This window comes from Oryctolagus cuniculus, chromosome 16 (genome assembly GCF_964237555.1).
Source record: "Oryctolagus cuniculus chromosome 16, mOryCun1.1, whole genome shotgun sequence".
In the NCBI taxonomy this organism is placed as follows: domain Eukaryota; kingdom Metazoa; phylum Chordata; class Mammalia; order Lagomorpha; family Leporidae; genus Oryctolagus; species Oryctolagus cuniculus.
The window spans coordinates 8,446,594-8,517,991 of NC_091447.1; the positions used below are offsets into that span (position 1 = coordinate 8,446,594).

The 71,398-nt window shown below is 43.9% G+C and overlaps 1 protein-coding gene and 2 long non-coding RNA genes across 6 annotated transcripts in view; 1 reads left to right on the top strand and 2 right to left on the bottom strand.

Moving 5' to 3' along the window:
* Positions 1-3,766: 3,766 nt before the first annotated feature.
* LOC127487329 (uncharacterized) lies at positions 3,767-30,256 on the bottom strand. The gene is made up of 5 exons (XR_007914100.1): positions 30,058-30,256; positions 29,881-29,995; positions 27,880-28,009; positions 17,782-17,965; positions 3,767-3,863 (listed from the first exon to the last, which is right to left on the bottom strand). It is a non-coding gene; the product is annotated as an uncharacterized lncRNA (long non-coding RNA).
* A 13,588-nt stretch (positions 30,257-43,844) lies between these two features.
* The window catches only part of AGR3 (anterior gradient 3, protein disulphide isomerase family member), a 43,043-nt gene continuing 15,489 nt past the window's right edge, over positions 43,845-71,398 (bottom strand). The window contains exons 1-8 of one of the 3 annotated variants that reach the window (XM_051832549.2): positions 68,283-68,404; positions 64,279-64,414; positions 59,002-59,065; positions 48,404-48,456; positions 47,281-47,357; positions 46,324-46,387; positions 44,862-44,945; positions 43,845-44,116 (exon numbers count right to left, since the gene is read on the bottom strand). In XM_051832549.2, the coding sequence (XP_051688509.2) occupies positions 44,067-44,116; positions 44,862-44,945; positions 46,324-46,387; positions 47,281-47,357; positions 48,404-48,456; positions 59,002-59,065; positions 64,279-64,384 (498 nt within the window). In that variant the 5' untranslated portion in view covers positions 64,385-64,414; positions 68,283-68,404 and the 3' untranslated portion in view covers positions 43,845-44,066. Of the gene's footprint in view, positions 44,117-44,861; positions 44,946-46,323; positions 46,388-47,280; positions 47,358-48,403; positions 48,457-59,001; positions 59,066-64,278; positions 64,415-68,143; positions 68,405-71,398 lie in introns of those variants that run through there. The other 2 variants (XM_008274076.4, XM_051832548.2) reach the window with 2 other exon arrangements.
* LOC138845849 (uncharacterized) overlaps positions 66,956-71,398 on the top strand; it is a 99,058-nt gene continuing 94,615 nt past the window's right edge. The window contains exon 1 of one of the 2 annotated variants that reach the window (XR_011383051.1): positions 66,956-67,197. This is a non-coding gene — a long non-coding RNA (uncharacterized lncRNA). The remainder of the gene's footprint in view (positions 67,198-71,398) is intronic. The other variant, XR_011383052.1, reaches the window with a different exon arrangement.

Consider the following 71,398-nt stretch of genomic DNA (forward strand, 5'->3'; position numbering starts at 1 on the left):
TGAAGTAGTATAGTGATACTCATTAATTAACATGGTGTTTTTAAAATGCAATTGGTCACACATGTTCTACAGTCTATTCTTTGTAGTGAGTTGGTCTCCATGGCTACAGACTTTCAGAATCACTAGTTCACTTTTAGTCAGAAGATAGATCTTCCTGTGTCATTTTGCCTATTAGATTCATTTAGATAGTACACTATTATGGGCTATCGAAAGTGAATAGGGCCAGTGCCCTGGCTCACTTGGTTAATCCTCCATTTGCCATGCTGGCATCCCATATGGGTGCCGGTTCTAGTCCTGGTTACTCCTCTTCCAGTCCAGCTCTCTGCTGTGGCCCAGGAAGGCAGTGGAGGAGGCCCAAGTGCTTGGGAGGAAGCACTTGGCTCCTGGCTTCAGATTGGTGGAGCACTGGCCGTGGTGGCCATTTGAGGGGTGAACCAACGGAAGGAGGACCTTTATCTCTGTCTCTCTCACTGTCTATAACGCTACCTGTCAAATACATAACAAAAAGAAAAGAAAAGAAAAGCAAATAACAGAACTTTAAATGATTGCTTCAAGATTACTACACTATGGAATTCAAGGGAGATGTTTTTCCTACAAAAATACTATTGTAAGTAAAATTGAAATTTATGTTTTTACGTATAGTAGGTGTTACTTTTGTAACCATTTTGAACTGTATACACTACTGAATTTTGGCAAAGCTGTGACCTTTTGTTGACTAACTTCATGTTCTGAGTTACAGTAAACCAGAAACCATGTATGAAGTCATAATATATTTATTCTGGCATACGGGATGCAAAGAAGATTAAGTTTGGGAAATCCAGTCCCTAAAGCCTATTGGACCAACAGCAGCTCCTCCTGTGACATGGTGTCATTTGCAAGCACCATGGTTTCAGGGGACTGGACAGGGACCATGTGTACAATTTTCATAAACGACAGGAGCTTGGTTTACCATTCTGAGCTTCTGATTTTGTGGCCTTTTCCCTTTTGCAAGACACACCGGGGGAGCATTTCAGGTTAGGCAATCACCCAACAAAGGCTGATTAAGCTCAAGAAGGAGGAAGTTACCAACGCAAAAGTGGCACCCAGGGGGCCAGTTGATGCTCACCAATTGCCAGAAATCTGGGGTGCTAGATAAGCATGCAGAATTTTATATTTTATTTCCAGCCACAGGTCAGCATCAAAGATATGGCCACAGAAATGCATTGTGTCGCCTCGTTTGTTATCTACAGTCCAGGAAAGAAGGAGTTGTGGGCCTGTGCTCAGAGATTAGTGCAAAGGGAGGAGAATAAGATAATGCTGCCTTCACCCGTGGTCCCCATTGGGCCCCTGGCAGCTGTGCCAGCAGCTGGAGTTGTTGTTCTTCAACTTCTCTTCCAAGGATGCCTGTGTAGTCACTGGGCAGAGGGTTATGTTACGAGTCATTACATAAACCAGAACTTTATTGGGACCTTGCTATGTCATGCAACTCTTACCACAATGCCTTTAGGGCGCCAGAGACAGTGTGCCTTGTCATTGGGAGAATTGGGGTGGAGTGGTATACTTTTGTCATGCTTGTACGCCTTGCCTTTTTATAGAATGCAAATGAGATGGCTGGATGTGAGTGTCTGGATATTATCCTAGTGTCACTACCCGGTTGCATGGACATGGTTTTCTCAAAAACATGTGGAAATGGCTTGATTTTTTATTTCTAGGGGTTTCTTTGTGTCCTTTCTAACTCCACCAGTTTATTTGGATCACAATCTAGCTTTATTGTTCCTTTGCTTTCAGACACTTCTCTCATAAGTTTAAACATATTTGAATTGCAAATGCCAGGGAGATCTTTTTTTGTTTTGCGTGTTAAAATTGTGGTGTGTGTGTGTGTGTGTGTGTGTGGTGTGTTGGAGAGCATTTTTCTTGCGGTGGTCTATACTTTGTGAACTCATGTCCCAGTGGGGATTGTTATTTTGTTAAGAGTCCAGGGTGCTGGGTTGTAGACATGTTTCCGTAGAGCCTGGCAGGTGCCTGAATACTATCTCAGGGTCATGGCCATTTTTGTGTTAATTGCTCCCCTTCAGAAGATTCCAGCACATAGAAGATAGTGTTAACTTCCTCTCACACACAGGACAGACTTAACATTTTCCGCAGGTCTCTGTAAAAGAGGTTTCTGCCCTGGGCTTCTTCGTCAGTGGGTGGCATTTCCCAGCCTTCTTTGCCTTTGCTCTCCGATTCCGACGGAGTTCTTAGTTTTGTCTTCTTTGCAGAAAAATCACTTTCCTTGCACCCACCTGACATTCCAGAAGGGTCTTTGGAACTGTCAGGTGGAGGAGAGTAGGGAACAGAAGCCATCCGAATCTCCTGGCAATATTCTGATCTGAATTGATCAGTGTTAACGCAAGCCCTCGCGGTAACTTTTTTTTTTTTTTTTTTTAACAAAGCGTTAGCTCCCTGGAAAACGGATGTAGAGGGACAAAGCTTACAGAGTGTTGTCTGAGGAGTGATTGTTGCCATGGTAACTTGGGAGTGGCTTTATTTAAAGTCTGGGTGGAGCCAGCCCAGGGCTTTGCTCACATTGATTGGAGAGAAGGAGAATGAAGGAAGTAGGTGAGGTGCAGAGCAGGCTGTGAACTTGGGTCTTCCGCTGGCGATTGCACAGGTGCCCAGAGCAGATGGGGCCCTGGGCAGAGGCTTCAGTGGGTGGGGGGAGTGGCAACAGCATCTATTTCTTTCTGTGCCAGTGGGAGAAGGCCCTTATTTCCTGCTTTTCTGTATTTATCCTCGGAATGAGAAATGATAACATTCAGGATCTGCGCCCTAGTGTAAACAAGGGAGAAAGGGAGCTGACGCGATCCAGGGGAAGTTAGGCGCTATCTCCAGTGTTTTTATTCTCAGAACATTCAATGTTTGATACTGAGCACGTGCTTAATATATCTAATATGCTATCCAGGAGTGTGTGTGTGTGAGAGAGAGGGAGAGAGAGAGCACACTCCTGGTTCTATTATACTTGGGGGTTAGTCATTAGTAAACAAGAAAGGAAACTTCATTCAACCAAAAAATAATTGTGATTTCCCTACCATTTCCAGGTACTTGTCTTTTTTTTTTTTTCTTTAGTAAACTTATCATGGCCAGCACTGTGGCGCAGTAGGTTAAAGCCCTGTCCTGCAATGCTGACATCCCATATGGACGCAGATTCAAGTACCGGCTGCTCCACTTCTGATCCAATTCCCTACTAATGTGCCTGGGAAAGCAGCAGAAGATGGCTCAAATGCTTTGACCCCTGCACCCACATGGGAGACCTGGAAGAAATTCCTGGCTCTTGGCTTAGGCCTAGCCCAATCCTGGTTGTTGCAGCCAATTGGGGAGTGAACCAGCAGATGGAAAACCTCTCTCTCTCCATCTCTACCTCTCTCTCTATAATTCCGCCTTTCAAATAAATAAATCTTTAAACAAAAAAATAAACTTTTAATTCTATTTTCTACCAACTTTAATAAACATTTTTATTATTTATCAGAAAGAGAGAGAGCGTGCACATGCTAGCTGTTGTCTACTGAAATACACTTCAAACGCTTGCAATGACCTCTGCTGGGCCAGGCTGAAGCCAGGAGCAAGAACTCAATCTGGGTCTCCAATGTGGGTGGCAGGAACCCAAGTACCTGAACCATCACTGCTGCTTCCTGGAGTGTGCATTAGCAGGAGGCTGGAATTGAGAGTGGAGGGGGATTTGAACCCAGGCATTCTCTGATGTAAGACATGGGGCTCCCAAAATTTTTTTTTTTTTTTTTTTTGATGACAGGGCCTGACGCCTGTCCCTCCAGGCATTTTTCCAGGAACCAAAGATTCAGCAGTGAATGCAGCTGCTACTTTCCCAGTCTCATGGAACTCATATTCTGGAACAGAGAGGCAGATAACAAAGTAAATTAGTAAAATGTATACAGCACGTTAGATGGAGGCAAGTAGGAGTGGGGTGGTGTTTGGCACAGCAGTTAAGTTGAGGCTTGGGGTGCCTACATCCCCTGTTGCAGTGGCTGCTCTGAGTGCTGGCTCTGTTCCCATCCAGCTTCCTGCAAGCTCTCACTCACTGGGAAACAGCAGATGATAACCCGAGTAGTTGGATCCCTGCCACCAACATGGGAGACTAGGATTGAGTTCCAGCTCCTGGCTTTGGCCTAGCATTTAGATGGTGAACCAACAGATAGGCAATCCCTTTTTCTCTTTCTGCCTTTCAAATAAATATTTTAAAAAATGATTTTATAAAGCAAGAAATAGAGGCATGGAATGTTGGTTGGGAAGGCTTCATGGAGAGGGAGGAAGTGAAGGGACCGAGCTGGGTGGAAGACAGAGCAAGGATCACTGAGTGGTAGAGGCGGCTGTTTGGCTGATCGTGTGAGCTAGGGGTGGGAAGTGAAGGAGAGGCAGGCAGATGCTAAGGGGCTGTGCATGCTCCTTGGTAAGGCAGAAAAAGCCCAATGCTCAATCCCTCATGGAGCTGAGAGCTCTGGGCAGAAGCTCTAGCATTTGGGAGAATGGGTTCTCTGGATTAAAGCGTGGAGAGGGTTCATGTATGGGTGTTGGGGAGGGTATATTTTGTTCCCAGGGTCAGCTCTAGGGGAGCAGAACCCACAGAGCCCTGCTCCTTCCGGCTTAGCCTGTCCTACAGCTGGGCTGAATTCTCTCAGCAGCTGGTGCTCCGCTGCAATGTTTTCAAAATCATCCAATAAACTTGGCCTTGCCTGCTTTGGCTTCTTCGAATGCTTGGACACAAACTTCCCTTAAGAATCGGAGATGACTTAATTTGATTCTTTGCACACAGAAAGTCCCCTTTGCACACCTTTTTGAATCTGCATGTTTGGTACTTTGGGGAGACACAAAGAGGTGTGAGATGACAGAATTTCAGACATGGTTGCTGGCCATGTGGTAAATTACTTTTGGGAAAGAGAACTTACTGGAAAGTTTGAAAGCACAGTTTGAAGGACATGTGCAAAAGGCGATTGCATTCAGGTGTGATCACCAGTGCCCTGTCTCAGACAGTGCCATCTGCAGACCACTGCATGGGAGCCTGCGGTGTGAAGACCCTGGGTTCCTGGCTGTTTGCTGGGCTATGTTAGGGAATTTCTTCTTTTTAAAAAAAGTTTGATTTACTTGAAAAGCTGAGTGACACAGAGAGTAAGAGCATCTTCCATATGCTTATTTACTCTCCAAATGGCCAGAACAGCCAAGGCTGGGCCAGGTTGAAGCCAACAACAGAGAACTCCACCTGGGTCTCCCATGTGGGTGGCAGGGAATCAAGCCCTTGAGCTTGTCATCTGCTGCCTCCCTGGGTGCATTGTCAGAAAGCTGGATCAGAAGTGGAGGGGCTGGGATTTGAACCAGCACTCCAAGATGGGATGTGTCCATCCCAAGCACTGGCTTAACTCACTCTTCCACGACTCTTGCCCGAGGAGACTTTCTTAATCTTCCTGTCGCCTAGTTAAACTAGGGAGGAAAGAGCTACCACACAGGTGTGTGTTGGAAGAACAAATGAGTTGTCATCTGTAAGGTAGTAAGAACCATGCCCATACACAATGAGCACTGCAAATGTCCCACAGGATCCCCCGCATCAAAGTAGTTCCCCCCTCCTTTTTTTGGGGGGGGCATCCATTTATTTTTTATAGAGAGCTTTTATTCAATAAATATAAATTTCATAATTTATAATCCAAATTTTGGATTATAGGGTTCTTCCTTCCATACCCGCCCTCCCACCCCCAAACCATCCCACCTCCTACTCCCTCTCCCATCCCACTCTTCATTAAGATTCATTTTTAATTATCTTTATATACAGAAGATCAACTCTATACTAAGTAAATATTTCAACAGTTTGCACCCACACAGACACACAAAAGTATAAAGTACTTAGCCATTTTTTCTTTAGGCACCCTGTCTTCATTGACAGTTGATGCTTGCATGAGCAAATACAAATCCTTGCCCCGTTAAGAAGAGTCTGGAAATTTCCAAGAGAAAAATACTTGGAGAGATTCTGTAAGCCCTGAAGGGGACCAAAAGTTATTAAATCTTCCAATTGTTTAGAACTACAGAAGGTTCTGGATAACTGAGATTCTAGAATTAAAACTTTACAGATGGTACTTCATAACATTTCAATCTCTCTTCCTTTGTGGTGAGTCTCTTAATTATTTTAATTTATGTAAAGTGACTTCTATACTTTCCAATCATTTGTAGGTTGGAATTTTTATCTCTACATTATCTGTGTCTGTATAGAATTTTTAAAGTCTTTCTGGGGCCGGCGCTGTGGCATAGTGGGTAAAGCCTCTGCCTGCAGTGCCGGCATCCCATATGGGCACTGTTTCGAGTCCTGGCTGCTCCACTTCTGATCCAGCTCTCTGCTGTGGCTTGGGAATGCAGTGGAAGATGCCAAATCCTTGGGCCCCTGCACCCATGTGGGAGACCCTGAAGAAGCTCCTGATGCCCAGCTTCGGATTGACACAGCTCCAGTGGTTGCGGCCATTTGGGGAGTGAACCAGCAGATGGAAGATCTCTCTCTCTCTCTCTCTCTCTCTCTCTCTTCTCCTCTTCCTCTCTGTAACCCTGCCTTTCAGATAAATAAATAAATAAATTTTTAAAAAAGATTTATTTATTTATCTGAAAGGCAGAGTTAGAGAGAGGCAGAGAGAAAGAAAAAGGCCTTCCATCCGATGGTTCACTCCCCAGGTGGCCGCAAAGGCTGGAGCTGTGCCGATCTGAAGCCAGGAACCAGGAGCTTCTTCTGGGTCTCCCACATAGGTGCAGGGTCCCAAGGACTGGGGCCTTCTTATACTGCTATCCCAGGCCGTAGCAGAGAGCTGGATTGGAAGTGAAGCAGACGGGACGCGAACCTGCTCCCATATGTGATGCTGGCACTATAGGCGGCGGCTTTACCTGCTGCATCACAATGCTGGCCCCCTCAAAAAAAAGTCTTTCTAAGGTCTCTGAGTCTGAGGAAGCCAAAAAGTTTGATGTGTTCAAAAGCTCTGGTGCTGCTGTGGGCTTGTCCATTTGCACTGCACATCTGTAATCTGAGAATTAGCTGTTTGCGTAGGATCTTGCTGACTCATAGCACACCCCATTCATGCTTGAGGCTGTAAAAATAAAAAGTCTTTTTGTAGTGGTACAACTGGTATCATGTAAAGTTTGGCCCTGATTTTGCATAAAGGAACACATGAGCAAGAGAGGACAAAAACACAAGATGTGCTTGGGAAAAATTGCGAAAATTTTAGTCTACCTTGAGAAGTATATGTGTTTCAAAATAATATACTCTGAGGAGCAACCAAGGATGGCCAAGGCATTTTGCAGAGTCTCTGAGGGATACTGTAGGTGGAAGAGGAAACCCAGGCCCATTCAGCTCATTCAGAACAATTCTTGGGTATGTGCTTCACACGGGGTAAACATTTCAACAAGTTAGAGACAGAACATTTGAAAGGCACTGGTATAAAAACCCATCATCACTACCCTACTGTGTCTGTCACCAAATGTAGCAGTCAGCATGACCCCTGGCCCGCAGGCACTCAATCAATAGCCATTGAGGGAATGAGGGAACATAAAAAAACACTGTGTTCAATTTGACTGCAGTGTAGACTATGAGCATGGGAGAAGTGGGACCAGAGCCCCAAAGGGGGCTGCTGAGCCCCAGACACAAGAAGATCTAGCTCCTGCTGTAAGAGGTTTGATCTGCCCCAGGCACTACTTATTAAATTTCAGGATCAAGAGAATATTAGTGGGGCTGGCTCTGTGGCATAGCCGGTAAAGCTGCCGCCTGCAATGCCGGCATCCCATATGGGCATATGATTCGAGTCCCGCTGCTCCACTTTCGATCCAGCTCTCTGCTATGGCCTGGGAAAGCAGTGGAGGATGGCTCAAATCCTTGGGCCCGAGCACCAGTGTGGGAGACCTGAAGAAGCTCTTGGCTCCTGGTTTTGGATCGGCACAGCTCCGGCTGTTGCGGCCATCTGGGGTGTGAACCAGCGGATGGAAGACCTATATCTCTCTCTCTGCCTCTCCTCTGTGTAACTCTTTCAAATAAATAAATCTTAGAAAAAAAAAAAAAGAATATTAGACTGCAGTAACAAACTGCAGCCTAACTATGTCAACAAACCGAAGCCTAACTTAGGAGTATGCTTTTTGTACCAAATATCCAGGCGTTAGCCAATCACAAACCCTTACCGTCAGCCAATCACAGGCAGCCAACTCATCACCCGGCGCCGCAGGAAGGCAGAGGCCTCGCTGTAGCCAATCAGATGATTTCTCTGCTTCGCTTCTGTGCTTGGCCTATAAAAGTTTGCTGCTCTCTCTACAGGTGGTGCTGTCAGAACCTCTTCTAGTGCTAGGTACTGTGTGGTTTATGAATTGTTCTTTGTTCCCCCACACCTGTTAAGTTTAATTTGGCTATTTGTTTTAACATATTGATTTTTTTTTGAAAGGAGACTTATATGATTGATACTGGCTTTTAAGCAAGAAAAATAATTGGTTCCTTTGTTTTGGATAGGGAGGAAAGGTAGCGTGGAAGACTGGAATTGTAGGTGAGACCGTGGTGATAAATCGGGAATGACAGGAGGAGGCAGAGACGGAATTGACAATGAATTTAACCTAAGATGAGGAAAATGTATTTACTCCACAATTTTTATCCTGTAAGGGTTCTAATGGCTGGAAGAAGACGAGTAAGTGTGGCACGGCTATGTTGGGTCTGTTCTCACGGGACACACGCAAGAGAAGAACTTGGGTTTAATATGAGCTTTCTGAGAGTTCGCTTTCTTTCACTCAAAAGCTCAGATGCGGAAGCTCAGGCCTCACAAGTTACCCGGATTCTGGTAGATGGAATTCTGAGTGGGTTTTTTTTTTTTTTTTTTTTTTTTTTATTATTATGTCCCTTCAGTGTGGGGTGGCCTTGGTCTTTCTGACCAGGGACCTCCATCTTTAGTCTTCCAGAGACTTCCTAGCCCTGGCACTCAGTAACTGGGCTCTGCTGTCTGCTCACAGAGTGTGCCCGGGCTGCTGCTCACATCTCTGACTGTTGTCTCTCTCTGGGTGTTGCCATGCGCTGATTTCCATGTTAGGGCCCTGCTGTCCTCTAACTTGTTGGCTGGAACTTACCTGCTGCTTCTAGATAGTTCTCTGCCTGCCTGGCTGGATTTCATACTGAGATTCACCCTAGAGGCTGGGTATCAGAGGCTGCCTGACCGCACGAGGCCTCTCCTTGGGATGAATAGAACTGGATCATGCCACAAATGCCTCAGTTCTTTCCCTTCCACGGAGACCCCGGGTGATTGCTCTGTTCTGAAGGGTCACCCTGCGTTCTTCACAGAACTGATAAACTTTTGCCACCGTTTCTGAAACCCCCCCTTCCTGGCTACTGCCTGTCACTTCTTGTTGGTCACTTCCTTCCTGCTATCTGCAAATATTTTTTTTTTTCAATTGCTTGCCTGTTTCTCAGCTGTCTCCCTGACTATATTATAAGCTGAGTGACTGCTGTGTCCTCAGTACCAAGTGTCGGTGTGAACTCCAAACGTGTTTGCGGGATGAATAAATGTGCCCTGGCGTGAGTCATGAAGGTAGGGGCCAGCGCTATGGTGTAGTGGGTAAAGCCTCTGCCTGCAGTGCCAGAATCTCATATGGGTGCCAGTTCGAGTCCTGGATGCTCCACTTCTTTTTTTTTATTTTATTTTTATTTATTTATTTTTTTGACAGGCAGAGTGGACAGTGAGAGAGAGACACAGAGAGAAAGGTCTTTCTTTTGCCGTTGGTTCACCCTCCAATGGCCGCCATGGCCAGTGGCGTGCTGCGGCCGGCACACCGCACTGATCTGAAGGCAGGAGCCAGGTGCTTCTCCTGGTCTCCCATGGGGTGCAGGGCCCAAGCACTTGGACCATCCTCCACTGCACTCCCTGGCCACAGCAGAGAGCTGGCCTGGAAGAGGGGCAACCGGGACAGAATCCGGCGCCCCGACCGGGACTAAAACCTGGTGTGCCGGCGCCGCAAGGCGGAGGATTAGCCTAGTGAGCCGCGGCGCCGGCCTGGCTGCTCCATTTCTGATCCAGCTCTCTGCTATGGCCTGGGAAAGCAGCAGAGGATGGCCCAAGTCCTTGGGCCTCTGCACCTGCCTGGGAGACCTGGAGGAGGCTCCTGGCTCTGGATGGGCCCAGCTCCTGCCATTGCCATTATTTGGGGAGTGAACCAGCAGATAGAAGACTGTTCTCTCTGTCTCTCCCTCTCTGTTTCTCTCTGTAACTCTGCCTCTCAAATACATAAATAAAATATTTAAAAAAAAATGTGAAAGTACAATTGATCATAATGAAAGGACTAAGAGTCAAAGGGAGCACATAAACAAGTCTAGTACCTGCTAACACTAACCAATAGAATAAATAAAGGGGAGAGTGATCCAACATGGGAAGTGAGATACTCAGCAGACTCATAGAATGGCAGATGTCCTAAATAGCACTCTGGCCTCAGAATCAGCCCTAAAAGCATTCGGATCCAGCTGAAAAGCCCATGAGAGTATTTCAGGCATGGAAAGCCAAGACACTCTGGCAAAAGATCTCTGTGAGTGAGATCCCAGTGGAAAGAACAGGTCTTCAAAGAAGGAGGTACCTTTCTCTGAAGTGAGGAGAGAACCTCCACTTTGACTATGACCTTGTCTAAACAAGATAAGAGTCGGAGAACTCAGAGGGCTTCCATAGCCTTGGAAACTCATGACTGGAGCATAGGGAGATTACTGATGCCATAGACAGGAGTGTCAATTGGTAAAGTCAACAACAGGAGTCACTGTGCACTTACTCCTCATGTAGGATCTCTGTCCTTAATGTGCTGTGCATTGAGATTTAATGCTATAACGAGTACTCAAGCAATATGTTTCACTTTGTGTTTCTATGGGGGTGCAAACTGTTGAAATCTTTACTTAATGCATACTAAACTGATCTTCTGTAAAAAAAAAAAAAAGAAGAAATTATCAATTCCCAACTTGACTCTCACTGGGATTAAACATGACAATAGGTCTGATCTGATTTCATCATCATTTAAAAAAATCATCTATTATTCTTCACTTTATGTTTCTGTGTGGGAACAAACTGTTGAAATCCTTACTTAATGTATACTAAGCTGATCTTCTGTATATTAAGATAATCGAAAATGAATCTTGATGTGAATGGAAGGGGAGAGGGAGTGGGAAAGGGGAGGGTTGCGGGTGGGAGGGACGGTATGGGGGGGAAGCCATTGTAATCCATAAGTCGTACTTTGGAAATTTATATTCATTAAATAAAAGTTAAAAAAAAATGTGAAAGTAGATGACTGAGGGCAAATGCCAGGTTAGGGTTTCAAGCTGTGGTTGGGTGGAGAATAATTTCTGGAAGACTAAACACTGGCAGGAGAGGTGATGATGGTTTGTGTGAGCAGCGGGGCTGATGAACGTTTGTTTTGGAGTGGAGGCTGTCTGGGCTTGTTAGGGGTGACAGGATGCCAGAGGACAGCAGGGATCCAGGAAAGCCAGGAGCATAGTGAAGCCGGGAGGAGCTTGATGGAAGTGTTTTCCCTCCACCTGAAAGTAGAGTAGCTCTCCCACTTCCAGTCCGGTTCCCTGCTGATGTGCTGGGAATGCAGTGGAGGAAGGCCCAAGTGCCTGGGCCCCTGCACCCATGTGAGAGACCTGGATGGGGTTCTAGTTCTGTGGCTTTGGGTTGGCCCAGTCCTGGCTGTTGTGGGCATTTGGGGAGTGAATAAGCCAATAGGAGATCTCTCACTCTCTGTCTCTCTCTCTTTGTCTCTGTATGTTTATCTGTCTCTCCTTCTCTATTTGCCTTTCAAATAAATATATCTTCCAAAAATATTACGAAAAAAAATAGCAAATAGCTCTTGCCATTAGCAGAAAGACACTTGGAGGCGGGGCGGGGTGGGGAAGCCGGTGCCGTGCAGTGTGGTTTGCTCTCATCCCCTTTGCAAACAGGAGAAGGTTCTGCTTACCGAAGTGAAGTCGGGTGCTTGCAAAGGAAGAGTCTCCTTGGTGGCCGAGCACAGTGAGACTCAACAGGGCCATTACATGTGGGAGCCAGAAAGGGCCCCCCGGGGGGCGCAGGGCTTGACTCTGAGGTCTGCTCACACAGTCGGGCGTCTGATCTTTCTTTGACAGAACATGTTGCTTCTGAGCTGGAGAAGCCATACCCGAGTCCATGGAGCTGCGACGCCCTTAGTGACTTTTCCTTTTAACCTGACTTTTTAGTTGCTTGGAATATTTTTCTCTTTTGCCATTTTACATGGCTATGAGATGAGCTGACGGCATATTTTATGAGTAATTTAACAGATAATTGGAATAAGGTAGAACAGATATTGAAGGGAGAGAAAGGATCATTTCTTTTTTTATTTATTTATTTTTTATTATTTGACAGAGTTAGACAGTGAGAGAGAGAGAGACAGAGAGAAAGATCTTCCTTCTGTTGGTTCACCACCCAAATGGCCGCTACAGCTGGAGCTACGCCAATCCGAAGCCAGGAGCCAGGTGCTTCCTTCTAGTCTCCTATGCAGGTGCAGGGGCCCAAGCACTTGGGCCATCCTCCACTGCCTTCCTGGGCCACAGCAGAGAACAGGACTGGAAGAGGAGCAACTGGGACTAGAACCGGCATTCATATGGGATGCCGGTGCTGCAGGCTGAGGATTAGCCAAGTGAGCCACGGTGCTGGCCCTATTTCTTTTATATGAAATAACACACTAATGTCTTTTATTCTATGGCACTGAGAATATATCCTATTAGAGCTTCCCCATCACCGCCCTGATAGGGTTAAATCTTTTTATTTGTTTGTTTGGGCAATTAGGCTTAGTGGATAATTAAAAAAATATATAAAAATGGGGGCCGGTGCTGTGGTATAGTGGGTAAAGCTGCCACTGTCTACAGTGCCGGCATCTCATATGGGCACCAGTTCGAGTCCCAGCTGCTCTTCTGATCCAGCTCTCAGCTATGGCCTGGGAAAGCAGTGGAGGATGGCCCAAGTGTTTGGGCCCCTGCACCCATGTGGGCACCCAGAAAAAGCTCCTGGCTTGGATTGGCCCAGCTCTGGCCATTGTGGCCAATTGGGGAGTGAACGAGCAGATGGAGGATCTCTCTCTCTCTCTGCCTCTGCTTCTCTGTAACTGTGCCTTTCAAATCAATAAATAGATCTTTAAAAAAAAAGCTAAAATGTTATTCAACTTTAGGGTGAGGGTTACATTGGTGTTTTCGCTTGATAAATTGTGCATGCTTTGAGGCCTTTGTGTTTCCATTTTTAAAAGATTATGATGATAATGAACTACGTTGGGTTTCTAGGAGGAGAATGAACGGCAAGATTATAAAGGGTTGGCTAAATATTAAATGCTACACAAATACATTTGGTACTGCTACCCAGGAAGCACTGAGACCTTTGAGATAAAGTTTCTTAAATTTCCAAGGGAAGAAAATGAGTGAACAACAAAGCAGGCATTGCCATTACAAACCAGGGTTCTGACACATCCGTGATAAGTAGTTGGTTTGCAGTTATACATTCCTTTTGGAGAAGGGCAAACACTTCAGTAACATGATCTTGCCAGTAGTTCCCGATCACGAAGCAGCCTGGCTAATCTCCCACCGAAAGCCACAGGAAGGTGGCCCGAGCCAAGAGTAGGAGCAAAGAATAGCAGTTATAGGGCAGGAGAGAGGGGAACTGACATTAACATCTAGTGCTATAGGTAACAGGCAGCTCCTGGCTGCTGGCTTTGGTTGGTCCCAGCTCCGGCTGTTAACGGCCATTTGGAGAATGAACCAAATGGTGGAAGACGTAATAACCTCTCTGTCTGCTCTCTCTCTCTATAACTCTGCCTTTCAAATAATTAAATAAATCTTAAAAAAAATTGTGTGTAAGATGTCCTGTTATGCAATCCCCAATCTATTCATCAGTGTTACATATGCTGTGGCTTCCTCTGCAGCACCAGATTTATCCGTGACTCTGGGTTTGAGGGTCGTGATTTTGAGGTTATGTCCTACCAACGGATCAGAATGACTTCGCTGGAGTGACAGGCAGTCTCTTTCCTGAACGTTACGTTACTGTTTGTTCAACACACTCGGTCATTTTCTTTTCTTTTTTTTTTTTTGACAGGCAGAGTGGACAGTGAGAGAGAGAGACGAGAGAAAGGTCTTCCTTTGCCGTTGGTTCACCCTCCAATGGCCGCCGCGGCCGGCGCACCATGCTGATCCGAAGCCGGGAGCCAGGTGCTTCCTCCTGGTCTCCCATGGGGTGCAGGGCCCAAGCACTTGGGCCATCCTCCACTGCCCTCCCAGGCCGCAGCAGAGAGCTGGACTGGAAAAGGGGCAACAGGGACAGAATCCAGCACCCCGACCGGGACTAGAACTTGGTGTGCCGGCGCCGCAGGTGGAGGATTAGCCTATTGAGCTGCGGCGCCGGCCTCGGTCATTTTCTATGCCCACCCCGTGAAGCACAAAGGTGTTTGTTCCACTTTTTTGAGGCGTCACCAGAAATCTTTCAAGAGGGCATTTCCCTGCCTAATGTGTTATGATCCGTTCTTTGCAGAGACTGGGCTGGAAATTAGGTCTCCTGGTTCATAGCCCTGTGTTCTCTTCCCTCCTAAGACAGATCCACAGGCAAAAACAAATAAATGAATACATACATAAAATTCAAGGGTCAATGCTATAATAAAACCTTGGGTTAAGGTACTGAGAGCCTGCGATAACTAGGAATAACTTGCCTAGATAATGTCTGTTATTAATATTTCTTGTGAATGTTATGTTCTATTTGGTAGAATGATAGGAAAAACAAATATGGTGTGCCAGGAGCTCTCATGAGTGCCTAACTCATCTAAGTCTCATAACAACTCTATGCTGTAGGCACTGCAAATACTTCTTACTATCTCATCAGTTGAGTTTGGGTAGCAAAAAAACAACATGATTGACATTATGGCATCCAAATCCATTTGGTTCCTTTTCTTTCTCTGCCTCCCTCCCTCTCTTCTTCCCTCTCTTTCTGAAAGACAGAGGGATAGAGAGTAATCTTCCATCCACTGGTTCACTCTTCAAGTGTCTGCAACAGCTGGGACCGGGCCAGACAGAAACAAGGAGTTTGAACTCAATCCGGGTCTCCCATGGGGATAACAGGCCCAAGTACTTGCCCCATCAGGTGATGCAGCCTCCCAGGGTGCACATTAGCAGGAAGCTAGATTGGAAGCAGAGCAAGGACTCAAACCCAGCTACTCCAACATGGGAGATGGATTCCAGAGGGTGCCTGAACCACTGCCCCACACGCCCACCCCATTGGTTACTGATTTTCAGATAGCAATAGTAGGAGTTTATTCAAGGGATTTATTCAAGTCTATTCAGTGGCTAAATTTAGAAGGCAAGGAGATCTGTATTGTTGAATTTATAGTGAATGAAAATGAGGCCAAGGGACTGCAGTAACTTGTCCAAGGCCACATTGCTTGTAAAAGGAGGATGATAGGCCAGCCTGCAGCTTTGTTCCTGAGTAGGTTGTTATTTACTGCACTATTCTCTCTCACTAGGATGCCCTGTTTTGGGGCTGAAGTTGTAAATAGAGAAGTAAAAGAAATAATCAAAATGTCAAAAATAAGGACTATGAGAATACGGGCAGGAAGGGTGGTGAGAAGGGAGAAGAGCTCTGGTGACATGGGCAGGTGGATTTAGACCAAATGATTTCTGTTTAGCTGTGGTTTTATGTTCAAACTTGGGAATCGAAGGATGTGCTTTCTTTAAAATACCTGCTGTCCAGAATCCCTATTTATTTTAATGTTATTAGAAAAGTGATTAGCCCAGCTGGAATCGGTGTTGAAAATTCTGCCTTCTTTCTTTGCATCTGTCTGAAATCCCAGCTCTGGGATATATATGCAATAGGTTCTGGTCCATTCAGCAAATTATACAGGAGAAGATACTTGATCAGTGCTCTGTTCCCTAGGTGATACTCCCTGGGCATTATTCCCAAGAGGTGTTCCCTAGGAAAATAGTTCTATGGTGACACTGTAGTGTTAACAGTAGCCACAGAGGATTGCACACTAGCCAATTAAAGATTGTCTGTATGAAGCTCTGCAGGGGAAGAAACTTGGTAATGTTGCTTAACTAAGAATTCTTACACATCCTTTGATCAAAAAAAAAATTTTTTTAAGAGCTTCCATTGTTATTTGCCCAACATCTATTGATAGTCCATGTTCTAAGCAGTTGAAATAACTAACCAACACCAAGCACTACAAACCATGTATAAAGGCTACTCATTGTAAGGATGTGTTAACGTTCACAAAAATGGTTGGACATGGAATAATAGCCCCCAAGTTGACAGGAATTATAATTAAGATGTTCTTCAAATAAGTAGGCATAAAAGTTTGCCTCTAAAATGCTTTCCATAGAATCACAGGATTTCTCAATTGAGAATGGTGTTAGGGATCAGTTCCTGCAGATAGGGAAATTGGTTCAGAGGAGTTAAGGGGCCACCAAATACTGCTTTAGCGCAAAACAAGACAAAGATGCCAAAACCTCTCATCTTCAAGAAAAGGCTGTCTCTTGCAGTGACAGAATTCCCAGGGTCAGATCTGGATTGCTTCTGCTGTGCATATACATTAAAAAATACAGGAAGTGGGCCGGCGCCGCGGCTCACTAGGCTAATCTTCCGCCTAGCGGCGCCGGCACACCAGGTTCTAGTCCCAGTCGGGGCACCAGATTCTGTCCCGGTTGCCCTTCTCCAGGCCAGCTCTCTGCTGTGGCCCAGGAGTGCAGTGGAGGATGGCCCAAGTGCTTGGGCCCTGCACTCCATGGGAGACCAGGAGAAGCACCTGGCTCCTGCCTTCGGATCAGCGCGATGCGCCGGCCGCAGCGTGCCAGCTGTGGCGGCCATTGGAGAGTGAACCAACGGCAAAGGAAGACCTTTCTCTCTGTCTCTCTCTCTCACTGTCCACTCTGCCTGTCAAAACAAACAAACAAACAAAAACAAACAAACAAACAAAAACACAGGAAGTGAATAGAAACCCAAACAAACCCAAACACTGTTTCAGAACCTGACTGCAGGACTTAGCTCCTTCAGTTGTCCCCCTGCCCTTTTTTTTTTTTTTTTTTTTTAAGATTTACTTACTTGGCCGACGCCCTGACTCACTTGGCTAATCCTCTGCCTGTGGCGCCGGTACCCTGTGGCCCAGGAGCGCAGCAGAGAATGGCCCAAGTGCTTGGGTTCCTGCACCCGCATGGGAGACCAGGAGGAAGAACCTGGCTCCTGGCTTCGGATCGGCACAGTGCGCTGGCCGTAGCATCCATTAGGGGAGTGAACCAACGGAAGGAAGACCTTTCTCAAAAAGAAAAAAAAAAAGATTTACTTACTTGAAGGCAGAGTTACAGACAGAGGGAGAGACAGAGAGAGGGGTCTTCCATCCTCTGGTTCACTCCCCAAATGGCCACAGTGGAAAGAACTGACTTGATCTGAAGCCAGGAGCCAGGAGCTGCTTCTGTGTCTTCCACACCTGCGCAAGGGCTCAAGCACTTGGGCCATCTTCCACTGCTTTCCCAGGCCATCAGCAGAGAGCTGCACTGGAAGTGGAGCAGCCAGGACTTGAACCTGCGGTGCCCATATGGGATGCTGGCACCACAGGCGGAGGCTTAACCTGATACCCTGCAACCCCTCAATTGTCCTCTTATATCCAGGAGCATTTAGTTATCCCTGGCCTATGCTTGCTAGAATGGCCATGTGTGATTAGTTCCTGCCTACATGGCGCTTAAGAAGTCCTTGCGGCTGTGGGAAGCTGGCGTCAGCATCAGAGTAGTTTGACACCTTGTTCTCCCACCTTGGTCCCACATGGATTTTTCTCTTCTTCTGTCTTCCTTGGGCATTTGTGGACTCAGCCCAATCTTCAGGCTACCAATCCTAATGACTTAGGGTTGTTTTTCAGCCTTGTGATTGCTAGTTCCTGTTAGTATTCTCCCTCTTGAACTCAGAATTTCTTCTAGTATTTCTTCCTAAGGAGAACACTGTGAAGTAATAATAAAGAGAAGAATCCTACAGTAAAATTACACTGTCACAGTAGAGTGAGTAGAGACAGACATACAGACTTATCTTCTGACCCAAACTCTTGCCTCGGGGGGCTTGTGTTAAAGACTAATAATAATTTTACAAGCTGTCTGATAGGTAATCAGTGCCCCATAAATGGAAGATGCGAGGTTATTGCCGTACTGCTACATACAGGAGTGTCTCCTTGAAAAACATTCATAATATTGTATCTGATAGTCCAACACAAAGTGCAACATGATAGAAGTTATTCTGGGTGTGTTTGGGAGAGGCGTGGGAGGTACAACACAGGGCAGTCCAAGTGCCTTCTCTTGTGTGACCTTGCTGAATCCAGGGCTATACTGACTCTGGGAAAATAGGCCTCTTGTTCTTCCAACAATCAACCCTGAGTATTATTTTTTCAATGCATTTTTGATTATTACTTTGCCTAAGAGCATAATGGGTATTAGTGGGTCCCTTGAGTGTAGACTCGTGTGTTTCAACATTTGGAGTCAAGGGAGGTTGTAGCTGGGACTCAAGTCATCTTGGTGAAGAACTTGACTAAGCAATTAGCAAACAGAATCAGACCTTTTTTCCTGTCTCCCTGTAGGTTACTTCAACAATTTTTAGAATTGAATTTTGATTTATTTATAGTGTTTCTGAATACATAGATTTTTCTAGTGCTGTCATGCTCTCTCTCCATATACACACATCTCAAAACAGTCAATATTGGCACTGATATTTTTTTTAACTTTTATTTAATGAATATAAATTTCCAAAGTACAGCTTATGGATTACAATGGCTCCCCCCACCCCATAACTTCTCTCCCACCTGCAACTCTCCCCTCTCCCGCCCCCTCTCCTCTTCCATTCACATCAAGATTCATTTTCAATTCTCTTAATATACAGAAGATCAATTTAGTATCTATTAAGTAAACATTTCAACAGTTTGTACCCACACAGAAACACAAAGTGAAAAATACTGTTTGAGTACTAGTTATAGCATTAAATCACAATGTACAGCACATTAAGGACAGAGATCCTACATGAGGAGTAAGTGCACAGTGACTCCTGTTGTTGACTTAACAAATTGACACTCTTGTTTTGGCGTCAGTAATCACCCTTGGCTCTTGTCATGAGTTGCCAAAGCTATGGAAGCCTTTTGAGTTCGCCAAATCTGATCATATTTAGACAAGGTCATAGTCAAAGTGGAAGTTCTCTCCTCCCTTCAGAGAAAGGTACCTCCTTCTTTGATGACCTGTTCTTTCCACTGGGATCTCACTCACAGAGATCCTTCATTTAGGTCATTTTTTTTTCCAGAGTGTCTTGGCTTTCCATGCCTGAAATACTCTCATGGGCTTTTCAGCTGGATCCGAATGCCTTAAGGACTGATTCTGAGGCCAGAGTGCTCTTTAGGGCATCTGCCATTCTGTGAGTCTGCTGTGTATCCCGCTTCCCATGTTGGATTGTTCTCTCCCTTTTTTATTCTATCGGTTAGTATTTTCAGACACTAGTCTTGTTTATGTGATCCCTTTGACTCTTAGTCCTATCATTATGATCAATTGTGAACAGAAATTGATCATTTGGACTAGTGAGATGGCATTGGCACATGCCACCTTGATGGGATTGAATTGGAATCCCCTGGCACATTTCTAACTCTACCGTTTGGGGCAAGTCCGATTGAGCATGTCCCAAATTGTACATCTCTCCCCTCTCTTATTCCCACTCTTATATTTAACAGGGATCACTTTTCAGTTAAGTTTCAACACTTAATAACTGTGTATTAATTACAGAATTCAACCAATAGTATTAAGTAGAACAACCAAAAAAATACTAAAAGGGATAAAGTATTAAGTTGTTCATCAACAGTCAGGGCAAGGACTGATCAAGTCACTGTTTCTCATAGTGTCCATTTCACTTTAACAGGTTTCCTTTTTGGTGCTCGGTTAGTTGTCACCAATCAGGGAGAACATATGATATTTGCCCTTTGGGACTGGCTTATTTCACTCAGCCTGATGTTTTCCAGATTCCTCCATTTTGTTGCAAATGACCGCATTTCATTGTTTTTCACTGTTGTATAGTATTCTATAGAGTACATGTCCCATAATTTCTTTATCCAGTCTACTGTTGATGGGCATTTAGGTTGATTCCAGGTCTTAGCTATTGTGATTTGAGCTGCAATAAACATTAAGGTGCAGACTGCTTTTTTGTTTGCCAATTTAATTTCCTTTGGGTAAATTCCAAGGAGTGGGATGGCTGGGTTGTATGGTAGGGTTATATTTTTCTGAGGAATCTCCAGACAGACTTCCATTGTGGCTTTACCAGTTTGCATTCCCACCAACAGTGGGTTAGTGTCCCTTTTTCTCCACATCTGTATGTGAGCCATTCTAACCGGGGTGAGGTGAAACCTCATTGTGGTTTTGATTTGCATTTCCCGGCACTGATATTTTACCAGTTTGGAGAGAAGGAATGGGGGGTGGGAGGGCAGGCAAGGTGGGAAGAATCACCATGTTCATAAAGTTGTAATTATGAAATGTATGAAGTTTGTAAGCTGTATAGTTCTTCATACATTCCTATGGACTTACTTCTAAGGGTACAGTTTAAAAACTTGCCATGGGACCCCAAGTCCCCTTAAGCTAGGTGTTAAAAATAGCATTTTAAGTGTTAAAGTGATCATACAGATATGATTAAGTGTTAAAGTTATCATATAGATAGGATTAAGTAGTTGGTAATAGTAATAGAATTAAAAAAGAGTGAATGTTCCAATATGGGAAGCAATCCATACAGCAGACTCATAGAAAGACAATTGCTTAAAGTAGCACTCTAACCTCAGAATCAGCCCTTAAAGCATTCTGGTCTGGCTGAAAAGCCCATCAGAGCATTTCAGGCATGGAAAGCCAAGACACTGTGGCAGAAAGTGTCCCTACAGGAAGGACCTCTGTGGGTGAGACCCCAGTGGAAAGAAGTGGTCATCAAAGAAGGATGTACTTTTCTCTGAAGGGAGGAGAGAACTTCCACTTTGCTTATGGCCTTGTCTAAATAGTGAAGGAGTTTGTGGATTCAAAAGGCTTCCATAGCCCAGGCAGCTTATGTCAAGAGCCTCAGGTGATCACTGACGTCATACATAAGAGTGTTAATTGTTAAATTAACAACAGGAGTCACTGTGCACTAACTCCCCATGCAGGACCTCTGTCCTCTAAGACCAGGTGCTTGCTCCTGGTGTCCCATGCAGGTGCAGGGCCCAAGCACTTGGGCCATCCTCCACTGCAGTCCCGGGCCACAACAGAGAGCTGGACTGGAAGAGGGGCAACAGGGACAGAATCCGGCGCCCCAACCGGGACTAGAACCCGGGGGTGCCAGCGCTGCAGGCGGAGGATTAGCCAAGTGAGCCGTGTCACCGGTCAGGTTTACATCTTTAAACTTGGAGTTTGCAACCATTTTCAAACACCTTTTGATATTTTTTCCTTTCATCTTCAAGTTTGAGAATTCTTTACTCTATTTTCTCCAGACTGCTATTGAGCCCATAGACGGAGGTTTTAAAAACAATTTTAGTTATTGTATTTTTCTAGTTTAAAGTTTCCATTTGGTTCTTCTTTGTGTCTTCTATATTTTTGCTGAGATTTTTTTTTCATTTGCTTTAATCATGTTTCTAATTGCTCTGAAGCATTTTTATGAGAGCTGCTCTATTTTTTTAAAAGATTTATTTTATTTATTTGAAAGAAAAAGTTACAGAGAGAGGTAGAGACAGGTCTTCCATCTGCAGGTTTACTCCCCAGACGGCTGCAATGACCGGAGCTGTGCCGATCAGAAGCCAAGAGCCAGGAGTTTCCTCTGGATCTCCCACATGAGTGCAGGGGCCCAAGGACTTGGGCCGTCATCTACTGCTTTCCCGGGCCATAGCAGAGAGCTGGATGGGAAGAGTAGCAGCCGGGACTAGAACCGGCGCCCATATGAGATGCCGGCACTGCAGGCCAGGGCGTTAACCCGCTGAGCCACAGCATAGTCCCCCAAGAGAGCTGTTCTTAAAAAAAATGTTTATTTCATTGATTTGAGAGAGAGAGAGAGAGAGAGAGAGAGAATGAGACTCTTCTATCTGGTTCACTTGACTTGACAAATGCCTGCAACAGGTAGGACTAGTTCAGGTTGAAGCCAGGAGCCTGGAACTCCATCCAGATCTCCCATGTTGGTGGCAGGGACCCAAGCATTTGAGCCATTATCTGCTGCCTACCAGAGTATGCATTGACAGGAAGCTGGGTCCAAAGCTTGGAGGAACTGGGTCACAGATAAGCCAATATGCTCCTAGGCAGTGATATGATTCCATGTTTTTAGATTAGGTAACTAAATTCACGAAGGTTAGTAATTTTCTGAAGATTTCACAGCTACTGAATGTTACAGACAGGAAGCAGACCCCCATTCAATTCTAAAGACTGATCTTTTATTCTTGTAACAAAATATAAATATAGGGAGGGCATGGAGATGGAAAGTAGATTAAGTGTCCCCAGATTTCAAGCTCTTAACCTGAGTACTTAACATAACCACATACATATCTGAAGACTGCCCTCCCAGTCAGACAATATGTGTTGAATCCCTATGGGTTGGCAGAAGATATTCCTACTAGTGGTGAGTGAAAAAGTCTATCTTATTATGTTTTAAATGTTGTAGTAAGATGTCAAAATATGAGACTAGGATGGAATTCAATTACACTTATAAAATTCAGGATTTTTTTGCAGCTCATAATGATAATATTAGGTAGATACTGATTGAATGAATAATTACCATTTATCAAACATTTGTTAGGTGCTGAGCTGGGTGCTTTGCTGCAATACCCATCTTCCTTATTACAGTCTGTCAAAGGGTATTACTGCTATAATTTTAGGGATCGGTGCTGTGGCATAGTTGGTAAAGCCACTGGCTGTGAACACCAGCCTCCCATATGGGCGCCAGTTCAAATCCTAGCTGCTCTACTTACAATCCAGCTCTGTGCTAATGTATCTGGGAAAGCAGTAGAAGATGGCCCAAGTCCCTGGGCCTCTGCACCCAAGTGGGAGACCTGGAAGAAGCTCCTGGCTTTGGGCAGGCTCAGCTCCGGCTGTTACGGCCATTTGGGGAGTGAACTAGCGGGTGGAAGACCTCTCTCTCCCTCTTTCTCTGTAACTCTGCCTTTCAAGTAAATCCTTTAAAAATATAGTTTTACACATAAAGAAATGGAGGCTTTGAGAAAAATTGGGTGACTTGTCTAAACTAGCATAGCTTACCCAGTGGCTGAACTGAATCTGAATTCAGCAGGCTCTAAAATCTGGATTCTTGGACACAAACCACACCATCAAGGAGTTCCGAGAGAAACTTAAAGAAGGCTGGGTGCAGAGGCCAGCAGGTGAACCGAGGAGCAGTAGCATTGCTGCAAATGGTCCGTTCTGCAAGCCAGGACTCAGATTACGTTAGCACCTACCAGGTGAAGCCTCCACGGAGGTACTTCCAACTCGCCCTTGTAGGGAGGGTGGTGGTTGTCTTGATGCTAAGATCCAGGGCCATTTGCCCTGAGTTTATCTGAGTCTGTTTGTTCTGCCTGGTAAGCTTTGCTGTAGCCGTGTGACATCCAGAAGAGAGGCACCATTGGTATTTGCCCTTTTTGTTCTCTAGTTGAAACCTTTGCTGGGTGAGTCTGAGGATATACAGCAAGAGGCAATAGGAAGTTAACATTGGGCTGAACACCGTTAGCAATGCAATTGTATACTTGGTAAACCTGCAGGAATAACCACTTTGGAACAGTGTATTTTGTGTTGCTGTGAAGTTGTACTGTCAATTTTCAATTCTTTGGACTTTGTGATAATACATATCCGGCGAGTTTGATGTTTTTGTTTTTGACAGGCAGAGTGGACAGTGAAAGAGAGAGACAGAGAGAAAGGTCTTCCTTTGCCGTTGGTTCACCCTCCAATGGCCGCTGCGGTTGGCACGCTGTGGCTGGCGCACCATGCTGATCCGAAGCCGGGAGCCAGGTGCTTCTCCTGGTCTCCCATGGGGTGCAGGGCCCAAGCACTTGGGCCATCCTCCACTGCCTTCCCAGGCCACAGCAGAGAGCTGGACTGCAAGAGGGGCAACCGGGACAGAATCCAGCACCCCGACCGGGACTAGAACCCGGTGTGCCAGCGCTGCAAGGCGGAGGATTAGCCTATTGAGCCGCGGCGCTGACCTATAATACATATCCGGCAAGTTTGATGTTAAGCTTGATATGCTTTTGGAAAAGTGAGATGATGCCAAAGTGTGAATAAGGTTTTAAATGGGAACACTTACCTATTTAAGATAACAAATTAGTTTAAAAACCTGAGCAGTTTAATCCAAAATCAAATATCAATAGGTTGAGATAAATGTGTCTGATGCAGTTTATTTTATGTGAAGGGACTTCAAAAAGATCCTGGAATGTGGAATTAAGAGATCAATTTATTTTGGTGGCAAAAATGTTTGAAATCCATGTATACAAAGAGTGTCTCTCTAAAAAAAGATTTATTTATGTAAAAGGCAGAGAGAGAGACAGAGAGAGAGAGAGAGAGAGAGCGCACTAGAGAGCTAGAGAGAGAGAGAGAGAATCTTGCATCTGCTGACTCACTCCCAGGCCTCCCCTGTGGGTCCCAAGTACTGCTGTCCCAAGTGCATTAGCAGAGAGCTGAATGGGAAATGGAGCATCTGGGACTTGAACCCCCGCTCATATGGGATACCAGCGTTGCAGGCAGTAGCTTAAACCACTGCACCACAATGCCAGCCTCCCTACAAACAGTCTCTCTTTCTCTTTTTTTTAACCAAAGAAAACTTATTTTTCAATCTCATTTCCCATGGACTTTTTGAAGTGCCTTTGTATATTAAGACAGTCCACTTTAGTCCACTTGTTGAAGGGTTTAGTAACATTTGCATGAGCTAGATCCAGCTACTGTCTAAACTTGAAGATGACTGCGTTTCTTTTTAACTCGTCACCTCAGTACTGTTGCCCAAGTACGGGCCAGGCCTTCAGTAAGAATGCTGGAGCAGTTCCAGTTGTGTCAATCCGTTCATCAGTCCATGCGGCTGCAGACTGGTGGTGCTGATGGGTGCCTGACAGCTCTGACAGTGACAAACAGCACAACAACAACAAAAAACTACTCACGGGGCATGGATTGGAAGGCTCGGGAATGTTTCTAACCCAAGAGACTTTTTTTTTTTTTTTTTTTTGATAGGCAGAGTGGACAGTGAGAGACAGACAGAGAGAAAGGTCTTCCTTTTGCCGTTGGTTCACCCTCCAATGGCCGCCGCAGCCAGCATGCTGCAGCCGGCACACCACGCCGATCCAAAGCCAGGAGCCAAGTACTTATCCTGGTCTCCCATGGGGTGCAGGGCCCAAGCACCTGGGCCATCCTCCACTGCACTCCCTGGCCACAGCAGAGAGCTGGCCTGGAAGAGGGGCAACCGGGACAGAATCTGGTGCCCCGACTGGGACTAGAACCTGGTGTGCCGGCGCCGCAAGGTGGAGGATTAGCCTAGTGAGCCGCGGCGCCGGCTGAGACTTTTTTTTTCTATCCATGTAGTGTCTAAAATAATCTTAGCTTTTTATGAAGCCATCCCTAGCAACCGAGGGCGAGATTTTAGTTATCTTGCATTTGTTGTTCCCAGTCGGAGTTTGGAAAACTCTTTCAAATGACCTATGCAGCAGTGCATTTGAATTTAGATCTTTAGAAGTGAATGAATAATGATGTTCATTTCCAAAAGAGGACATTTTCCATTTTCAAAAAACATCTTGGGAGGCTAAAAGACAGAGAGAAAGTTTACATCTATTGTCTGACTCCCCAGATGCCTACCATAGCTGAGGCTGGGCCAGGCTGAAGCTGGGGGCTAGGCGCTGGGAGTGCAATCCAGGTCTCCCACGTTCGTGACGGCGTTTTGGTGCAGTGGGTTAAGGTGCAGCCAGCACTTCATATTAGCACTGGATCAAGTCCCCGCTGCTCTACTTTCAATCTAGCTCCCTGCTAATGTGTCTGGGAAAGCAGCAGGAGACGGCCCAAGTCCCTGGGCCCCTGCACTCATGTGGGATACCTGGAAGAAACTCCTGGCTCTGGACTGGCTCAACCCCAGCCATCTGGGGAGTGAACCAGCAAGTAGAAGATACCTCTCTCTTTCTCTCTCTTCCTCTCCTTCTGTGTAACTCTTTCAAATAAATAAATCTTTGAAAAGTGAGAACCAGCTGATTTGTAGAAAGGATGCAGTTAAATCTTAGTCTGCTTTTGTATTTTTCACTTTTTTAAAAAAATTTTAAATTTAAAAATTTTTTTTTTTTTTTTTGCTAACAGGCAGAGTTAGACGTGAGAGACAGAGAGAAAGGTCTTCCTTCCATTGGTTCACGCCCCAAATGGGTGCTACGGCCGGCGCGCTATGCTGACCTGAAGCCAGGAGCCAGGTGCCTCCTCCTGGTCTCCCATGTGGGTGCAGGGCCCAAGCACTTGGGGCATCCTCCACTGCCCTCCCAGGCCTCAGCAGAGAGCTGGACTGGAAGAGGAACAACTGGGACAGAATCCAGTGCCCCAACCGGGACTAGAACCCGGGGTGCTGGTGCCGCAGGTGGAGGATTAGCCTCGTGAGCCGCGGCGCCGGCCTGTATTTTCCACTTTGGACCTGGATATTGTGAGCATTGGCTAGGCTTCTTAATTTAAGCAGGAAAACCTTTTCCTCACTCCCTCAGCAGGACTTTAGGTAAACAGCCAGCTTTATGGGAGTGCTTTGTGCACTGCTTTGATGCAAGTACCAGCAAGTGGATTATCTTTTGTAAAGGTCCATAATTTGCTTTGTGTTGTGACACCCATTTAAAAAATCACCCAGGATTCCTTTTGGCTTAAGTGTCTAACTGCAATAAAATTTTTTTATTGCACTATCTTGAAAGAAATCTTTCTAAGTAACAAAATTTTACTAGCTCAATAAAGTACTTGGTTATCTCAAAGAAACTGGGGAGGGCTGTTAATCCTGACAGTAAGGGAAATGCAACCCTCAGGGTGTCCCTAGGGGAAGTTCAAGTTTCAGCCAAAGAAGTTAAAATGAAAAAGAAGAAAATGGGCCCATGAAGAAGTCTGTAGGTTAAAAAGTTTCAGAACATTTTAATGTCAGTGTCTGTTTCTCATTATTAGCAATGTTGGGCTCCAACAACACTGATTTAACATTTATTTTTATTCTAGCTAATTACTGTAAACAACTTCAGGTTTTTGTATATGTTACCCCCCTTGTCTCTACTGATTTCTCTAACTCTCTCTCAACATTTGCACATTTGTGTGTATGTGTGTGTGTGTGCACAAGATCTGGGAGGTTTTGTCACATTAAGAAATCTTCATGAATATTTCTACTGTCCACATGTTTCAAGTTCACCTATTTTTTCCTCTTGGTTCATGATCTTCATAAAAATATTAAAGTCAACTCAATCCTGTTTGCTACTCTAGCTAGAAATGTCTGTTTTGGTCATTTTTAATTTAAACGTCCACTTAGAAGATGATTTCATAGCAAATCAAGAGCAGCCTTCAGTTATGGAAAATGCATGGCTTTGTGATTATAGGTAGAACAGGTCAAATTAATTAGGCTTTATGAGCTCTAAGTTTCTTAGCTATAAAAAAGTGGACAGCTATCCCAATCTTAGAATACTGTAGAGATCAGACATTAAAAGGAAACATCCTGCTAAGGCACTTTACACATTAGTGCTCAAAAAAGGGTCACGAGTTTTAAATTGTAAGAATTCTACAAACTGACCCTAAGAACACATGGACTCCTTCCAAATGGAGCTGCTTCATTTTACCTCCTTTTCTGACAACAGACTGGCCCTGTGGACTTGGCCTGCTTGATAGGTGGCAGTTCTTGGTCATCTGTATACCTAATGAAGCCCTATTTTGTCCGTTACCTTCGTCCGGCTTCATTCATTTGAGAAGCTGCTCTTGTTTCAAGTCTGCTGTGTTTCAGAATGCGGGAGCCTAATCTGCTTTTCACAGTTCAGGGTTTCTGTGTGGCACTGGTTATCTGACCCATAGCATCTGTGAAGAGAACAAAGGGCCCTTTGAAGATCTGAAGGATTGAGATGGTTTGTAACTCAGCTTTAGTAACTGCAACACTGTGTTTCTTATATGCAAATTGTGAGTGGACCAGTGACGCTAATGGCATCCACTGAGTACTTACTGTGTGCTAGGATCCATTCATTCATTTTTTTTTTTTTTTAAGATTTATTTATTTTGAAAGAGTTACAGAGAGAGGGGGAGGTAGAAAGAGAGATGGGGGCGGGGAAGAGCTTCCATCCGCTGCTTCATCCAAGTAGCTTCACTCCCCAAGTAGCCGCAAGGGCCAGGACAGAGCTGGGCTGAAGCTAAGGAGTCAGGAGAGCTTCATCCGGGTCTCCCATATGGATGCAGGGTCCCAAATATTTGGCCCATCTTCTGGTGCTTTCCTATGCCACCAACAGGGAGCTGGATTGGAAGTGGAGCAGCCAGGACTTGAGCCAGCACCCACAGGGGATGCTGGTGTTGCAGGCTGAGGAGTAACCCACTGCACCACGACACTTTACCTTCTATGCTACACTATAGTGCCAGCCTCAGGAGAATCACTACAACTACTCTTCATTTACAAACTGAAACACAGCCTCAAAGAGGTCCTGTAAACTGTTTGATGTCAAACATCTGCTAAGCTTTGACTCTGGATCCCTCACTCTTACCTTCTAGAGTTGCAAGGGAGTGGGTGCCTGGCATAGCCTAACATGCCTCTTGGGACACCCACATCCCATATCATGGAACCTGGTACAAGTCGGGTCCTGATTCTGCCTTCCTGCTAATGCTGATCCTGGGACTCAGCAGGCAATGACTCAAGGAATTGGGTCCCTGGCACCCACATGGGAGATTAGGATTGAGGTTCTAGGCCCAATTTTGGCCTGACCCACCCAGAGCTTTCAAGGGCATTTGGGGAGCAAAGCTGTGGATGAAAGAGCTCCTTTTGTCTCTCTGTTACTCTCTCACTGAGCATATCTCTGCCTTTTAACTAATACATAAATAATTAGAGGAGCAAGTGAAAGTGAAATACAAATTCTAGGTCAGAGAGAGCTTAATTTACTTAATTTATTTATCTGAAAGTTAAAGTTAGAAGAAGAGAGAGACAGAGATGTTCCATTTGCTGTTCACTCCCTAAATGGCTGCAATGGCTGGGGCTGAGCCAGACTGAAGCCAGGAGTCAGGAGCTTCTTCCAGGTCTCCCACATGGATGCAGGGGCCCAAGCACTTGGGCCATCTTCTGCTGCTTTCCCAGGCTACTAGCAGGGAGCTGCATCTGAAGTGGAGGAGCAGCGACATGAACCAGCACCCACATGGGATGCTGGTGTTGCAGGCTGAGGATTAACACACTACACCACAACATTGGCCCTTCAATTTACTTTCTAAATGCATAAATTGAAAATGTCAAGAGTCAAGATCAGAAGGAGAGAGAGGAAGATGACACACAGAGTCTCTGCTGGAGAAGCGAGTCTCAGGCAGGAGCAGCAAGTACAGAGAATATGATGGGATTATTATTGACATCACAGGCTGTGAATTATCAATAGTTTTTTATTTGAGACAGACAGGTCTCCTGTCTGTTGGTTTGTGCCCCAAATGCCTGCTATTGCTTAGGCTGGGCCAGGACCAAAGCTGGGTGCCTGGAACACAATCCAGGTCTCCAACATAGGTAGCAAAGACCCTGTTACTTGAGGCATCACCACTGCCTCTTTGGGTGCAGACTAACAGGAAGCTGGAACTGGGAGCTGGGTCAGGACTCAAACCCAGGCCCTCCCTATTGTTTGTCACCTCCTTTTCCATTCCCTGATTTTTCTGAGTCTCATCCTCCCTCCTTCACCCATGGGTCATCTACTTCAGGGGGACGCTGAGTCCACCTCCAGCGCTGTGAATGGGTCCTGGTAGCTTTAGGCCAATCAGGGCATTTAACCCTGTGGTCAAGTCCTTGTTTTAGGGGTGAGCCTAGAACCCACAGAGGGCAATTAGAGACACCTGTGAGACTCTGTTGGAGAGAAGACCGGGGAGAGGGATTTTCGGAGGGCAATTAGAGACACCTGTGAGACTCTGTTGGCGAGAAGGCCGGGGAGAGGGATTTTCGTGGGCACAGAAACAGCAAGAAAATCTGTTGTCCTGGTTATGTCTTGCAGGCCTCTCACGAATTGATTTAGGAGAAAGTAAGCTCTATGGACAGCAGAATAGAGCAGAAAAGAGGGCGTTGATGGCAACTTTGGGCTGTTTGACTTCTGGGGTCCCCTGTCCTGTGTAAGCCCATGATCTGGGTTTTCTCATTTGCACACATAGAGTCCATTGTGACATCACCACACGGCTTACAAAGGGAGTGAGATTGCACTTGTTCTGTTTATTGAAAGGTGTTCTAGCTTAAATAATAAGGGATATTTACTGATTCCCAAAAGAAAAAAATAGACTGAGAAGAAAAGGTAAGACTCAGTTGTAGTAATAAGAGGCAGAGATTGTAGTGAAGAGGCCTAGGGTAGTGACATTGGAGATAAAGTAGAGCTGGAGAGGGGTGGATGGATATATTTTGGTGGCAGGATTAGAAGAATTTGAGTGCCGGCTGTGAGGAACAAGAAGCAGGAATAATCACAGATGGCATCCCCCAAACCATGGGAAGGTTGTGGTTTGAAAGCTTAAGGTGGTGCCATTTACTGCAAAGGAGAAGTAGCTGGGTTGAGGGCTGGATGGGAAACAGCTTCCAGCTGTGGGTAGGTTGACATTTGAGATAACCATTTTCCTGGATGAGAATCAGACAAGTATATGACTGGATATGGTAGCCTGGCACGTGGTGGAGACATCAAAGCTAGAGATAAACTTGTGAGTCATTGGCACCTGAGTGGCTTTTGAGTAAAGGGAATTGGAGCAGGCAATGTATGATGGGACTGTAGATAAAAAATATAGGAGGGGGCTGGCTCTGTGGTGCAGCAGGTTAAGGTGCCAGCATCCCTTATGGGCACCAGTTTGAGTCCTGGCTGCTCCACTTCTGATCCAGCTTTCTGCTAATGCTTCCACTAGGATGGCCCAGTGCTTGGGCCTCTGAACCAACATGGGAGACCCAGAAGAAGCTCCTGGATCCTGGCTTTGGTCTGGCCCAACTCCGGCCAATGGGACCACTTGGGGAGTGAATCATCAGATGGAAGATCTCTCTCTTTCTCTGTAACTCTGCCTTTAAAATAAATCTTAAAAAAAGGGGGGTGGGGTGGGAGGCGGTGCTGTGGCGTAGCGGGTAAAGCCGCTGCCTGCAGTGCCAGCATCCCATATGGGCACCTGTTTGAGACCCGGCTGCTCCACTTCTGATCTGGCTCTTTGCTATGGCCTGGGAAAGTAGTGGAAGATGGCCCAAGTCCTTGGGCCCCTGCACCCACGTAGGAGACCTGGAGGAAGCTTCTGGCTCCTGGCTTCAGATCAGTGCAGCTCTGGCCATTGCAGCCAACTGAGGAGTGAACCAGTGAATGGAAGACCTTTCTCTCCCTCTCCTCTCTCTGTAACTCTGACTTTCAAAGTAAATAAATAAATCTTAAAAAAAAAAAAAAAAAGCATGAGGGTGGGGCAGCTAGGATGGAGTCCTAGCACTTTGAAAATTTGGGGGCTGATTAGGAGAGTTTGAGGAGCTATTAGGGAAGATTGGCCAGAAAATTTCGAGATCCATATGAGAACTCTTCAAAAAGTTCATGGAAAATAAATATATGTGTAAGAAATGATGCATGGGGGCCGGTGCTGTGGTGCAGCAGGTTAAAGCCCTGGCCTTCAGTGCCAGCATCCTATATGGGCGCTGGTTCTAGTCCTGGCTCTCCTCTTCTGATCCAGCTCTCTGCTATGGCCTGGGAGAGCAGAAGAAGATGGCCTAAGTCTTTGGGCCCCTGCACCCATGAGGGAGACCCAGAAGAAGCTCCTGGCTTCTGATCAGCTCAGCTCCCACCATTGCAGCCATTTGGAGAGTGAACCAGCAGATGAAAGATCTCTCTCTCTCTCTCTCTCTCTCTGTCTCTGTCTCTCTCTCTCTTTCTCTGTAACTCTTTCAAATAAATAAAAATAAATATTTTTTTAAAAAAGACTGCATGGATTTCAATTTTTTTGCACAAAAGCAATCTTTTTACTCTATTGTTTACAAATTCTATGAAGTACCCTTTTAGAGAAATTCAGATGAATCGAATTATCTTCCTTCTAATTTTACATTCATGTTGGATGAGAGAGTTTATAACTCAAACAACTTTTCTTTTGGGGGAGAATGTACATTTATATAAAATATCTTACTCATTAATTCCAAAAATCAAATGTTAAATTGTAGAGGACTGAAAAAAAATTTATGGACTTTGAGAAATAAATAAATCTACCTCTACCCCCATAGCTGAATCTTGCTTTTCCTTTAATGTTGTTTTGAAGATTATGTGTTTCCACAACATGTTTTTTCTTACAGATTCACTTATTTATTTGAAAGGCAGAGTTAGAGACAGAAAGGGAGGGAGGAGAGAGAGCCTCCGCCCTCTGATTCATACCTCAAATGGCTGAATGGGCTGGGAGTGGATAGACCAGGCTGAAGCTAGGAGCCTGGAACTCCATCTGAGTCTCCCATGTGGGCACAGGGAACCAAGTACTGGGCCATTTTCTGTTGCTTTTTCCCAGGTACATTAGTAGGGAGCTGGATCAGAAGTGCAGCAGCCAGGACTAGAAACAGAGTTCTTATGGGATGCTGGTGTGGGAGGCCATGCCTTAACCTGCTGTGCCCCAAAGCCAGCCCTCATACAATTTCCTTTTTTTTTTTTTTTTTTTTTTTTTGACAGGCAGAGTTCGTGAGAGAGAGAGAGACGTAGAGAAAGGTCTTCCTTCCATTGGTTCATGCCCCAAATGGCTGCTGCGCCGATCCGAAGCCAGGAGCCAGGTGCCTCCTCCTGGTCTCCCATGCAGGTGCAGGGCCCAAGCACTTCGGCCATCCTCCACTGCAGAGAGCCTCAGCAGAGAGCTGGACTGGAAGAGGAGCAACCGTGAGAGAATCCGGGGCCCCGACCGGGACTAGAACCTGGTGTGCCGGCGCCGCAGGCGGAGGATTAGCCTAGTGAGCCTCGGTGCCGGCCCCCATACAATTTTCAACACCACTGTAATCCACCTGTCTCAGAGCCCTGCAGTGGGGCCACTTCTCCAAGTCTGGCATAGAAGCCAAATCAAACACTAATCTCCACCTCAACAAGTATATGCCAAACTTGACCAAGAAGAAGCCCCTGGAAGAGAGACAAACACACATACCCTCACCTTGCTCCAATCCCTTCATCGGTACATTCCCAGCTAGGCAAAAGGACTGATCATACTGTGATGAGAAACCCCACAAATGGTGGAAAGAACAAGTTACTAGAAAAAGTTTTCCAAATAATAATAATAATAATAATAATAATAATAAAAAGAGTCCTTTGATCTGGGCTGCAATATGCTTATCCTGCATATTTTGAAGCATTCTTGGAGTGGCAAAAACAGAGCGATTCCTAAGTACACCTCACCGTGCTTTTGCCTTGCAAGCATTCTCTTTTGTTGGTCAGGGCAGGTTTTAAGAGGAAGAAAGAAGGCAGACAGAACTCGTGTCTTGTTCACTGACTTCCTCCCAGAGCTTAAATGCTGAGGTGTCCTAAAACTTTGGACATTCTTTGGAAGGTGGGGAATTTTTTTTTCTTATTTATTCTGGTCCAGTACAAATATTTGCCTATTGAGAAACAGTGAGCCCATAAGAATCGTAAACCCACCATCTGCTTCAGTGGAGCCAACACCCACCCTAGGAAGACGGATATGGGCTGGTATCCTGTTCCTCCGGCTTCTCTCAGTCCGGCAACTGGCGCGGTGGGGCCCCGGTTTGTTTGAGTTGCCCCGTGCTAAGAGTGCCTGATAAAATTCCAAAAGGGCGTGTGTATTTGACGCACCTTATAAGATTGCCTTGCAAGTCCCCTTCCAGAAGTCTTTTTACAGGAATGAGGTCAGAAAAATGCTACAGCGCCATTGGTTTGGGGTTTGCGGGTGCATTTGTGGATACTCTACTCTGATATTTTAGTGCAGGCAATGAAATAGATGAATGAATTACTTGACATCCGCAATATGTCAGCAAGTGTGACCGCTCCTGTCAGCTGCAGAGAAAAGTTTCATTTCCTGTTCCTAGCAGGTGCATGGAGAATGACAGAAAATTGGCTCACCCATTTGGAGTGGCTTTTAAAAAAAATTTAATAATTTTATTTTACTTTTTAAAATAAATTTTACTTTACTTTTTTAAAAAAGATTTACTTAGAGTCACACAGTGAGAGGGAAAAACAGAGATCTTCCATCTGCTGGCTTGCTCCCCAAATGTCTGCAACAGCCAGAGCTGGGCCAAGCAGAAGCCAGGAGCCAGGAGCTTCTTCCAAGTCTCCCACATGGGTGCAGAGGCCCAAGGATTTGGGACATTCTCCACTGCTCTCCCAGGTACATTAGCAGGGAGCTGGATCAGAAGTGGAGCAGCTGAGAATAGGTACCCATACAGGATGCCAGTGTTGAAGACAGTGGCTTTACCTGTTGTGCCACAGTGCTGATCCCTTCATTTTTATTTTTAATTAATTTACTTGAAATGCCAACATGGAGAGGGGGTCAGAGAGTTCTCATCTGTTGGTTCACTCCCAAGGTGCTCGCAATAGCCAGGAGCTGGGAACACAGTGTAGATCTCCCACATGGGTGGCAGGAACCTAATCATTTGAGCCTCACTACTGCCTCCCAGGGCCTGCAGTAGCCAGAAATCAAACCCAGCCTCTCCTGTTGTGGGTCATGGGCATTTTAACCAGAGTCTTAACCACTAGGCTAACTGTCCACCTTTGTGTGTTTTCAGTGATCCTCAGTCGCTCTCTTAAACTGACAAGGACATTGGCAGCTACTTAGCCCTAGCATTCGTCCTGAAACTTCACAGTAGCTCGTGGAAGCTGGAACTTGAAACGGTGGTGGAGAGTTTTTCCCTTAAGCAGCTGCCTTTCTTTCTGAAGGAACCCGCATGGGGCAGAGCTTCCTATGTGTCTCATTACAGAGCACCTCCCGCTCTGGCCTCTCCTCTGGAATGCCTCTTCTTTAGGAAATGCCCAATAGCAAATGAAGCCAGAAAACTGACGAGGTGTGGCATTTTTAGAGCTTGAATGCTTTCAAACCAATTACCAAGAAATTTTCACCAAGGTTCTAGTCTGGTTTAAAAGTCTGAGGGTGACTTATGTAAGTTTAAACATATTATTTGCCAAATTCATGCATGAAAACATATCAAGCCCAGCCTGTTTCTTGGGAACATAGTCTTTTTCTCTACAGTTTTTCATAGGATAGCAGAGTTACATGATTGTGATGAGTACAATACTTTTTTTTTAAATTTTATTTATTTGGGAGGCAGAGTTACAGATAGAGAGAGGTCTTCCATTCACTGGTTCACTCCACAAATGGCCACATGGCTGGAGCTAGACCGATCTGAAGCCAGGAGCCAGGAGCTTCCTCCAGGTCTCCCTCGTAGGTACAGGAGCCCAGGCACTTGGGCCATTTTCTACTGCTTTCCCAGGCCATAGCAAAGAGCTGGATTGGAAGAGGAGCAGCTGGGACATGAACTGGTGTCCACATGGTATGCAGGCACTGCAGGTGGTGACTCAGCCCACTATACCACAGCGCCAGCCCTGAGTTCGATTCTTAAGTGTCCCGTAAGATTAATAAATTCAGAAGAGGGTGACTTCTATACACCAGCCCCAGGTTTAAGAGCAAGAGCGATATGCTCTTTTTTTATTTTTTAAGATTTATTTATTTGAAAGAGTTACAGAGAGGAGGAGAGGCAGAGAGAGAGGCCTTCTATCCTCTGGTTCATTCCCCAATTGGCTGCAATGGCCGGAGCTGTGCCGATCTGAGGCCAGGAGCTTCTTCCGGGTCTCGCATTTGGGTGCAGGGGCCCAAGGACTTGGGCCATCCTCTACTGCTTTTCCAGGCCATAGCAGAGAGCTGGATTGGAAGAGGAGCAGCTGGGACTAGAACCGGCACCCACATGGGATGCTGGCACTATAAGTGGTGGTTTTACCCGCTACACTACAGCACAGGCCCCTAGAGCGATATGCTCTTAAGGGGCAGTTGAAAGTCTTGCGCACTCTATTTTGACACTACTGGCACCTGAGACCTATGAACTCAGCTTTTCACGGTTACACAAGTGACATCCATCAGAGTACCTTACAGGTTAATCCATGGAGCTGTTGTAACCACGAATAGTCTCTAAGGGGTATCTGGACAAAGGGCAGATAAGATTTTGAAGGAGGTTGAGGAAAGCAAAGGTGACTGAGGGAGAGCAAAAGTTTTCGAAGCAAGAGTTCACCTAGAGTCAGGGCGGGGTGCAGAGCCCCAGTCTGAGGAATGTAAAGGTGGGAAAATGTAATCATCTAAAGTGGGAAGAAGTCCCAGAAAAAGTGGAGAATGCTGCCACAGGTCGCTTGTTTTCCTTGAAAGTTTCTTATGAGTCATGTTGCATAGTATGAGAGAACTGCCTCACTTAGACCAGAGGTGTGCGTGAGCAGGATATTGAAATGCGACTGATGTGGACAGGTAGGGAGCTAGTGGATGAGAAGCTGGGGCTGCCAGCAGCGCCCGTGCACCTGTGCGCCCCAAGGCCCACCCCCTGCCCTGCCCTGCCGGGAAGTATCCAACACCACTGCAGGCCTGGCTCGCCCATTCCCCATCACATGCGGGAAGCCATGACATTTTATCCTAGAGACGGACATGTGTGTGCTCCAGACACCATGGCACTTCTAAGATCCCCAAAAAGTGGACTGAAAGTGAGCTGTACTCAGCCCCATCCAATCTCTGCTCTCTTTGAACATTCACTGGGCACCTGCCCTGGGCACCACCCCCCTTACGTATATGAGGATGACCCCAGGTTTGGTGGGGACAGCAGACCTTCCTTCCTGCTGAGACTGTAAAGTCCCTTCCAATGAGCCCTGCTCTCCTGTGTGCCTTTCTGTATCTCCTGTGAGTTCTCTCCTTTCGTGGAGCCAAGAACCTATAACAAGCCTGGCTGGGGGTGGCACCCCCACAACCATCCCTCCCCTCTGCCCTGCCCCCTCTGCTGTCCCTGGCAGTTCCCAGACTGAGCAACACAGTTACACTGCTAGAGCCCCGTTCTTGGGGTTGGGGAGGAGGAGGGAGGGAGCCTGCCCACGCTTTTGCTCTCACAGGGAAGTGGAGTCCGTGTCTGCTCACCTCTTTACTAAAGGCCAGACTCTAAATATTGTCAATGGTTGCACCATGTCAGTTTTGGTTAAATCTTAGGTTTTTCACAATATAAAAAATTCCAAGACTGAGTAGTATGGCAGTGATGCATGTGGAGGGAGCCAGGAACGAAACTGACTGCTTTGAGTCCTGTGCCCACTAATAAGCTGGGTGAGCTATCTATTTATTTATTTATTATTTTTTTTCCTTCCTCCAGCCCCAGCTAACTCCTGGGTGGAGCGGGGATACCAGTATTTATTTCACAGTGAGAATCAAGTACTGATGAGGGAGCCCATGCAAAGGCTGCAGTAGTGTACATAGAACACAGAAAGGGTTCAATTTTTTTTTTTAAGATTTATTTATTTATTTGAAAGGCAGAGTTAGAGAGAGAGAGAGAGGTCTTCCATCTGCTGGTTCACTTCCCTTAAACGGCCAAAATGGCCAGGGCTGGACCATGAGCCTAGAACTCCACTGGGGTCTCCCACATAGGTGGCAGGGGTCCAAGCAGCATCCTCTGCTGCTTTCCCAGGCCATTAGCAGGGAGCTGGATCAGAAGCAGAGCGGCTGGGACTTGAACAGGTACTCATGTGAGATGCTAGTGTCCCACAACACCAGCCCCTCAGTATAAGTTTGTTTAAATAATAACTAAGAATCCAAATATAATAATCAGCTTTTCTGTGGGAATGACTTTGGCTTTGAATAAAAATCATAGCACTGGCTTTATGTATTTCATAAACTTAATGCACTTAACCAATGATAGAAGGCTCTGAGTTCAGTAATAACTTTTAATTGGGCAGAAATTTGTTTGGAGGATATAACCAGAACCTGATAAACTTACTGTGATTCTTCCATTCTATCAGGGCTTTTTAATTAATTAGCTAGTTAACTTATTTATTTGAAAGGCAGAGAGAGAGAGAGAGAGAGAGAGAGAGAGAGAGAGAGAGAGACTTTTCCATCTGCTGGTTCATTCCTCAAAGGCCCACAACAGCTGGACTTGGGCCAGGCCTAAATTGGGAGCCAGGAACTCAATCAAGGTTTGCTGTATGGATGGCAGTTGACCCAAATACTAATCAGCTGTTTGTTAGGCCTGTAAAACCAAAGTATTACATGCTGGGTGGCTTAGCTGCTGAAATTTATTATTCTTTAAAAAAAAAAAAAAGGCTTATTTGAATCATGGTGTGGCAGAGAGAGATATATCTTCCATTTGCTGGTTCACTATGCGATAGCCTCAACAGCCAGTTCTGAGCCAGGCCAAAGCCAGGAGCCTGGAATTCCATCCTGGTCTCTTCCACATGGCTGGCAGAGGCCAAAGTGTGTGTGTCATTTTCTGCTGCCTTCCGGGGCGCAACAGCAGGAAGCTGGATCAGAAGTTGAACAGCCAGGAATGAAACTGGCACTGCACTATGGGAAGCCAGCATCACAGACAGTGCCTTTGCCAGCTGTACCACAGTGCTGGTCCCCCAACCACCAGGGATCTGTTTTCTCAATGTTCTGAAGACTGCAGATCTGAGGTCAAGATGTTGGCAGATTTGCTCCTTCTGAGAGCTGTGGAGGAGACTGTGTCGCGCGCTCCGTGCCTAGTCGGTTTTCTGGCAGCCTTTGGCATTCCTTGGCTTCTGCTGCATGATCTTGATCTCTGCCTTCAGCTTCACATGATATTCCCTCTGTATAGTGTTGCTGTATCCAAGATCCCTCTTTTGTACGAATGCCAGTCATATTGGATTAAGGGCATATGCTGTTACTAATTGTATTGCCTATGACCTCATTTCCAAATAAGGTCACATCTGACATACTGGGGTTAGGCTAGGACTTCAACCTATTGTGTGTGTGTGTGTGTGTGTGTGTGTTGAGGGGCTGGTATCCTGACCTAAAAAATAGCTACCATGCATCTCCAGGAGTTGCAGGCATCAATATTCAACAAAATTCCAGTGGATTCATTCCAGAAAAGAGATCAATGAACTTGTCTCCATTCACTGCATCTCATGTGCTCACCATGCTCCTGTCCCCCACCCCCCATACAACTTGTCTTCTGAGATTATGTGAGTGTCTGGGGGTGGGGCAGGGGTGGGGAAACAGACTTTCTGTCCCCAAGGGCTTTCTGTTTGTGAAAAGGACATTGCACAAGACACAACTTTCATTTTTTGTTTTAAATATTTTTAAGTTAATTTATTTGAAAGGCAGAGTTACAGAAAGACAGAGAGAGAGAGAGAGAGAGAGAGAGAGAGATTTCATCTACTGGTTCACCTCCCACATGGATGCAATGGCCAGGGCTGGGCCAGGCTAGACCCAGGAGCCAGAAGGTCCATCTGGGTCTCCCATGTGCTTGACAGGGGCCCAAGCACTTGAACCACCTTCTGCTGCTTTCCTAGGTGCATTAGCAGGGAGCTGGATTGGAAGCGAAGCAGCCGGGACTCGCAGTGTTCATATGGGATGGCTGAGTCGCAGGAAGCAACTTAACCTGCTATGCTGCAATACTGGGCCCAAGAAACAAGTTTTTAACAATAGAAAAAAAAGTTTATCCTTTTTTACTCATTAGGAGTGTTCATAAATATACAGATTTTATATAATTGTGTTTTTTTTCTCATTAAACTTTGTTTTAATGGGTCTCAAAATTCTGTGACAGATTTTTGGTCAAGTTGTTTCCATTAAAAAGTACTGATTTTATTGTGTTTTAAGACATACTTTGTAAGCATGACAACCTCTATAAATCTTCACGAATGCGTAAATTATGAATGTGTAAATTAATGTGTTAAAAAAGTAGGTTTGGGGTGAGCTGTTTGGTGCCACAGTTAAGATTCTGCTTGGGATATCTGCATCCCATATCAGAATGCCTGGGTTTGAGTCCTGGCTCCATTTCCCATTCCAGCTTCCTGCTTATGTGCACCCTGGGAGGCAGGGTAATAGCTCAAGTATTTGGGTCCCTGTCACTCATAGGGGAGATTTGGATTGAGTTGCTGGCCCTTGGCTTCTGCCTGGCCCATCTTCACCTGTTGTAGTGGAATTTGGGGATAGAACCTACGGACGGAAGGTCTCTCTGGCTCTCCCTGTCTCTAATCTCTCTGCCTTTGCAATAAATAAGTAAATAAAATCAATAACTTTATTTGGAGCTTGGCACATTTTTAACTTCTGAGAGACTCTCCTAAGAAAACTCAGTGTACTTTTGGATTTTAGGATGAAAGCATTATACAAGAGTTTCTTTAGCCCCTATGGTATGTTTAGTTTCTGTTTCATCATAATGATTTCCATAGTGATGCCACCCATTCTCACAACATTCACGATTCGTGTGTGAAGCCTGACAATGGAGGGGCCCAGTGTCCGTTCACCCTATGTCTCCCCAGTACATTATGTAATAAGGATTTTATTTCCCACCTGTTGTACATCTTACCACTAGGCAGTGTATTCTTCTGCAGTGGGGGAAGCAAAATCACCTTTTGTTCAGTCCATATCTGGGGTCACAATATCAGCCCTATTATCTGGCACAGAGCACAACTTAAATGGTTGATAATTAGGAAAGATTAAATGGTGTAAAATAATTGAGTTGTTTTTTTTAAATTTCAGAAATAGAAATTGACTTGAAATATAGAGATAGATATGCTTACCCTGATTTGAACATTATACAATGTACCTCTGACTCAAAACATATACTACTCTATAAATTGTATAATTTTATGCATCAGGAATAAAAATAAATAATATTAAGTTGTTGTTTTAGACCAAAAAAATGAAAAATGGGGGGAGAGGAAGAGGAAGTCAGCTTACACTAGGGTTATCTGCATGAGCAATTAAAAATACATGTCACTCAGTTCAATTTATTATTTCAGTTAAGAAACAAATATATATTAATATAGAGCTGTCCCTCAATGGTATAGGACATATTTGAATTTTTGAAAAAAGTTGTCTCTACTTTAAACTTAATTGGATAACCTATAATTTATCTGGCGATCCTGTTCTAACTCCTTCTGTGTGTATAACTTCTTAAAAGCTATTAAATATCTTTGAAACTCAAATGAAGGCTCTGAAAATTCCTCTTTAAAAATACTTATGCTTGTAAAATTCCACATACTGTTTCAGGTAGCTGATGTGAGCAATTTTTTTTATTAACACATTGGATATGTTAGGTAAAAATAATTTTTTGGCAGTTATAGTGCTAAAGGTACTGGATATAAAGTTATATTATACACACACACACACACACACACACAAAGTTTAGTACTATATTTCAAAGGTAGGGATAACATCAGAAGTTACTGAATCCAAACAACTAATTTTTAAAAAATATTTATTTATTTATTTGAAATACAAGTTACAGAGAGTCAGTCAGTGAGAGAGAGAGAGAGATACATACATACACACACACACACACACAGAGAGAGAGAGAGAGAGAGAGAGGTCTTCCATCTGCTGGTTCACTCTCCAAATGGCTGCAATGACTGGAGCTGGGCCGAACCAGACAGAAGCTAGGAGCTTCTTCGGGTCTCCCACGCAGGCACAGGGGCCAAGGACTTGAGCCATCTTCCTCTGCTTTCGCAGGCCATAGCAGAGTGCTGGATCGGAAGTGGAGCAGCCAGGACTTGAACTGGCACCCACATGGGATGCTGGCACTGTAGGTGGCGGCTTTACCCACTACACCACAGCACCAGCCCCCAAACAACTAATTGTTAAAAATGAAGATATTAGATAGAAATAGCCACCAGGACATAGAGTTTAAAAAGTTAGAGCAGACAAGGAAAACTAAGCTGATTACAGGGCTACATTGACTGATGTTACTGATTATCAAATCATTAAACATATAATCCATATATGTTAGACGTCTGTATTTAACACTTGCATAATAAAATTACATGTATAATTGTAAGTATGTTAAAATTCAAAAGCATATATATTTATGTTACAAAAAATGAAATTGTCACCTATTTATACTTTTATACTAATTGAAGACTGAAGCAAGGAATCAGGAACTCATTCCAGGTCTCTCAGATGGCTGGCAGGGACCCCATTAATTCAGCCATCACTGCTGCCTTCCAGGATCTGCGTTAGGAGGGAGCTGGAATCTCACACCCGAGGCAGGTGTCAAACCCAAGGACTCTGTTGTGGGGCACACACATCTTAACTGCAAGTTAAACACCCAATCATTTTTCTTCAATTTTATTTATTTATTTAAAGATTTATTTATTTCTTTGAGAGGTAGAGTTACAGACAGAGAGAGGGAGAGACAGAGAGTGAGGACTTCCATCTGTTGGTTCACTCCATAAATGGCTGCAACGGCTGAACTGAAGCCAGTCTGAAGGCAGGAGCCAGGAGCTTCGGCTGGGTCTTTCACATGGATGCAGGAGCCTCAGCACTTCGGCCATCTTCCACTGCTTTCCCAGGCATATTAGCAGGGAGGTGGTTAGGAAGTGGAGCAGCCAGGACTGGAACCAGTACCCATATGGGATGCCAGTACCACAGATGGAGACTTAAGCTACTACACCACCATGTCAGTCCCCAATTTTATTTATTAATTCTTAAAACAGTGACTAAATTGTCAACCAGTCTCTTCTGTAGTTCACTACAAATGTCTGTGGACATTTTTGCTTTGAATGACTTATGCATCAATGGAATCGACTGTACTACTTTAGACTTTAAACATTAAAGATTGTCAATGCATTATGATCTCCTTGTATTCATTTGAAAAATTAATTCTAATATTTGATTTAAAGTAAAAATATATTTAATGATAGAACATTTTATTCCTTTTGCAAATAGGTTGCATGAATATATGCTATTTAGTCCACTCATATCCAAATAGATCAGTTTACTAGAAGTCTGCTAAAATTTAACCCAATAGTGATCAAATAACAACTGGAGAAAATGTTTTGTTTTCTGATAAACAGAATTAATCAGTGTCTGTATCACAGACGTTGTGTTTGTGTGTGTATCTCACCTAAGAGTGTACTTTTATTTTTCAAAGCAATTCAAATTTTGTTAAGCACATTTAAATCCTATGGTTTAGAATTTTGTTAAACACATTTAAATCCTATGGATTTTCCAAGTTCTGTTCATTACTCTAAACTGATTATGGGGTTTCCAGTGGCAGGAGTGTTCTTTTAATGGAAGACATGGTATTTACCCCCGGGAGATTTCCTGTGAATGACTGAGTCAGTGCTTGGATATTCGGTAACTTCAGAATGGATATTACCTTCTCCTGCTAGTTAAGACTTTTTTTTTTTTTCAGTTTTTCTGAGGCAGTTATATTTTTCTTAAGATTATTAAAAATTTTTAAGTATCTACTTGATAATTTATAAAAACATGTAGTTGAATTAAAAAAATTAGTTATTCAAGAGGCAGAGACACAGAGACAGAACTCGTCCACTGGTTCATTCTGCAGGTCGCTGGAATGACTCAAGACCGGGCCAGACCGAAGCTGGGAGCTCAATCCAGGTGTCCCCCACAGGTAGCAGGGACCCAATCTCTTGATCCATGGCTTCTGCCTCCTGGGGCCCATATTAGCAGGAAACTACCGTCATGAGCCAGAGGCAGGTATCCAGAACCCAGGCACACCAAATGTGGTTTGCAGATGTCTTTACTGATAGGCTAAACACTGTTCCTTTTTCTTTTAATTTTAAAAACATTTTACTTACTTTTTTTTTAAAGTTATTTATTTGAAAGGCAGAATTATAGAGAGGGGGGAAGAGACACGCAGAGAAAGGGGGAAGAGACAGGATCTTCCATCCAAATGCTTCAGCTAATGTTGCAAAATGCATATGCTTGTGCATTTAGTATTTGTCAATGAGCTGAGGGTTTCCTCATGACATTTGGCTTCTGAGAAGTGATGGCTTCTCTCTGTCATCTCTCATAACTCTGACTGAATCAGTCTTAGTGCTTTCTTCATGTTTTCTATCACTGAAATAAGAATAAATGAGTATTATGCAACTTACCAAATGAAAATACTGAATGTTGTAACCGATTAACTCTGGCATCTGAAATTGGACTAATAGCTTTGCAAACATTCATTCGAGGCATTAGGGAATATTATCCTAAAGGTACATTTAGGGATTTGACCATTTAGGATTGATTCATCAACTGTTTTTGGTTAACCAGTTTTATCAGAGGGATTTTGAGGGAGCATCTCTTTTTTTTTTTTTTTTTTTTTGACTGATCATTTTGTGTGGTTATGGCTGGATCTTACGAGTGTGCAATTAGTTGTCTTACTAAATAAAGGTGGTAGTGAATATTGCAAGAAACGGATCAATATCCTGAGACAGTACTTCTTTGCTTATAGGCATTCAGGAAGACAAAAAGACCTTATTATGATCATTCAAAGAAATAACGTGTGAGCATGGCCCCAGGGGAATGCACTGTCTTTCTTAAGGATTATGCCATTTTTAAAGTGTGCCATGTTCTTCTTAGCAGTCTCAAAATTTAGCAATCATATGAGCCCTTAGGGATCCCTGCTAATCTAGAAATTCTGAGATGCCCAGAAACGCTGAGCTTGCCTGCATGCTCAAGCCCACAGCTGGTCCCCAGGGACGCTGCTTTGTGGACAGCACTGGGTGTGGAGCAGCAAGGAGATAGGGCGTCACCTGTCTTTCACACACCGTCAGGGGTCAGCTGTCACCACTGCTCAGGACAGTTGAGGGGTACTTACATATGGGTAAATCCTGAGGCTCGTAGGTGTATAGTCTGTTAGAGTACCTTCCGGTTAGATCAGCTCTAACTGTTAAAGAAGGATCTGCCAAGAAAAACGCAAGACACCAAAGTGTTATTTGCCCATGTTCTTAAAAAATCATTTCTGCCTCCTATTCTAAAATAAACTTCAACCAAGTTATTTATTTATTTATTTTTTGATAGGCAGAGTTAGACAGTGAGAGAGGGAGAGACAGAGAGAAAGGTCTTCCTTTTCCATTGGTTCACCCCCCAAATGGCAGCCATGGCCGGCATGCTGCCAATCTGAAGCCAGGAGCCAGGTGCTTCTCCTGGTCTCCCATGAGGACACAGGGCCCAAGCACCTGAGCCATCCTCCACTGCCTTCCCGGGCCACAGCAGAGAGCTGGACTGGAAGAGGAGCGACTGGGACAGAATCCGGCTCCCCAGCCAGGAACAGAACCCGTGGTGCCGGCGCTGCAGTGAGCCAAATGAGCCGTGGCGCCAGCCAACCAAGTTAGTTTTATGCCTGTGAATTTATGATGAAATTAACTCGAATCACCCTTTGGTATATCATAGTTTCTGTCAATCCAGTTGGGGCACTGTACTTAAAGCTCGTTGGGATATGGATTGAATAAGGTGTCACTTTTTAAGAATGGGAAAAATTTACATAGAGTGTGACTTGTAAAAACCAAAGTACTTATTTGAGAAGGAACAAGGGAGGGAGGGAAGGAAGGAGAGAGAGAGAGTCTTCCCATTGCTGGTTCACTTCTCAGATGCTCATAATGGCCCCTAGCTGGGTTGAAGCAAGGAGCTGGAAACCCCATCCAGGTCCCCAGTGTAGTTGGCAGGTGACCCAACTACTCATGCCATCATGGCTGCCTTCCAGGAGTGGACATCAGCAGGAATCTGGATATTGAATCAGGCTCTCTGATGTGCGATGTGGACCTCTTACCTCCTGTCTTTTTTTTTTTTTTTTTTTTTGACAGGCAGAGTGGACAGTGAGAGAGAGAGACAGAGAGAAAGGTCTTCCTTTGCCGTTGGTTCACCCTCCAATAGCCGCCGCGGCCGGCGCATCGTGCTGATCCGAAGCCAGGAGCCAGGTGCTCACCTGCTCTCCCATGCGGGTGCAGGGCCCAAGCACCTGGGCCATCCTCCACTGCCTTCCCGGGCCACAGCAGAGAGCTGGCCTGGAAGAGGGGCAACCGGGACAGAATCCGGCGCCCCGACCGGGACTAGAACCCGGTGTGCCGGCACCGCAAGGCGGAGGATTAGTCTAGTGAGCCACGGCGCCGGCCAATGTCCTGTCTTAACCGCTAGGCCTACTCCAATATTGTGAATTTCGATAGCAGAAATAATGAACTGTTATTGACTGAGTTACAAATGACTTCCTTTTAAAAGAAAATAGTACTTGAACTAGTGGGCTGAAATCTCTACTGATTCAGTGCATCTGAGAAAAAACATACCTACAAACATGATTCTAGGCACATACTGTCCATCAGGTGACAAATTCTTGTCAGTGGTCTCGTGCTGGAGGGGAGAAAAAGGGTGAATGTTGTTGGATAGGATTGTTTTTGATAGTAAATTTCAAGAGTATTTTATGTGAATTAAAATTTCAGTAATTTATTTTGGCCATTTAGAATTTTACATTATTCTATATCAGCTAACACTTTGCTCTTTATGTTTTAAAAATAGACAAAATTTAAAATTTTCTACTAAATTCTGATTTTCAAAGAATTTATTTATTTATTTGAAAGGCAGAGCAACAGAAAGAGAGAAAGAGTGAATTAGTTCTATCCATCTACTGATTCCTTCCTCAAATGGCCTCAATAGCTGGGGTTGGGCCAGGCTGAAGCCAGGACTGACGAACTCTATCAGTGTCTCCCACATGGGTGACAGGGACCCAAGTTCTTGGGCCATCTTCTGCTGCCTTCCAAGGTGCATTAGCAGGAAGTTGGATCAGAAGTGGAGCAACTGGGACTCAACCAGCATTCTTTTTTTTTTTTTGACAGGCAGAGTTTAGACAGTGAGAGAGAGATACAGAGAGAAAGATCTTCCTTCCATTGGTTCACTCCCCAAATGGCTGGTGTGCTGTGGCTGGCGCGCTACACTGATCCGAAGCCAGGAGCCAGCAGGTGCTTCCTCCTGGTCTCCCATGCGGGTGCAGGGCCCAAGCACTTGGGCCATCCTCCATTGCCCTCCTGGAGCTCCTCTGGAAGAGGAGCAACCAGGACAGAACCAGCACCCCAACTGGGACTAGAACCCCGGGTGCTGGCGCCTCAGGTGGAGGATTAGCCAAGTGAGCCGCGGCGCTGGCCTGAACCAGCATTCTGATATAGGATGCCAGCATTGCAAGTTGGTGGCTTAACCACAATGTTGGCCCCTAAATTATGATATTAAGAAACAACGTGGAGTCCTTGTACCATGAGATTCAGCATGATGAAATTATTCTGAGCCATTTCTTGAATTTCTTCACTTCGGGCAAACACTTTCTTTAGTGCTGTGAGGGCAAACAAAATGCCAATTAGTTTTAAAGATCAAAACATCGTCCATATGGCATAGCAAAGTAAAGCTAGTATTTGCAATTGTTTGCTGCTCTGGCTTTTGCCACTTTGTCCCTCATTGCTTCCCAGTGAGGGACAGTTTGTCCACAGAGTTGCAAGGTTAATCACATTACTGGAGACACCAGTCTTCTTTTCTTTCTTTCTTTTTTTAAAAAATTTATTTATTTATTTGAAAGATTTACACAGAGACAGAGAGAGTGAGAGAGGTCTTCCATCCACTGGCTCACTCCTCAGATGGCCACAACAACCAGGGTTGGGCCAGCCCAAGCCAGGAGCCAGGAGCTTCTGGGTCTCCCATGTGGGCACAGGGACCCAAGGACTTGGACCATTTTCCACTGCTTTCCCAGGCCATAGCAGAGAGCTGGATGGGAAGTGGAGCAGCTGGGAGTCAAACCGGTGCCCATATGGGATGCGGGCACTGCAGGTAGCGGCTTTACCCACTATGCCACAGCTCAGTCCCCAACACAGTTTTCTAATTTCATGTAATTGATTGACTCGTTGGTTAAAATAACTTCCTTCAGGAGGGCCCTCCCCATCTAAGAATATCAACTTCTGAAGAGATAGAACAACTATATCCAGGAGATTGCTGACAATATGCTTTCTTTCAGCATCTTAGTAAGAGAGGGAGAAAGAGAGATCCTCCTTCTGCTGGTTTATTCCCCAGATTCCTGCAACAGCTGAGACAAGGAGCCAGGAATTCCAGCTTGGTCTCCTATGTGGGTGGCAGGAAACCAAGTACTTGGGCCATTATCTGCTGCCTCCCAGGTGAATTAGCAGGGAGCTGGATCAGAAGCAGAGCAGGCATTCAGATAATAGGATGTGGACATTCCAAGCAGTGGGTTAAGTTTAACCCCCTGCACCACAACGCCTGCCCCATCTTTGATTTTTTTTTTTTTGTAATGAAATTTACTGATTGGCTTCTTAGCTGTTCTTCACTGATCACTTCTTGGAAATAGACTAAGATCTAGGGAACTAACATTACCTTGGCAGTATTGACAGTCTTCTAAGTGATGAATAACCATCAATGGCTTGTTACTAAACAAAGAAAATATAAAAATAAGTCAAGTGGTTAACTTTGGGTCAAAATGGACAGTGGAAATAGATCGAAGACTTTAGTGCTTTTGACAAGACTTGACGTGAAGGTCTCAGGCTTACAAATAGCAATGCTGCCTACAGAAGTGGTATTCCATAGGTGGCTCCAGAACTGACCGCATCTGTGTCACCAAGGGGCTTATGAGAAATGTGAATTCATAGGCTCCATCCCAGACCCACTCAATCAGAATCCCTGTGAGGGAGCCTCAGATTATACAATAGTGCAGTGAGTTAAGCAGGTTCTCTTTCAGAGAAGAAAAAATATTATGAATACACTGTTCACTTCCAGAGGCAAGCATTGTGGCACAGCAGGTTAAGCCACTACTTGTGAGGCCCCCATCCCATTCTGGAGTGCTGGTTTTAGTCCTGGGATGCTGGCATCACAAGCTGTAGCTTAACCAGCTGTGCTACGACACTTGTCCCATGAAATGAAGTTTTTATGGCAGCTAACTGAGTTCCTTTCTCTTTAGATTAAGAGAAGAATTAGAATATTAACCATAGTGAAGAAAAGATAATTATGATTTGGACATATGAGATGATTTAAAAAATGTTGTTTGACTTGTGATAGGGGTGTGAGCCAACAAGGAGCCAGGCTCTTGTACACACCTCGGGTAACTCAGCAGTTCACAGACGTAAGAACAGGAGAAGCCGACCATTGCATAATCCTGGGCTCTTCCAGGTGTTCAGTAGTCCCCAGAAGTGTTAAGTAGAAACTTTGAGCTGTTAATGATTTTATTCAACCTTCAACTTGGACTATAAGCAAATATTAGGCAAGAATAGGTCCTATAATTTAACTTGAAAATTTTTTGATCTTATTAGATAGTGAGTATTTTCCAACAAATTCAAACATAGTGGCAGGAAAGGAGACTAGAGATTTGATGAATTAATATTCCCACATTTTTATTAGGAGAAAATAAATCTAAAGCTATTAACTGATATTTTAGAGGTGAGTCTGGCATTTGGAACTTGTAAGCACCGACCCAGTACTTTTCTTGCAGAGAGCTCCTGTGTTTGAGTGTAGTAGCTAACAGCTGTCCTGAGGCATAGATGGGTTGGGGGTGTGAGTCATTCCCATCTCCTGACAGCTGCCATTTCTTCCTGGCACCTACGCAGCAGCTGGAGACAAGGACAGCTATATTTAGGGAAAGAGAAAGAAGTAGAAACTCTTGGTGAAGTAATTCAGGGTCAGATTTCTGGACAATGTATCCAAGGAAAAATTCATCAAGTTCATAGGGGGCTTACTCATTAACAGTTCAGCTATGAGCGAGTGCTTCACATATTCAAACTAAGACGCTACCCTTCCACTTCGGGAAAAGCACAGGAAAGCTTTTTGGCAGAAATGGGAGCAGAGATGGTGTAACACAGGGCTCCACAGCCTTTTTCAGCAGGGGCAGATTGTTAATACTTGAGGATTTGCAGGTCGTACTGCCCATTGGCAACTACTCACCCTTGTGATTACCATGCAGCAGCGGCCACTGAGCATCTGTACAGAAATGAGTGTGATGGGGTGAGTGATTGGCATAGCGGGTAGGACAGGTAGGGCACCAGTTAGCATGCCCCTGTCCCACATACTGCAGTACTTGGCTTTGACTTCTGGCTCTGGCTTCTGACTCCAGTTTCCTGCTAATGTGGACCCTGGGAGGCAGTGGTGATGGTTCAAGTTGTTGTGTTCCTGCTTCCCCCAACTCCCCATGTGGGAGACTTGGAATGAGCTCCAAGTTCTTTGCCTTTGGCTTCAGCCCAGCCCAAATTGTTGTAGATGTTTTAGAAGTCAACCTGCTGATTCTCTCTCTCTCCCTTTCAAATAAGTAGGTTAAGTAAATAAATATCTTTAAAAAATAAGTGTGGTTGTGTTATACTTAACTTGTATTTATGGACACTGAAATTTAAATTCATATAATTCTACATATCACAAAATATTACTCTTTTGAACTTTTTAAAAATTAAAAAATGTAAAAATCATTCTTAGCTTGCCATAGTTCTCACTGTGTGTAAACACAGGTGATTCCTGGTCTGACCTTTAGACTGGGAGACATGTGAGCTGACAGAGTAGCTCTTTGGTTGCTGTACTCTTGAGGCTCCAAAACCAAAGCCTTCCAGAAAGCCTTAGCATCACTCAGGGAACTATCTTTTCAAATTTTGTACTCTTTTTAAAAATTGTTATTTATTTGAGAGAGAGAAAGAAAGAGGCAGAGAGACAGAGATCTTCCACCCACAGCTGAGCCAATTCAGGAGCCAGGAACTCACTCATCCCAGGTCTCTCACATGGATGGCAAAGACCTACATATTTGAGCCATTGCTTGCTCCCTTTCAGAGCACCTATAGCAGGAAACTGGAATCAGGAACAGAGCTGGGACTAACCTGGGCCCTCAAAATGGGATAGATGCGGGCATTCTAAGCAATGTCCCAACTGCCAGAACAAATGCCTACCCCTATGATTTTATTCTTTTCTTTCACAAGATTTATTTATTTATTCAAAAGGAAGAGTTACAGAGAGGCAGAGAGAGAGAGAGAGAGAGGCAGAGAGAGAGAGAGAGAGAGAGAGAGAGATTCTCCACTGGTTTACTTCTCAAATGGCTGCAACAGCCAGAGCTTGGGTCAGGAGAAGCCAGGAGCCAGGAGATTCATCCAGGTCTCCTCTGTGGGTGGCAGGGGCCCAAGTACTTGGGTCATCTTCTGATGCTTTCCCAGGCACATTAACAGGAAGCTGAATAGGAAGTGGAGCAGCAGGGACTCAAATCACTACCACTGGAAGTGATGCTTTACTCACTATGCCACAACACTGGTCCCTGTAGTTTTTTGTTTCAAAATAGATTACAAATTCAGCTGGTTTGAAATTTCAGAGGTAAAAACTCTTCCTCTTCCTTTGTTTGCACAAGTAAGCTGTGTTAGTATTTCTTTTCCTTTTTAAAAAATTATTTTGATGGAGGGAGCGGGCGAGAGAGAGTGAGAGAACGGGAACACACTCCTATATGCTGGTTCACTTCCCAAATGCCCATAACACCCAGGACAGGGCCAGGTTAAAACCAGGAGCTGGGAACTCAATCCAGGTCTCCTGTGTGGGTGCTAGGAACCCAATAGCTTGAGCCATTACCACTGCCGTGCAGTGTCTATATTAGCAGGAAGCTGGAGTCAGGAGTCAGAGGCAGGTGTTGCTCAAACCCAGGCACTCCCATACAGGACATGAACATCTTAATCCCTAGGTCATGCTTGCTCTTACTATTTCTTTTTTAAATATTGATTTTACTTATTTGAAAGGCAGAAAACCAGAAAGATATGGAGAAACATAAAAAGAGAAACCCGTCTGCTGGTTCATTCTCCACATGGTCTCAACAGCCAGGTCTGAAACAAAGCCAAACCATGAGCTAGGAACTCCACCCTGGTCTTCAACCTAGGTGGCAGCACTTGGGCTATCTTTTGCTGCATCCCAGGCACATTAGCAGGGAGCTGGATTGGCAGTGGAGCAGCCAGACCTGAACTGGTGCTCTGACACAGGTGGCTGGCATTGCAAGCAGCCGCTAAACCCGCTGCACCACAATGCTGGCCCCCTTACTATTTATGCCTCCTTCCAGAGATTTCCATGTCATGTACTCAAATGTGTGCATCTTTATGAACAGGGTTCTTTTGCATATGTCTGCATGTGTGTTCCCATGTGTGTGTATCTAACATCTATGATTATATAAGCATACACATTCCTTTCTTTTTTAAAAAAAACACAAATATGAGCACATACGTAATATCATTTGTTTTATAAACATATGTGCACCATCTAATATTGTATTTTGTGGATCTGTGAGTATTTTGATTTATCTAATTAGTTCTCCCAAAGATCAGCAATGTGAATTGTTTCCAATTTCTTACTTTTAGATAATTTCCAAGCCTTGACATTTATAGGGATATTTATTTGGTAGACATGTTGTCCTTTAAATATGACTTTGCACATGGGTAGGTATATTTGCAAATATATTTCCAGAAGTAGATTTTCTCAATACAAAGCTACATGCTCTTATGATTCTCATACATGCCCTCCAGAGTCACTGGAACAATTTACATGCTCTCTGGTCATCTGAGTTTCTAGCTGTTTCCTTTGCTCTCACTAACACTGGTTATCAACTTAAAAATAGGTAGAAAAGAGAGAAGTTGATGTGGCTTTACTGTCTTATAAATAATAGTCAATCTTACTCAGATATTTGACTTGCTTACTTTTCTATTCTGTGAACTGTGATTTTTCCCGTACTGGTTTGGTGAGCATTTTTCTTATTACTGGACAGAAGAACCTTGTATATCACAGAAATTCTCCCACGTGGTGCATGCCGCTGTTTGTGCTGGGTTTTTGTTATTTGGTCTCTTTGCTTGTGTTGTTTTTGGTTATGCAGAAAATTCATGAGCTAAAAATATTAGTTTTTATTTTAGGTTCGTTATTTTTCTTTTAATTTTTTCTATCTTTTGCCTTCCTTGGCCATGCTCAAGTCTAAGGAACAGGACTAGGGTCGGAGTGAGGGGTTGGGAGAACCTGTAGCGCAATCATGAAGGATTTCAGTTGTACCCAGGTGCCGCTCCAGCCTTTCCCTGATCTCATCCCTCCTCTACTCCAAGAATCTAAAGAAACAAAATTTTGCTGTAATGTCTTCTATTACATTAATGGTTTCAGTTTTGAAGTTACAATGTTGTAATTTATTTTGGCATAAACAAGAGATGCGGGTCCAAATTTCTTTTTTTTCCTGGATGGCTACTAACTCCTCTATCATACTAATTATTACACAATCTATCTCTCCTACCCCTGATTCCAAATGCTGCCTCATCATGTTGCATTCATGTATTTATTTATTTTTTGATAAGTAGAAATTCTGTATGTTTATGGTGTACAACCTGATTTTTGGATACACATAGATATTATGAGATGGCTAAATAAAGCTATTTAACATAGGCATTTCCTCACATCCTTACTGTTTTTTTTTTTTTTGTTATAGCACTTAAAACATACTCTCTTAACAGTTTTCAATTATCACTTTCATAATGTATGATAAAGCTGTTGGATTTATTTTTACTGTTTAACAAGTGTTGTATCATATGGTCACTATATCCCCAATTTCCCTATTCTTGAGTGTCTGATCACTACCTTTTACTTCGTGTTTCTAAGAACTTGACTATTTTAGATTCCACATATAAGTGAGATAATGTGACATTGCCTTTATGGGCCTGTCTTATTTTAATCAACACAACAACCTCCACGTTTGCCTGTTTTGTTGCAAGTGATGGGATATCCTTTTCAATGGCAGAAAGTCTTCCATGCTGTCTATCTATTGTGTTTTCTTTATCAGTTCATCTACTGATGGACACTTAGGTTGATTCTGTACCATGGCTATTATGAATAATACTGCAATAAAACATGGGAGTGAAGATAATTCTTGGATACACTGATTTCATATCTTTTGGATATATTCCCAATAGCAAAATTATAGATCATGTGGTAGCTCTATTAACATTTTGAGGATCTATACACTTTTTTTTGTAATGACTCTACTGATTTATATTCCCACAAACAATGTGTGAGATGTCTATTTCCTCTTTTTTGATGTAGGCATTTATTGCTATAAACTTCTTCCTTAGGGATGGATGTTTGGTGCAGAAGTTGAGACACAGCTTTAAACACCCACATCCCTTATCTCAGTGTCTGAACTGGAGCCCGACTCTGCTCCTGATTGCAGCTTCCTGCTATTGTAGACCCCGGAAAGCAGCAGTGATGGCTCAAGTAGCTGAGTTCCTGCCACCAAGTGTGATAGACCCAGATTGAATTCCTGTCTCCGGACTCTGGCCTGGCTCAGTTCCCAGCTCCATCTATTGTGTGAATTTGGGGAGTGAACCAGTGGAAGTGAGATCTCTCTGTCTCTCTGCCTTTCAAATAAATGAAATAAGTAGCAAACAATAATCTTCCCTCATAAAACTGCTTTTGCTGGTTTCCCTAAGCTTTGGTATGTTGTATTTCCATTTTCATTTGTCCAAAAATATTTTCAATTGTAGTTTTTAATTTCTTCTTTGACCCATTGGTTTTTTAAGAATATATTGTTTCATTCCACATACTTGTTAATTTTTGGAAATTCCTATTATTGATTTCTTTTTCTTTCTTTTTTTTGACAGGCAGAGTGGACAGTGAGAGAGAGAGACAGAGAGAAAGGTCTTCCTTTGCCGTTGGTTCACCCTCCAATGGCCGCTGTGGCCAGCGCACCGCACTGATCTGATGGCAGGAGCCAGGTGCTTCTCCTGGTCTCCCATGCGGGTGCAGGGCCCAAGCACCTGGGCCATCCTCCACTGCACTCCTGGGCCACAGCAGAGAGCTGGCCTGGAAGAGGGGCAACCGGGACAGAATCTGGCACCCCGACTGGGACTAGAACCCAGTGTGCTGGCACCGCAGGCGGAGGATTAGCCTATTGAGCCGTGGCGCTGGCCCCTATTATTGATTTCTAATTTTCTATCAGCATTGTCAGAAAAGATATTTAACATGACTTCAGTCTTAAATTTGTTAAGACTTGTTTTGTGTCCTAGTGAGTGAACTCTTTTGAAGAATACCCCATGTCTGCTTGCTGTGTATTCTGCTACTGTTGGATGAAATATTCTGTTTATGTCTGTCAATGTCCATTTGGTCTAAAGTGTATTCAAGTTCAGTGTTTCCTTGCAAGTTTTCTATCTGGATCATCTATCCATTGCTGAGAGGAGGGTACTGAATTCCCCTACTATTACTGTATTGCAGTCTATCTCTCCTTCAGTTCTAGCAATGGATGACTTCAAAAAGTTCATGGAAAAATGGACTTGAAAGATAAAAAAGTGAAAAAAAAAGTGAAAAACCATATATATAAACTTTGTATCTCTACATAAACTCCACCAAGTTCAAGACACTGCAAGTGCTAGCATGTACTCCATCTCTAAATGTCTAAGGATGCTGGAAATGTAACCGTGTAACTGCCATCTTGGATTTTGAAAAGAAGAGAAATAGGAGAACTCTAAAGATTTTTTACAATGAAGAAACAAAAAGAAGTTTTTTTCTTCTTAATGTCTCAAACTACTTCTAGATGACTAGATCCTGTTCAAAACTGCTACAACACATTTGTATATTTATTTTGATGCAAAAGAAAATTAAATACATGCATAGTTTTTTTTTTTGTAATACTCTAAGGGATCTTCAAATGTTTGTGGATTGTGCAGTTCAAAGTTCATTTTTTTGAACCAAAGAAAACTAATATTTTAATTTCATTTTCCTACACACCTATTAAAATACCCTCATACACATTTTCCATGAAGATTTTTAATATTTGCTTTAAAATTTAGAAGCTCCAATTTTGGGTGCATTTCTACTTACACTTATAATAATTTATTGATGAGTTTATCCCTTTATCATTATATAAAGATCTTTGTCTTGTTTTACAGTTATGACTTAATTTCTCTTTTAGATGAGTATAGCAACACTTCTGTTACTTTTCATGTACATGGAATATCTTTTTCCGTCCTCAAACATTTTTTTCAATCTTTCCATCTGTTTTTAAATTGGTGATTTTAATCCATTTATGGTCAATCAGGTTTATACTCTCTATTCCATTCAATTAATTTACCAGTAATATACCATATATATATATATAAAAGCATTGTAAAATATTCAATACTGATTAAGACTTATTCTTCATACATGCCTTTTCAGAATGTTCCTAACTATTCATTTCTTTTTCTCCATTTCTACCTTAGAATTGCCTTTTGAAAACATTCTGTGGCAATGTATTATCATTGTCTTAAAATTTTTTTTAAGTGAAGACAGAACTGATCATTTTTATGATGTTGAGTCTTCCTAGCCAAAAGCAGAATATGCCTTCCCATTGGTTTGTAATGTTTTCTGTTAGTACATTTAAGATCACATGTATTTTGCACATTTTCTGTCATTCATTCTGGGGTATTTTAACTTTTTGGTTGCTAGTTTAAGTTGAATATTTTATGGTTTTTTTTTTTTAAGATTTATTTTATTTATTTGAAAGGCAGAGTTAGAGAGAGGGAGGGAGAGACAGAGAAAGAGATCATCCATCTGCTGGTTCATTCCCCAGATGGCCACAACATCTGGGGCTAGGCCAGGCCGAAGTCAGGAGCCTGGGTCTTCCGTGTGGGTGCAGGGACCCTAGCATTGGACCATTCTCCATTGTTGTCCCAGGCACATTAGCAGGGAGCTGGATTGGAAGTGGAGCCGTCAGGATGTGAACAACACTCACTCATTGCCCGTACTGACAGTGGTGGCTTAACCCACTGGCCACAGTGCCAGTCCCTGTAGGTTCTTTTGAAGATACTTTTCTCTATATAAATGTTACTGATTTCTATATATTTGTTTATTCTCATGTAACTTGACTAAGTGTTTATTGTTCTGAAATTTTTTGTGGATTTTCTTTAGTTTTTCGTGTATATAGCCATCATCTGCACATAAGGAGACTTGTACTTTCTCTCCAAATTTTAATATTTTCATGGAATTTCACTGGTTAATACCTTCAGAGTAGTGTTGTAATTGTAGTGATTGTTGATGTCCTTGCCTTGTCCAGACTTTAATGGGACCCATGTTTGTTTTCCCAGTAAGTACGATGTTTACTTTTTTTTTTCTTTCTGGAATGGATGCTTCCTTGTTAGAATAAATTTAAATAAATTAATATTATGAAATACAAATTGTTTTTTAAAAATTTAGGCATGTATATTGCATTCTATTAAATGTCTTCTTAGCATTAGGCCGGTGCTGCGGCTCAATAGGCTAATCCTCCGCCTTGCGACACCGGCACACCGGGTTCTAGTCCCGGTCAGGGCGCCGGATTCTGTCTCGGTTGCCCCTCTTCCAGGCCAGCTCCCTGCTATGGCCCGGGAGTGCAGTGGAGGATGGCCCAAGTCCTTGGGCCCTGCACCCCATGGGAGACCAGGAGAAGCACCTGGCTCCTGCGATCGGATCAGTGCAGTGTGCCGGCCGCAGTGCACTGGCCGCGGCGGCCATTGGAGGATGAACCAACAAACGGCAAAGGAAGACCTTTCTCTGTCTTTCTCTCTCACTGTCCACTCTGCCTGTAAAAAAAAAAAAAGTCTTCTTAGTATTTTAGAGATAGGAGATACTTGCGTGTTTTATCTCCTTATCAATGTTAAATTATTTTAATTAATATAACTCCTTTTTGAAAGATTAATTTATATATTTGAAAGGGAGAGATAGGGAGGGAAGAAGGGTCTTCCAACTGCTGGCTTACTCCCCAACTGCATTCAACAACCAGGGCTAGCCAGGAGCCAGGAACTCCATCTGGGTATCCCATGTGGGTGGCAGGGACCCAAGAACTTGGGCCATCATCCACTGCCTTCCTAGGCACATTAGCAGAAACCTGGATGGAAACATGGAGTAGCTAGGACTTGAACCAGTGTTCCAACTGGGCATGCAGTGTTTGCACACAGCCAGTTAGCCAACTGTGCCATGGTAGTATGCTCCCCCAATTAATGCATTTTTTAAGCTGGAATCGTGCTAGCATTCCTAGATGGTCTTAGACTTCTGTCTTTGGTAATATTTGTCTGGTTTCAAGAGTACTAGATTCTCACCTAATTTGGAATCTTTCTCCTTCCTTAAAGAGTATTGGAATTGTTAGATATTTAATAAATTCTTGGGGAGTTTTAAAAAATATAACATTCTCCCAAAGATTTCATGGGTCTTTAAATCAGTTTTTTTAATTTTTTTTATTTTTATTTATTTTTTTATTTTTTTTATTTTTGACAGACAGAGTGGACAGTGAAAGAGAGAGACAGAGAGAAAGGTCTTCCTTTTGCTGTTGGTTCACCCTCCAATGGCCGCCGCGGCCGGCGCACCGTGCTGATCCAATGGCAGGAGCCAGGTAATTATCCTGGTCTCCCATGGGGTGCAGGGCCCAAGCACTTGGGCCATCCTCCACTGCACTCCCTGGCCACAGCAGAGAGCTGGCCTGGAAGAGGGGCAACTGGGACAGAATCCGGCGCCCCAACTGGGACTAGAACCCGGTGTGCCGGCGCCACAAGGTGGAGGATTAGCCTATTGAGCCACAGCGCCGGCTTAAATCAGTTTTGAGTACTGAGCCTGGCATGGTGATTGAGACATAGCAGTGGACGCTTGGTGAGTCCCTGACCCATCAGCTGCCAGTGTGGATGTTAAGAGCAGAGCCCCACATCATTCTGATGATCAGGAGGCTGAGGACACCTGCTCCCAACAGGCTTCCTATGTAAGCTTGTAGCATGCCTAATGAGTGGTACTGCTTGAGTTATACAACTTAAATAAAAATCTTGCTTGGGTAGTAAGGAAATTAATACAAAGGTATTTACCGTTCTCTTTCATAAAGACAATTTTAGTAGCAACTCTTGGTCCAAACAGCACATGATAGCAATGCCAATACTTGCTTTCTATCTATATGACCTATTAAAATTAACTTTGTATCTATATGACCTATTAAAATTAACTTAAGGGCATTTTACCTTTTGTGAGCATGAAAAAGACCTTCTTCATAAGTTTGTACCCAAGTGATGTCATCTCCCCACCCTAGAACAGAGAAGAGAAATCAATGCATTAATGGCTACCGAAGAGCTCAGATATGGGATTTTGATACTGGTATTTATCTGTCTGAACCGCCAAGCTTTTGGCTGTTGTGTGGAGGTTACACACTTTAATTTGGTACAAATAGGTAGAGTGAGAATATTTGGGTACTCTGTTTAAAACCCCAAGGCCCTTGGCATTGAACCCAATAAGTACTTGCTAAATGCTTTTCTGATTAATAGTAGTTGAAAGGACATCTCAGGATTTTCCAGATTGCATAGGAAATAATCTTTGCATGTTTTGTATAACTGTCAGGAATACTTTGGATTATATATCATACTTTGGAGTGCCAAGAAATGGTGACCCCCTCTAAGTCAGTAGTTATTGTGAGAAAAGGGAATTCAAAATTTTGGTTTGACTTCTGACTTGGAAAAATTCTGGTATGGGAACTTCATGGTTGAGAGACAGCATAAAACACAGGTGTTCCGGATGTATCCAAGAGATTGGAGGAGAGAGAGAGAGAAAGCAGTGAGTGGAGGGTGAACCCACTAGCCTTAAAGAAGTATGAGGAGCTAGGATGTGTATTAGAGACAGAGTAAGATCAAGCAGAAGAGTGCACAGACCTTCAGGAATATTACACAGTATTTTAAGGAAATACCACAGTGTACAATAAGATACACTGAACTAATGTGAACACAGAAATATTTGGAGGCTGTTTGGGATCCAGATTTTCTTGTATGTTTCAAATATTGTCCAGTTGTAATTTCTGGTTGTAATATCATGGAAAAATAATAGCCAGAAATTATGAAGCAAAATTAAAGATGATTTCATGTTTTTGGTAACTATTGGAATACAACTCACATACCAATACATGCTCAGCTGTGACACTGTACACTTTTTCTAGTAAAAAAAAATTCACAAAGTTGTGCTACACTCTGGCCTCAGAATCTGCTCTTAAGGCATTCGGATCTGGCTAAAAAGGCCATGAGAGTTTCTCAGGCATGGAAAGCCAAGACACTGTGGCCAAAAATGACCTAAGTGAAAGATTTCAGTGGGTGAGATCCCAGCGGAAAGAACGGACCATCAAAGAAGGAGGTACCTTTCTCTGAAGGGAGGAGAGAACTTCCACTTTGGTTATGGCCTTGTCTACATAAGGCTGGAGTTGGTGAACTCAAGAGGCTTCCACAGCCTTGGCAGCTCATGACAAGAGCCTCGGGTGATTACTGACATCATAAATAAGAGTGTCAATTGTTAACAACAGGAGTCACTGTGCACTTACTCCCCATGTAGGATCTCTGTCCTTAATGAGTTGTAGTATGAGAATTAATGGTAAAACTAGTCTTCAAACAGTACTTTATACTTTGTGTGTCTGTGTGGGTGCAATCTGTTGAAATCTTTATTTAGTATATACAAAGTTAATCTTTTGTATGTAAAGAAAATTAAAAATGAATCTTTTTTGTTTTTTTGACAGGCAGAGTTAGTGAGAGAGAGAGAGAGAGAAAGGTCTTCCTTTTTCCGTTGGTTCACCCCACAAATGACTGCTATGGCCGGCACGCTGCGCCGATCCGAAGAGAGGAGCCAGGTGCTTCCTCCTGGTCTCCCATGTGGGTGCAGGGCCTAAGCACTTGGGCCATCCTCCACTGCCTTCCCGGGCCACAGAAGAGAGCTGGACTGGAAGAGGAGTAACTGGGACAGAATCCGCGCCCCAACCGGGACTAGAACCCGGGGTGCTGGCACCGCAGGTGGAGGATTATCCATGAAGAATGGGATGGGAGAGGGAGTAGGAGATGGGATGGTTTGCAGGTGGGAGGGTGGTTATGGGGGGAAAACCGCTACAATCCAAAAGTTGTACTTTCAAAATTTATTTATTAAATAAAAGATTTCTTAAAAAAAAGTTGTGCTGCAATCATTTTTGGACATTTTCATTACCTAAGAAAACCCCTGTGGCCTTTAGCTATCATGCCCCCCAATCCCAGATCTCTTCTTCTTCCTCGATCCTATATACCATCGATTTGCTAACTGTGCACAGTTTGTATACATGGAATCATTTGCTATGTGATATTTTGTCACTGGATTATTTCAATTAGCATAACGTTCTTAAGATTCATCCATGTTGTGGCATGCATTAGTATTTAATTCCTTTTTGATGATTAAATATCATTGCATTATATTGCTATACCCCGTTTTACTAATCCTTTCATCAGTTGATGGGCCTTTGGGTTGTTTCCATTTTTTGGCTTTTTTTAATGCGTAATGCTGCTGTGATCCTAAGTGTGCAAGCTTTGGTGTGGGTATACACACAGGAGCAAAACTGCTGAATTGAACTGCCAGACTGTTTTTCCCAAGGTGGCTGCATCATTCCACATTCACACCAGCAATGTTGCCGGTTTGTTTTTGCCTGCTTTGAAACTCTTAACATTGGAAGGCTCTTTCATGTTCATGTTCATCTAACACCTCATCTTAGCAGAAACTTCATCTTTGTCCTAATCTTGATTCTCTTCCAACTCTGCTTCCCACATTCATTACACATCAAAGGAACGCTGTTCTAGAACAGCAGGTGTGATTATGCCCCTGCTTAATTTTCCCTCTTCTGTTGCTGCAAACATCACTCAATGCTGGAGTGTCAGCAATGGGCAGAACTTACATTGTGTATTCCTATTCAACATGGGTCCACAAACATCAAAGAGTGTCTGCTTACTTTACTGGGCACTGCGAATACAAACGTTAAGTAATATAATCCAACCCTCAAAGAATCACTCACAGCCCCATCAGCAGCTGTGTTCTAGTCTACTTGTTTTGATATGTTCTGTCTCGTAGTCATAATAGGGCAAAGGGCACTCAGAAGTTGAGGTCCTCTCGGGATCTCTGTTCATTGCTTTTAATCCCACCTGTAAACTGTCTTTGCTTTCTTTGCCTTCTGAGGTTTCATTCACTCCTGTAATACGTGTTATTGAGTATGTCAGGCAATGCACTGGGTGCTGGGCGGCTGTCTTGATTCAAAAGAAGTAAGACATTTTTTGAGTCATTGTATGTACCTGTGCTTTTGTTTCTTGAACCATCTATTGCCTTGATCCAATTAATTATCTTGTTTTTCGCCTTACTGTCTGTTTATTTAGCTGCTTACTGCTGCCCTCTGCTTTCAGGGGCTCCAAGTGCTACTTCGCATCCTGTACCCACATCCTTCCCTCTTCCCCTTTTAACCCTCATTCATTCTGAGCCTTTTCTCTTGGTTTCCTAAATGGCAATAGATGGCAACAAGCAAAACTACATAGAAGCCAAGTTTTAACAATGGGGTTCTCAGTTATTATCACATCCTTGCTATCAAAATAGTTCATTAATAATTGTAATAGGAGATCCATTAAGTTGTATGCATATGCTGTTTCTGTTTAATATATTTTTCATAACATTCACCAAAAAATTTTAAGCCGACATTTAAAAGTGAGCACAGAGCATGTTGACGTCTTATGGTAGGTGCAGGTGTAGCAACGTGGCTTCTCTCAGTCCTGGAAGCTCATCAGAGTCAATGCCTAGTTTAGTCTTTGCCACTAAAGTGTTACTTGACCAGGGCCGGTGCTGTGGCACAGTGGGTTAAAGCCCTAGTCTGCAGTGCTGGCTTCCCATATGGCTGCTGGTTTGAGTCCTGGCTGCTCCACGTCCGATCCAGCTCTCTGCTATGGCCTGGGAAAGGGGTAGAGGATGGCCCAAGTCTTTGGGCCCCTGTACCCCTTTGGGAAACCTGGGGGAGGTTCCTGGCTCCTGGCTTCAGATCCACACAGCTCTGGCTGTTGTGGCCAACTGGGGAGTGGGCCAGTGGATGGAAGACACCTCCTCTCTCTCTCTTTCTCTCTCTGTGTAACACTGACTTTCAAATACATAAATAAATCTTTTAAAAAAAATTACTTGACCTCTCTGTTCTATTATCTTTATGTCTATATAGAGGGATATATAATAAATTACATTTCTCCCTTTCAATTGATTTCCTTGGCAAAAAGTTACTGAGTCTCTAGTATATAGTTGCTGTGATTGCTAAACTGAAGTAGAATGAGTTATCAGGTAAACCCCAGTAGGCATTTGGCTGGCACCCAGTACATCTGTTAAGAAATGAGTGGACTTGATAAGCAAATAAATGTTTTAGAATTTGAAATCATACCACAGGAGGTCTTCATTTCCTCGCTCTATTCATGTGATCTTTCCAAACAGTGCTCAAGTGCTCTTGTAGTTGAACTGCTGATTTTGAATTCCCCGAGTGAGGATAGATGGTTCTAACTTACCAGGAAATTGTAGAAACCAGTTTTGGGAATTTTTCCCTTATAAAAATGTCTATTTATACCTGAAGTTATGTTTGTTTCTTAAGCCAAGAAAAACATCACAGAAAGAAAAATGTTTTCTAATCCCAAAGCCAATGATAAATCCAGCTTATGACACCCAAAACCGGTGCATGTGTCTTTGGGAATCAATATAGCAAGACTGGCCTAAATTCTCAGGAATTTGGATAAAGTTTAATTTTTTGGGTAACTTTGTATAAAATCAGTCCAAATTATTTTCTTAATAAGCAGGACTTGGAATTTGAGTACATTTCGAAGAATTTAGGTATTTTTAAGATATTATGATGATATACCCATCAATCATATTAATCATTCTCTACGACTCTGGTTATCATAGTTGTAGAGAGGAATTCAGTTCTCCACTACTTTTGCTAAAAGATACGACATGTATTTTTTTTTTTTAAATTTTAGATTTTTTTTGAGAGACAGAGACAGGAACAGAGCTCCCATCTGTTGATTCCCTACCCAAATGTCTGCAACAGCTGGGCCTGAGCCAAGCCAAAACCAGGAGCTGGTAACTTATTCCAGGTCTCCCACGTTAGTGGCAGTGACTGAATTACTTCAGCCATCATGGCCTTCTCCCAGGGCACATGTTAGCAGAAAGCTGGAGATGAGAGCAAGAGGTGGGTTTTGAACCCAGGCATTCCAATGTGGGATATAGGCCAAATGCTTGGCCCAGGAAATTGTTGTTATTTTTTCCCAGTTGGTTTAATTCACTGTCAAAACTCAATGGATCCTTCCTGTTTGTCTTTAAAAATCACCTTTGGAGCCACACAATAGAAATCTTTCAGTTAATTGAATTTGCTTCATAACTAGAGTATGGGTGAAGATATCAAGTATTTTTCAAACAATGCAAATGATTGAGTTTAGGAAATGACATAAAGAATACCATACCTCTTGAGAGTGTCTGAGGAGGCCTCTTTCCCTTTTTGATGGCAATAGCAAGGTTAGAAGAGATGGTGATAAGGAGGAGGCAGAGAGCCAAAGCATAGTGTAACATGGTGCCTTCTAGAACGTTCCTCGGGAGAAGCTGGAGGACAGAAGATAATGTTCAGGACCTTACTGGGTTACTTCAGGCCATGTTAAAAGACATTTACTTAGAGCTGGTCCCAGCCTGTGTGGATGAATCATTCTGCTTCCTTAATCTGACTCAGTCTACCCACCCTTTCATCCAGGTTTTATTCTTTTTTCTTTCTTTCTTTTCTTTTCTTTTCTGACAGGTAGAGTAGACAGTGCAAGAGAGAGACAGAGAGAAAGGTCTTCCTTTCATTGGTTCACCCCCCCAAATGGCTGTCATGGCCGGCGTGCTGTGTGGATCCAAAGCCAGGAGCCAGGTGCTTCCTCCTGGTCTCCCATGTGGGCACAGGACCCAAGCACCTGGGCCATCCTCCACTGCACTCCTGGGCCACAGCAGAGAGCTGGACAGGAAGAGGAGCAACCGGGACAGAATCCGTGCCCCAACTGGGATTAGAACCCAGGATACTGGCACTGCAGGTGGGGGATTAGCCTAGTGAGCCATGGTGCCAGCCCCAGGTTTTATTCTTAATAAATATCTTAGAAGTGGAATCAACTCTGTGAATGCTCACTTGGTGAAAAATCACATTCTGGGCATCCTGCACATAGGGTGAGGCAACTAAGAGAGAACTGGATCCAGGTGTTAGGTAGGAAGTCAGATATGAGCTTATGTGTGTGACAAAGGCCTAAGGAGAATTTGGGTTCAACATATGCATCTCAAAGCCATCCCAATAATGTTTCAGGGGCAGCCCAGTGTTTGCATCCTGCCCTGCTCCTTCTACCCAATAACCTGCCAGGTGGGGGTCCCCGCCCCTTCTGCCTGATAATCTTCCAGATGCAGCCCAGTATCTGCATTTCAAATACCCTGCTCAGATCCTCCAGGGGGTCTTGCTCACCCTTCCTCTAAACCCAGGGTGGCACCAGCTAGGCTTCCTCTTGTTTGATAACTTCTGGGAGAAAACTCAGATAGGAATTTCTAGTATTTACACCCATAAAGTCTTTTGTTTCAGGAGGAGATGTGAGAAGACAAAGACCCATCTCCTTAAAAACCCCTGGCCTCAACTGGACTGCGCGCTCAGCCCTCTGCCTCTCTGCTGAGCCGCCCACCTGGCCTGGTCAGGTGTCTTCTCCACTCAACCATGGAACCTCGCTCTCCCCCAGTCTAAGTGACTGGGCACTCTCTCTCAGGTTCTGTCTGGAGAGGTGCCCATCTGTTCTTACGGATATCCCTACCCTAATAAACCTTGCTATTTTACTTTCCACCACTCTGTCTCATGCCTGAATTCTTTCTTGTGCGAAGACAAGAACCCTGCCATTCACTGGTAACACAGGCACATGAAACCTGCTGCCAAACTGCACAGCCCCACAGAGAAACGCGAACAAGATGGTGTTTGTTAATGGCCTTGGAATTGTAAAGAGCGATACAAAGGTGAGGTCTACCAGCCAGGGATAGCCTTTGCCTCTTGATTCTTCTAGACCCAGTGATTAAAACAACATTTTAACTCTGTATCATGCTGAGGCTAAGCATGAACAAAGACTGCTTGAAACAGGAATCAGGGGAAAGTTAGACCACGAAGAGTCCTTGTCCTTCAATTCCTTTATGGTCAGTCACTCCAATGGTCACTCAGCCCCTCTGCCCTTCACCTCTTTTCCAAAAATCAAACATTGGCATATTGCTGTGACTTAAACATATGTATATAGAATAGAGTGGAGTTCATATTTTTTGTTAGCTAACATTACAATTGATTCTAAAGTTAGTGTGCTTTTCTTTTTTATACTTTGCATGGTAAGATTTAATCAAAAGTCCAGAGTGTGGCCTGAGTTGGTCTTAAACCACTTGGTAAATGCATTACAAAGTATGTTCCATACTTGTGAGATGTTGTTTAGTTACAGTATTCTTAGCATATAAATCCCACATGCAATTCTGAAACTTCATCTCAAAGTAGGAAATAAATGATGGACAGTTGTCCTTCAGGTTTATTTAAAGTTCCTTTACAGTTTTTTTCCCCCCTGATGATTTATGTTATTCAGTGGTGAACGTCTCACTAAAATAGTGCAATTTCCTGGCTGAAGTACAGTGAATGACTCTTCAGTGATTGGTCATACATAGAAGTTTCTGCAGTGAGCTGTGTTAGTCACTGTACAAAACTGAAACTCTAAGCAGGCCCAGTGCTTTGGCATTGGTAAAACCAGTGGCACTTGCCATAGTGTAGTCAGGTAAACAACAACTGTAGTCATGGAGAGCAGCAGTGTGGTGGTGGTGAGGTTTACAGAGGATGGGTTTTTCCAGACAGTTCCGCATTCCTCTGGTGCCAGTGTGTGCCTCTTCTCAGTGGGGTGTCTCTTCCAGCCCAGCTCTGGACTGAAAGGGTTGTCACTCCAGGTTTGCTGAATTTAAATGATTTGCCTCCAGAATCTACAACTAACTCCTTTTGTTCTACTTTCTTGTCTTTGCCCACTAAACAATTCTGTTAAACAGTAACCATGGTGCCAGATAAAGATCTCAATTCAAGTTCTTATAACTTGTTAAACCATAAAACATTGCAGAATATCTTCCTGTACCCCGAGGGCTGGTCATCTTGTACCTTAAAGATTGAATCCAAGCAAGGGTGGATTCCAGTAGGGCTGAGAGACAGCTGAGTCTGAACACAGAGCCAAGCCTGGGCAGGGACCTTGGTCAAGGTGTAAGTGGCAGTGGACAGAATGAAGGGACCCCCTGGGACAGCCTGTTCACCTGGATCCAGTGAGCTTCTAGAAGGTCTGTGGATGGCTACAGGAAGCTCAAAACTCCCTGAAACTGTATGTATGGGTGTGTGTGCCTCTGTTCACTTTCCTAGGGAAAATGGTCCCACATTGCCTTAAGTTTCTTATACGTAAAGAAGACTCAGGGAACACCCAACTGCGGGAAGTACTGGCAATGTTTTCCACGTTAGAGGTGGAGATAAGCAGGTGGAATCTACATTAGAAAGTGTAACTCCCTCTCTTGCCATTTTAAAGCTGCCAAATTTAGAGGTGAATGGGAAACTTTTTTTTTCTTTCAAATGTCAAGTATTTATGTATTACCAAAGACTTTCTGCTTAACTCAAAATCTTAGTTTTCTGTTTTACATGGTTGGTAAATTAAAATAGACTACAACAAAGCGCTACAACTTGCCCATTGTTGGTTTTGAATGAACAGTGCTTTCCTTGGTGAAGTGGAATGTGGGTGACTGAGGGTGCTTTAGTCCCCATTGCAAAGGCAAGCTTCTTTGAAGGGGGTACAGGGATGAAGGGGGTACAGGGATGAAGGAGACTTGGTCATGATGCCACAGCAGGTTACAGCACAATTTGCCTTTATAAACATTGTCCAGTTAGCATTTTCTTACAATAATAGCATTTTGCATTTCAAAATAATTCAACACAAGCCACTTACTTAAATATTGTATTAAAAATCTCTATATTTAAAACACACATACACACACACATACACACAAAGGATAGTGGGAAGAACCAGTGTTCCCTATAGACTAATTTTTAAAGAGTCATTTTTGGTTGATGCCAGTTTATATTCTAACATCCGTATAAATAGAGAATAAAACTGTGAGGCCAGCAAAGGAAATTCAGTCCAGTAAGAGAAGAAAAACACAGTTCCATTCACTTTCCCCACCCTTTCCTGAAAGCCTCATTTTTAAACAGCAAAAGTTGATCATTTAAACATAGCGGAGGTTGAGCACTGATTATATAATCTGGAGACGTTGCTTGCTTACCTGTCCTGGCCCGTGCTCCTGTCAGAAATGTTTTCTGGATGTTTCTGGTTAAAAACGGGTGTGGATTTATAGACACCTGCACACATACGCACCTGACTGACCTACAACCCCACCTGCCTAGGTACAATCGCATAGTCACCTGCAGACTTGCACAAATAGGCTTGTCCGAAAAACTCTGTCCTACCAAGTCGCATGCTTCTCACACTGAAAAGGCTCTTCTGTTTCTCTAAATCAAGACTGAGTGTCCTCATGAAATCAGGCCAAATAATACCATCTTTAGGATCCTTTCTCCTCTGCTTTTGGCTTCCCAGGCTAATTTAATGTTTGGCTGGAGTTCAACACCGAGAGGGGAAAAAAGGAAGAAAAGAACAGGGAATGAATGTGGTCCCTGTGTGTGCCCCATTGTTCTTGAGAGATCCTGAGGCCTGCAGATTAGATGAAAAGCAGAGAGAAATTCCTAGGGGTTACTCTGTTTACAGGAATATAATTAACAACTGAAGAGATTAGCAACCACTCCTTTTTTTTTTTTTTTTTTAAAGAGAAAGAGCGAACCGGAGACAGAGAGGGAAATAAAAAATGAAAATACTGTTTTAAAATTCAACACTTTTGTAACTGGATTATTATTCCCGATCTTTCTATAAAACCTTTACCCTACAATGCCAAAAAAAAAAAAAAAAAAAAAAAAACCAGGAAGACAGGCAATTAGATAAGTTTGTCTATAATAGAAACTATTTAATAGCTAATTAAATTAACTAATATAATCACTGCTAAAATGGTCTAGGGCATGGGTCACCAAATCTGATCCACTTGGTTTTGCACAGACTAGAAACTAAGAATGAGTTTAACATTTTTATCATTATTAAATGGCTGGGGACGGGTCATAAGAAGAATTGGATTTTATAATACGTGAAAACCATGTGCAGGTCAAATTCTAGGGTCCAGAAAGAGATGACTATAGTGGGTAGAGTGTGGCCATGTTCATTGCTTACCTGCTGGCTGTGACAGGGCACAGGGGACAGCCGGAAACATGAAAATTTACTAACTGATCCTTCACAGACCCCTAATCCAAAGTAAACTCTTAATTGTCTCCCTTCTTTCCCCCCTCCTTCCTTCTCTCCCTTTTCTTCCTTCTCCTCCTCCTTTTTTTTTTAAATTTATTTATTTGGAAAGAGAGAAATCTTCCATCTTCTGAGTTACTCCCCGGATGGCCACAATGGCCGGCACTGGGCCAGGCTGAAGCCAGGAGCAGGAGCTTGATCTGGGTCTCCCACGTGGGTGGCAGGGGCCTAAGCACTCAGGCCATCTTCTGTTGCTTTCCCAGGTGCATTAGCAGGGAGCTGGACTGGAAGTGGAGCATCCAGGACTCAAACCAGTGCCCAATTGTGATATCGGTGTCACAGGTGGTGGCTTAACCTACTGCCCCACAATGCTGGCCCCTCACTTCTCCTTTTCTCCTTTTTAATCCTCCTCCCTTTTCCCTCCCTCCCTCCCTCCCTTCTTTCTCTCTCTCTCTCTCTCTCTCTCTTCCTTCCTTCCTGCCTCCCTCCCTTCCTTCCTTCCTTCCTTCCTTCCTTCCTTCCTTCCTTCCTTCCTTCCTTCCTTCCTTTATCTCTGTGTAAGTGCACAAATACACTGCTAAGAAATGGGAGTGATGGTTGTGTTGCTCCTGATGTCTAGGGAATGTGCTTTTAGTGTTTTGAGTTTAGACACAACACTGCATTTGGTTTACCATGCTAAGAATCTAGCCACACACAAACACACGTATATGTACGCATACCACCCCCCCCCCCCCGCCCCAGTCTCCTTCTACCCAGCTCCAGCTGTTGTGGCCATCTGGAGAGTGAACTGATGGATGGAAGAACTCATTCTCTCCCTCTACCTCTGCCTCTCTGTAACTCTGCCTTTCAAATAAATAAATAAATTTTTAAAAATATTTTATTTATTTATTTGAGAGGTAGATTTACAGAGAGAGAGAGGGAGAGACAGAGAGAAAAGGTCTTCCATCTGCTGGTTCACTCCCCAAATGGCTTCAATGGCCAGAGATGGGCCGATCGGAAGCCAGGAGCCAGGAGCTTCTTCTGGGTGGATACAGGGGCCCAAGCACTTGAGCCATCTTCCACTGCTTTCCTAGGCCATGACCAGAGAGCTGGGTTGGAAGAGGAGCAGCTGGGATACAAACCAGTGCTCATGTGGGATGCCAGCCCTGCCAGCGGAGGTCTAGCCTACTATGCCACAGCGCCAACCCTAAGCACGTTTTTGTGGATCTCTCATATTCAGTGTCTGCACACTGCAGATTCTTGTTCTGTCAAGAATGGTTATACCGGGGCTGGCGCCGTGGCTCACTTGGTTAATCCTCTGCCTGCGGCCCTGGCATCCCATATGGGCACCGAGTTCTAGTCCCGGTTGCTCCTCTTCCAGTCCAGCTCTCTGCTGTGACCCAGGAGGGCAGTGCAGGATGGCCTAAGTCCTTGGGACCCTGTCCCTGCATGGGAGACCAGGAAAAAGCACCTGGCTCTTGGCTTCGGATCGGCGCAGTGCCAGCTATAGCGGCCATTTGGGGAGTGAACCAATGGAAGAAGGACCTTTCTCTCTGTCTCTCTCTCTCACTGTCTATAACTCTACCTGTCAAAAAAAAGTGGTTATACCTTCATTGCAAAGTCATAACCTGTGCATTTCCATGAAGCATCTTAGATCCTGAACATTCAGGATTGTACACCTCAACACTTGTTAAACTTGTGATATTTTCACTACATGGATAGAAATGCAGTTTCCCTCTGGTGTTTGTCCTATGAGCTAAGTAAGAAGCAGAATGTAAATATAACTTTTTGATTATAATTTCAAGTCCTTCAATCAGTTCCTTACCTGTAGCCTCTGATGGAAAGAATTCTTCTTCTTCCTCATCCTCTTCCTCACCTTCTCCCCCTCCCCATCCTCTTCTTCCTCTTCCTCCTTCCCTTCCTCATCCTTCTTCTTATTATTTTTAATAAAAATGTTCCTGTGAATGGTATTGTGGAACAGCAGATTAAACTACTTCCTATGATGCCAGCATCCCATATAATCTTTGATTCAAAAGCTGGCTGCTTTTAGTGTTTAGTGCCTTGCTAAGGCACCTGGGAAAGCAGTGGAAGATGTCCCAAATGGTTTGGTCTCTGCCACCCACATGGGAGATCTGGCTGGAGTTTCAGGCCCCTGACTTTTGCCTGGTCCAGCCTTAGCTGCTACAGCCATTTGGGAAGTAAACCAGTAGATTTAAGA